Here is a 71,398-nt window from a genome sequence, read left to right on the forward strand (position 1 = left end):
TCAGACCTACTGTCGACCTTTGTCTTGGATTCTGAGGGCCAAAGGCATCGCTAAGATCCTAGTAGCCCGTTGGTGTCAGTGGAAGCAGCAAAGAGTCTTGTGGCAGCTTATAGACTAACAGACTATTCACCCACGAAAGCTCATGCTCCAAAACGTCTGTTAGTCTATAAGGTGCCACAGGATTCTTTGCTGCTTTTACAGATCCAGACTAACACAGCTACCTCTCTGATAGGTGTAGTGGTTTGACACCAGGGGTGGATTTGATGCCTTGTGCACATGCACTGGATGGCAGATCAATGGAAGTTGCACTAATTCCATACCATATACACCTGGTTTCTGACCAGCAGCCACCCAACCTGTAACCTTCACCACCATTTATATCCTTGCTGGGTCTGGCCCAGACACATCCATTTACCCCAGGCTGCATTTGGCCCAGCAGCTACATGGGAAGCAAATGTAGGAGCTTTAGCAAGTAGAAAGCACGGAAAAGCCCCTGCAGCCCTAGTGGGTTTCATGTTCCCTCTGTCCCGGAGGGCAGGTTTGGAGGCAGTCGATACAGAGAAGGGAAGTGTAGGTGGGGAGGGGCCAGGGAGAAGATGGAATAACGTGTCCCTGATAATCTGCAGCTGCCAATAAACTCATCAAACTCAAAGTCTGTTTGCAGATAATTCCTGGAGAGCAAGAGGTCAGAGGTTTGGTGTGCGTGAAATTCACCCCGGGCAGCGGGCGGGCTCAAAGCCTGGACCCCATGAGCTCTCACTTCCGGCTGTCTTCCTCCTGGGCTGCGTCAACAGCCCCCAGCAGCTCCAGAACCCCGTCAGGGTAGTAACCAATGGTGAGGGGAAAAGCTCCCCCCGCTCTGGGAGGGGGAGAGCCATGGATGAAGGGGCATCTCTACAACTGCCAGCCGGCTAATTAATGCCCAGGGTGAAGCTGACCCTCGGTGGTGAGAGGGGAGAATGGCATTGTTAGCAGAAATCAGCTTTTGCTCTGACTCAAGTCTTTGCCAGGCAACCTGAAGGTGGGAAAGTTTGGTTCAGAGCTGGCTCTTCTCTCGTGCTAAGGGTGAGCCCTCCCGCCACTGCCTTTGTAGCAGCGAGACGCTCTTCCAGTCGAAATACGCCATGTTCAGAGACGACGTAGATTGCACAGTGAGACGCTGCATTGTCAGACCGTGCCAAGCATAAATATGCAGGTGCGGGCTTAACTCTGCACCCAACATGTATCCTGGATTTTTCTATAGTGGCTGCATCTTGTGCTCTAGAATCCAAGTTCCAATTCAAAACAAAATTAAGTCTCTAACTCACACGGTTGCAACCTCCCGCCCCCCACAGAAAAAAAAACAACAACAAACAACCCACCTCCCAAAATAAAATCCACCCCCTTTAAAAGTGACCCAATGTAACCAGTGCAGAATGTCTCCTGGAGCATTCAGACAGCTTGAAACTGTATCTCTGGCAGACATGAACTGCCCCATTTATCTGAATGAAATTGTGGACTCTGAAACCTAATGGCAACATTGTAAATGTCTGTGTTGTTGACTTTTCTGCTGATCAAAGCAGGTAAGAAAGAAATAGGATGAACCTATTATGAAGGTCTCCACAGTCTACAGCAGGGGTAGGCAACCTATGGCATGCGTGCCAAAGGCAGCACACGAGCTGATTTTCAGCGGCACTCACACTGCCCAGGTCCTGGCCACCGATCCGGAGGGGGCTCTGCATTTTAATTTAATTTTAAATGAAGCTTCTTAAACATTTTAAAAACCTTATTTACTTTACATAGAACAATAGTTTAGTTATATATTATAGACTTATAGAAAGAGACCTTCTAAGAACATTAAAATGTATGACTGGCACGCGAAACCTTAAATCAGAGTGAATAAATGAAGACTTGGCACCGCACTTCTGAAAGGTTGCCAACCCCTGGTCTACAGCAAGTGGCATCTCATTTTGGCATTCTGTGTGGATGGGGCTTAGGGGCGAACTGTATCCTCACCTAAGCTAACTCCTTACTGAAATCTCCAGCACTAAAGTGTCTGTGTGTTTGAATTGAGTTGCATGCAGGCTTGCGGGAAAACAGCTGACTCCCTACAGGAAATCTCAGCCCTTATGGAGAATACTTGTGATTTCTAGGAAAGCAGAAGCCAGCTGAGATTGCAAGCAGCTACCTGCTCAGGAAGCAAGTACAGGCAGAGTGAAAGTGAAAGTGAACAAACTGTGCCGGGAAAGCGAGTGGGACCGGAGGAGACAGATACAAAGCACTGGGGAAAGAGGGTGCAGTCTCCTAATGCAGGTATTTCCCCCTGGGGATGGGGAGGGAGGGGGAAGGTTCTCATGCCTTTGCCTAGGGAGTTCTCGTTTGCCCCCTGCTCTTTCTCTCATGTAGTCTCTGCTGGGTTAATGGATGCTGGGGAGGGCTCCCGGGGCCTTTCTGCTGCAGTTTAGGCCTGAGAACAGGGCTAGTCAGAGGCAATGGAGAAATCGGGGCTCACAGGAGCTCAGTGGAGCACAGGCAGGCGTGGGCCCAGGAGCAGGCTCTGGGAGCGGGATGATGCTGGGGCAGGCTGGGAGGGTGAGGGGGTGGGCAGGGCTCAGGAGCAGACTGGGTGGGGGGAGTAAAGTATTGGGAAAAGGTGCCAGGGCCGGGCCGGGCTGGCTGAGCTGAGGGGGGACGGCCCTGAGATCCGGGGTGGCAGGTCTGGATCATTTTTGGTGGTGCCCAGAACGTGTCCAAGTCCTGTGTCCCTCCCGACGCCTAAGGCTCTGGCATGGAGTGTGGGTGCGGGAGGGGGTTTGGGGTGTGGGCTCTGGGATGGAGTTTGGGTGCGAGAGGGGTGCAGGCTCTGGGCTGGTTCAGGAGGGGGTGCGGGCTGCAGGCTCTGGGAGGGAGTTTGGGTGCAGGAAGGGTGCAGGCTCTGGGCTGGTGCAGGAGGGGGTGCGGGCTGCAGGCTCTGGGAGGGAGTTTGGGTGCAGGAGGGGTGCAGGCTCTGGGAGGGAGTTTGGGTGCAGGAGAGGGTTTGGGGTGCAGGCTCTGGGCTGGGACAGAGGGTTGGGGTACTGAAGGGGATGCGGGGCATGGGGCTGGGCTAGGGATAAGGAGTTTGGGGTGCAGCAGGCAGGCTGCCCTGGGGCTGGGGGCCAGAGAGGAGAACTCCCCCCAGCCCTCTCCCCTCTGGCAACAGTGAGCTCTGGGGTACCAGGGGCCCCTCCCCGGCCCCCCCAGCATGACACTCACTCAAGCCCCCCCCAGGCTGCTGCTCAGGAGGTCCAGCCAAGATAAGCCCCCCCGCAAGTCTACTTGGAGTCGCCCGTGGGGTGGGGGTGGGGGACTGCTATGTGCCTCCCAGGGGCGGCTCTACAAAGTAGGCTGCCCCAAGCAGCGCGGAGCGCTGCGCCGCCCTTCCCCAGTCCCGCGGCGGGTCCCCTCTTCCCGCGGCTCCGCCGGCATGCCTGCGGCAGGTCCACCGGAGCCCAGGACGAGCGGACCTGCCGCAGTCATGCCTGCGGGAGCTCAACCGGAGCTGCGGGAAGACGGGACCCGCCGCAGTCATGCCTGCGGCAGGTCCGCTCGTCCCGGGCTCCGGTAGACCTGCCGCAGGCATGCCGGCGGGAGCTCCACCGGAGCCAAATGCCGCCCTCCCCAGGATGCCACCCCAAGCGGGCGCTTGGCCCGCTGGTGCCTAGAGCCGCCCCTGGTGCCTCCTCCCTCCGCGGGCACAGCAGCCGCCTCAGCCCGCCCCCGGTGCCAGTCCCTTGTAGCCAGCCGCGGCCGGGGAGGGAGCTCAGCGCGGAGCTGCAGGGGGCAGCCACTCCCTGCCCAGGGTACAGGTGGGGACGCTCGGGGGAGGCGTGTGGGGACGGGGGACAGACCCGACCCCAAACACTGGTGGAGCTGGAGCCCCCCAGGCCCTGAATTTGCTGGAGTCTGGAACCACCGGCCCATACAACTCGCCGCTCCCGCCTGAGCTCAGGGGCTGAGCGGCAGAAAAGGCATCCAGCAGCTGGCTGGCCGAGCTGGGAGCAGGCTAGTGCGGCTAAGGGGCAGCAGGTGGGTCCGGAGCAGGGTGGGGAGGCCTCAGGAGCAGATGGGGGGATAAACATGGGGGCAGATTCAGGAGCAGGTGGGGGTAAAGGAGGGTCTGAGTTCAGGCAGGTGAGGGGGTCAGTATGGGGCCCCAGGAGCAGGTGGGGGTAAAGGAGGAGTCTGAGTTCAGGCAGGTGGGGTCAGTGTGGGGCCCCAGGTTCAGGAGCAGGTGGGGGGGTAAAGGAGGGGTCTGAGTTCAGGCAGGTGGGGGGGTCAGTGTGGGGCCCCAGGAGCAGGTGGGGGGGGGTAAAGGAGGGGTCTGAGTTCAGGCAGGTGGGGGGGTCAGTGTGGGGCCCCAGGTTCAGGAGCAGGTGGGGGGGTAAAGGAGGGGTCCGAGTTGAGGCAGGTGGGGGGGGTCAGTGTGGGGCCCCAGGTTCAGGAGCAGGTGGGGGGGTAAAGGAGGGGTCCGAGTTCAGGCAGGTGGGGGGGTTAGTGTGGGGCCCCAGGATCAGGAGCAGGTGGGGGGGTCTGTAGGCTGAAGCTAAAGAGCAGGTTGTGAGGAGTTCCTATGGGAGCTGTGGGTTCAGGTGCAGGTCAAGGGGATAAAGGTGGGGCCCTGAGTTTGGGGGCAGGCGGGTGGGGTCTTTGCCATTGGTTTCCATGGAACCAGGATTTTGCTCAGTGCAATGCAGAGTCTTTGTTTTACTGTCCTCTCGGTGGCTGGCGCGAGGTTCCCCCAGGGACACAGGAGGGCTCTTTGAACGGGACTCAGACCTATTGTCGGCCTTTGTCTTGGATTCTTTGGGCCAAAGGCATCGCTAAGATCCTAGTAGCCCGTTGGTGTCAGTGGAGTGACACCAGGGGTGGATTTGATGCCTTGTGCACATGCACTGGACGGCAGATCAATGGAAGTTGCACTAATTCCGTACCATTTGCACCTGGTTTCTGACCAGCAGCCACCCAACCTGTAACCTCCCCTCCCCATTTATATCCTTGCTGGGTCTGGCTCAGACACGTCCATTTACCCCAGGCTGCACTGGGCCCAACAGCTACATAGGAAACAAAATTAGGAGCCTTAGCAAATGGAAAAGGGCCCATGTCCCCAGCTGGTTGCACCCAGGGACGGCGAGTTGTATGGGCCCGTGGAGCCGGGCTCCAGAAAATTCAAGGCCTGGGGGGCCCGTCCCCACCAAAGTTTGGGGCCAGGTCTTTCCCTTGGCCCCGCCTGCCGCCTCTGCATGCCCCCCGAGCGTCCCTGCCTGCCCTGGGCAGTGAGCGGCTGCCCCCTGCAGCTCTGCACTATGCTCCCTCGCCGGCCGCTGCCACAGCCGGCTACAAGGGAGCAGCGCCAGGGCAGGCTGAGGCGGCTGCTGCGCCTGTGGAGGGAGGAGGCGCATGGCAGCCCTTCCCCCGACACCCTGGCAGGCAATTCCGAATTGACTCGGGGGCGGGGAGGGCTTGCTGGACCTCCTGAGCAGCAGACTGAGGTGGCTTGGGTGAGTGTCGTGCCAGGGGTCTGTGGAGGACCCCCTCCTCACCTGGAGCTTGCTGCTACCGGCGGAGAGAGGGCTGGGGGGAGTCCTCCTCTCTGGCCCCCCACCCCAGCCCCAGGACAGCCTGCCTGCTGCACCCCAAACTCCTCATCCCTGGCCCAGCCCCACGCCCCGCACCTCCTCCTGTACCCCAACTCTCTGTCCCAGCCCAGAGCCCGCACCCAGCACCCATACTCCCTCCCAGAGTCCGCACTCCGCACCCTCCCCTGCACCCCAACCCCCAGCCTGCATCCCTGCTGCACCCTAACTCCCTCCCAGAGCCATAGGTAGGGGTGTGTGTGTGTGTGGGGGGACCTGGACCCATTCTGGGCACCACCAAAAATGACTCTTGTTTCATACGATAACGTGTCCCCGATAATCCGTGGCTGCCAGTGAACTTGTAAAACTCGAAGTCTGTTTGCAGGTAATTCCCTGCTAGGAAAAAGGCTGCAGCTGCGAGGGTGATGGGTCCTGCCCAGTGAGATTCTCCCCTGGCAGTGGGGCAGGCTCAGGCCCTCGGCACCACTTACCCTCCGCCTCCATTTTTCATCCTCTTGGGCTGCATCAGCGTCTCGCCGCAGCTCTAGAAATGCCGCCAGGTAACCCAGGGCTGAAGGAAAAGCCCCACAGTTCTGGGATGGGGAGAGCCGGGCCTGAGGCTGGCATCCCTATAAACTCCAGCCCGCTAATTCAGGCCTGCACAACATGCGGCCCGGGGGCCACATGCGGCTCGCGTGACGTGGGCTCACTGTGTGGCCCGCGGAGGGTGAGGGAGGGGGGCTGAAGAGGCGCGTGGGCAGTGGTGGGGGGTGAGGAGGCGAGCTGGGGTGGGGTGCTGAGGTAGCGAGCTGGGGTGGGTGGCTGAGGAGGCAAGCTGTGAGTCGGTGGCTGACCTGTTCTACTGATGTGGCCTGGCTCCCATCCCCTCTCCAAGGGTTGCAGCTGTCTGGAGGTGCTGCCTTCCAAACCTTCCTCAGTCACACCTCATTCATTCAAAGGGCAACTGATTACAAAGTGGGGGGAAGATCTTATTCTACTTCTAGCAAAAAGGCAATTTTCTTTTACCTTAATTATACTACCTTAGGGGCCCACTATAACATATTACCAAGGTTCAATACCGCTGTTTCAGTGGGGCAGCGCTGGGGAAGGAGGGTTTGTTTCCGCGCGGCAGGTGGCGCTGGGGGGGGGGGGGGGTTCGGCAGGGCCGGGGGGGGGTTCGGCCCTCAGCTTTTTTCTTTGGAGTAATATGGCCCTCGCCACTTTACGGGTTGTGCAGGCCTGAGCTAATGAATGCACAGGATAAGAGCGACCCCCTGTGGTGAGCGGGGAGAATGGCATTTTTAACAGAATAAGCTTTTGCTCTAGTCTTTGCCAGGCAAAGTGCACATGGTAAAGCTTGGTTCAGCTTTGGCTCTTCTCGCCTGTTAGGGGAACCCTCCCTCCTTTGGCTTTGGACCAGAAATGGCCCTTCTGCCATTCAAAGGGCACCCTGTGGAGAGAGGAGATTTAGGCTGCGCAGTGATGCACTCAAAAGTCAGAATGTGCCAAACACGAACAGGCAGCTGCAGCTTTAGCTCTGCCCCCAACACATATCCGGGGGTTTTCTAGATCTCGCGCTCCAGAATAAAAGTTTTAATTTAAAGCAAAATTCTGCGGCTCACTCTGTGGTTCACAACCTTTTTTTATTTGCAGACCTTTAAAAAATTTTAAATGGAGGCGACCCCTTGGAAATCTATTGTCTGTATATAGAGTTGTATTCTGTTCAGTCAGTTTTCAGTCTAAGTCTTTTGTGGACCCTTTACACACAGTCTGCTGAACCCCAGGGGTCTGCAAACTACAGGTTGAGAACCGCTGCACTAACTCACACGGCTGGGAAAAAACCCTTTAAAATGTGACCTAGTGTAACCAATGCAGCGATATCTCCCCGAGGCTGGAGACAGCTTGAAACTGTATCTCTGACAGGCATGAACTGCCCAATTCATCTGGTTTGGCTTTGTACCTTTAGATACTTACCTAAAGAAATGTTGAGTCTCAGTGGTTGCTAACTACTAAAAAACATGTTGATTTGCAAAGAATTAGAGACTTCACACTAAATTTGGTGGTACTTTTTGCTAAGCAGGAGGATACACTATATCTATACAAATTTATTTAAATAATTACGTAGCCTAACATACATTTATTCAGATTCTTAATTTTTACATTTCTTTATTATATTAGAAAAATGGCAAATGATGAATTTCTTATTTCTGAAATTATGTTTAATTTTTTACTTATGATTTGTGTCAAGCTCTATTTTAATGGAAATTGGAATTCAAGGGAAAATGTGCAAAAATGCATTTAAAGTTTTGTTTTTATTAGTTAAATAAAACTACCATAAATGTGCTGAATATAAGAAAAACATTTATTAAAACATATTTAATATTTAAAACTGACAGATTTCTGAAAGGAAGTATTATCTGTAGTTAGTAAATTGAAAGATTGTTCATCCCAACCTTCAGGATTTTAGAACTAGTAAATCTCATTCTCTCAGACCTAGTTTTTATTCAGAGATTGGAAGAGGAAAACAAGAGTTTGTGCTTCATTAACTCCTAGTTGGTTTCTTAACTTTGAATGAACTGACCTAGTTGAATAAACTGAGATGAAGAAAATGTTCGCTGCAACTGCAGAAGAGGCTACTGCTGTCAAAAGCTAGTTTAGCCTTTCAGCAAACTCTGGTTCCAGGTGCTTAGATAATGACTTCCAGCCATTCAGTGGTTTGACTTTCTTTAAAAATTAGCCAGCAAACATACTACTTAATATTAATTGTATTTAATTTAAATGATTTTAATACATTATAATAAGTTTAGGCCTTAACATATATTTTGATAATTTCAAATAGGTTTATTTTTAAAAAGAAAAATATATTTATGTAACCCTTCTGCCCATCTGAGTTGTCAGCAACAAGGGCTGGGTTCAGTATCTAGGGGTTCTGTTTCAATAACTCAATGCAAAAACGGCTCGAGCCCCCCTACAGTGACCTGGGACAATTACATACCCCGCCCGGGCGCCCCTAAGAGGCAATACTTCCCCTCTCACAAGTAGCAAAATCCTTTTAATAAAGGAGGGAAACAATGCAGCATTATGTTAGGGAAACACCACAAACAGGATTCATAACACAAACCATGAGCAAAAGACCCACCCCAAAGTAAGTTTGGCAGTGTCCTTTTCCCCTCAGGGTCTTAAGTCCAACAACCCAAAAGATCACCCCGAAGTCCCAAAAGTCCAATACTCCAAAAGTCTCTTGAGTCCAGCAACCCCCCCAAAAAAGCCCAACAACCCGAAAGTCTCTGTCCCTTGTCAGTGCAGCCCCAGAGTTCAAAAGTTTATCTGCAGAGTTTTACACACACACACCCAAGCCTGGGTGGAAATGGTGGGGGAAGGAGCATGCGGGGTGTTAAGGGGCACCTTATGTGGTCCGACGCTGACTGCCCCGCCTCTCCATACAGTTCTGCTGCAGCCTTCACCATGAGCCGCACCACTCCACCAGCCATCCCTTGAGCTGCTCCAGCTGTCCCACAAACTGCTCTGCTCCGCTTTCCACCACTTGCTGTCCCGTGGGCTGCTCCAACCATCCTGCAAACTGCTCAGCTCCACTCCGCTCCCCGTCCCTTGGGCCACTCCAACCGTCCCACAAACTACCAGCTGCTTAGCAATATATCTTCAGTCTCCCCTACTAGTTAACACAGCACTCAGTGATCTCAGCTCTTTGTAATTTTAGCTCTTTAGTGATTTCAGCTCATAGTAGGGGAGCCCCAGTGCTGGTGCACCATTAGCCCAAAGTGAATTCACCACAGCAGCCTATAACTAGACTCTTAATAGAAGAGCTCAGCTCAGCTCTTCAACAGTGGAGAGAAAAGGCAGTGCAATTAGTGCTTCAGGCCCTCAAAAGGGGTCCATACTATCAGGTACAAATACCTGCCCCCAGCCCCTCTCAAGTCACTGGGTTTTGGAACGCATGTCCCTTGTCTAGTGAGTGCTACTTAGTTGATGGTGAGTCCCTCTGTCATAAAACAGTTCCACTGGCCTTGATTCACATAATCAGAGTAACAACACTTTATTTTTCCTGCCCCAATAACAGAGAAACTGGAGATCCCACAGCAACCAAAGTGACCATTTGGGTGGCTGTGAGCTCTTGCTAGGAGGGGTGGGTGTGCCTATGCAAACAAGATCAGCCCCTGAAGTTCTTTTCCACAACTCATCACTGTTCACCACCAGATGTCAGGGTAGAGCTCATCCTGACTCTGCTTACATTTAAATAAAAAATAAAAATCCTTAATTTATTTTTATTTTTTCAAAGTCATAATTTTTTATCCACCCTGGCTGTGGCTAAGTGCCACAGTGTAGCCCATTATATATTACATAAGGCTGGGAATGGAACTGAGGGAGGGAGGGAGGGAGGGAGGGAGAGACATCTTCATAAAAGCATGATATTATTTTTCTTCTCCATTTCACAGCCATGTCTACAGGAAAGGAAAAACCCAAGAATTCAGCGCAGGGAGATGCTGCAAAGGATGAACTAGCTAAGAGATTGGAAGCAGTGGGTCTGAGTGCAGAATACTGGCTGCCTAAACTACACAAACAACTTGGAGTTACCTCTACCCAAGCCTTGAAACACCTGCGATATGAAGACTTCCTAAAGTTAGAATGCGACGTGCAGCACACGTGGGAAAAGCAGGCGCTCCAAGAACTACATAAGACAGACAGCAAGGCAACAATGAAGCAGCTGCAGGAGCAGCGCTTGGAGATGCTAAAGAAGAGGCAGGAGCAGGCTAAGTCGGCACTGCAGGAATTAAAAGAAATGCAGGAGAAAGGCAGGAGCCGCCATGAGGAAGCTGTAAGAAAGAAAGAGGAGGAGCTGCGGCAAGCTATGGACATAGCCCCAGAGTATTGGGCACCAGCCGAGAAACCATTGATAGAGGTGATGGAGAATGTGCACCAGCAATTAAGCTTCCTGGAGGAGTCGGTGTCCCAGAGTGAGAATCTCCCTGACAAGGAAGTTTTGAGATGGGCGTCGGGAGGACTGGCCCTGCAGGGCATTTACCAGACCAAGAAGCTTGCAGAGATGGTGGAGAAGCGAGAGCAGCTCATAGACATCCCAGAAGGGTTTGAGCTCTTTGGCCCAGAGCAAGGGCCGCTGTTTGAGAAGAAGGAGTTTGCATCGGCTGAAGCAGAATCCACATTCACAAAGGCCATGGAAAAGCTGGGCTTCAGCATTAGCGTCGCAGCCAAGGGTGGATTTGGGGGGTTTAGTGCTGAAACCAGCACAGATAACAGCAGCTCTTCAGAATCTGAAGAAACCCACCGGTCCCGCTTGGAACACACCTACATTTGCACCACCAAGTACAGCTACCTCCCACTGGCCTCATGCTACTTCCCAAAGCATCAGCTTCGACTTTCCAGTGCAGCGCTGCAAGAGTTAAAAGAGATTGAGGACATTTTAAGTCACACCCCAGAGCCGGACAAGCTCAACTTGCTGAAGAGCAGAGGTGGGAGTTTCTTCAAGAGATTTGGGTCTCATGTAAACCAGGGCCCCCTTCACTTGGGTGGGATATTCTGGTGGAAAGCGTCTTCTGAGGGATTCCGGGCAGAGCAGCTGGACGAGGTGAAGAAACGAACATCTGATGCACTCAGCTCCTATGTTGGGGGCAGCTATGGTGGGTTTGGTTGGAGCATTGCAGCTGGTGTGACTGCATCAAAATCAGGTTCTGAAACCTCATTTCAGGGCACAGATAGAAAACAAACGCAAACAGAGATTCAGCTGTTTGTGACCAAGACAGGCGGCCCACCTGGAGTGGATTCACTCACAGCATGGAAATCTGGGCTACTGGCCAGTAACAAAACCTGGTCTGTTATTGACAGAGGTTCTCGGCTGATTCCAGTGTGGGACATAATCCTGTCCAATCACAGACAAGATTTTAACGATGTTTATCAAATGAGCAGCAGCCTCACAAGGGCCTATGAAGCCCTAACAAAGCTCAGTGCAAGTATGTTGGTTGGGGAGGAATTAGTCAGTGCAGTGGATGAGGCCAGATCATTCTTAGAGGAAATGAAGACCTGGGAAGTCACTGGGGATGAAGAGCCGCTGGTGACATTGCTCAATTTCAAACAGAAGCTAATTGAAAAAACAAAACACAACAGGACCTGGATCGACATCTGCCTGTCGGATAAGGTGCTTCAGGATTTCCTGGAAAACACAGTTTTAGTATGCAAAGATTTACCTGCACATAACACCATGTCCACCAAATCTCTGCTGCGCTGCCTTCTGGACCCTCATGTCTATTCCGTTAAGAATTTCCCCAAATCTTCCTCCATTATGCAGTGGATCTCTCATGCCGAAGAAAAGGAGCAAAAATCTATCTGTGTTTCTGAATTTGCTGATTTCATTCAAGTCCTACAGGACATGAAGAATTACCTACAGGCTGTTACCTATGGGCCTAACTCCTCCCCAGCAGCAGTGGAGGCAGCAAAAGTAAAGGCCAGCTTGGATGTGAGCTTAGCTTTCTGTTCCTTGCGGAAGGCTCTACAGGGCCGAGAGCAGATAGACACAGAACTGTTATTACTCTCCATTGCAGCCAGCACAGGATACCGTGTGGACAGTAACACTTTCCAGTATCTCCTCGGGTGCCCAGAAATTAACTTCATGTTAAAGGAAATGCAAAAGGCACATGAGGGATATTTGACTCTTAGGGATCAGGATGTTTCCAGAGCTCAGGCTTTCCTGTTGTTGACAGGTCTGACAGTGACAGCAACTGAATTCAAAGACGTGTCTCCAGAGGAGAAGAAGAAACGTTTGACTTTCATGAAGCGTCACCTGGGAAACTTGTTGTCAGGTGAAGTAGCTAATGTCTTTATGAAGCCTAATGCATGTGATGACTGGAATGCCCTGGAAAGAGACCTAAATGCCCTTGTGAAAGGAGGATATGGAACTTCCAGTAGCAATCTGCAGAAACAGGATATAATAAAAGAACTAAGGGATGTCTGTCAAAGGGCTAAGCAGACACCCCTACCAAAGCCACAGCCCCAAGCGCCACCAAAGGATGTTAAAATGTCTGAAGCATTCAAAACTCAGGGCTTTCTCAATCTGATCAAACGTCTTGGACTTGAAAACTACTATCCAAGGAAAATGGGGATGGCAGATTTCCATGTGATTGACAAGACCTCTTTACATGACAGACAGCCCAGCACAGAGGATGAGCTGCCATTTTATTTTTTGCAAAAGCTGTTGATGCTGGACTATCGGGTACGGTATCTGGTTTGCAAAAATGACTGTAAAACAAAACAAGGAACAACAACTGCATTGAATATGTCAAGCAAGATGAACGAATCCTCAGATGCAACCTCAGATATCTACGAGGACTTTTTAAATGATGATGAGGGAACTAATGAGTCTGGTACACCAAGGCAGACACACGTGCACCCAATGGATGTCCAGATGGCAATTTTTCATTGTGCAGATGATTTCATGAGACAATATCTTTCAACAAAGCTCGCTATCTGCCAGTTTGCACTCCCACTTCTGGTGCCAAATCCTTCTATTTCACAAATAGAATTCCCTCTTTGGTCCCTTAGCCAAGTTCAAAAGAGTTGGCAACATATTGCGAAATCAGGAGTGGAGACTAGCATTAAAAATTATAAAAACAAATTGATTTATCAAGCAGATACACCTGTGGTGTCCTTCACACGGATTGGTCATTCACCTCATTCTTCTAAGTCTAAGATCCTGAATGCTCTGCTGAGTAAGCACAAGCATGACATTTTTTTCCATCGTGATTGTAGAGGCAGCCATAAAGATTGTCTCCTGATGAACGGGGTTGTGGAAATCTCCTGGTACTGTCCAGGTGGAAAGGATGATGACAGATTTGACAATTGCATCGCCTTCACTAATCTTCACGGGGATGCAAGAGAGCATGAGCAGCAGGTCAGATTTTTACAGGAGATCGCTTCCATAAATGTGGTTCTCTTTACAGCTTCTGATGAGAACAAAATAGGCAGGCAAATTGTAAGTGATCTCCTGAAGTCTCCAAAGCCTTTTGTATGTCTTTTGACTGAAAAAGAAAACACTGTAGCAGGTAAATCCAATCTAAACATAAAAATAGGCATGAAGAACAGAAATGAAGCAGAATTAATTGATGAACTGGCAACAACAATCAAAGATTTACTGGCAGGTTCGAACCCCACTTGTAGTCTTGAAACCTGTGCAGAAATTGCTCGCCAGCATGGTTTTCTCATTGATGAAGACAAAGAAGAGTGTAAACAAGCCAAGTCAATGGCACAGACAGTGATGGTCCTCTTCAAGGAGGATAACTTATCGGGCATGAAAGAAGAGCTATTGCCTCTTCAAGGACGATTATGGCACAAGTGGTGTAGGAAAGATAAGGAACTTACCCGCTTACAAGATAAAATGAAGAGAAGCATTGAACAGCACCGGAGCCAAATTGAATCAGAAAAACGTGCTATACGACATGATCAGATAAGGAGAGCATCCTCCCACAATGATTTAATGAGGTCGGTGCTGGAAATTCTCCAGTCCCATTCAGAGACCACCAAAAAATATTTCTTGCAGTGGTTGAAAGTATTTCTGGACGATCTGAGCTCTGACCGTCTTGCAGAACTTCGCCAAAAATACCACGTCTTATGGTCACAAATGCTGGAAGAAACAGACCCAGGAGAAAACAGTGACTCAGAAAATGTATTGAAAAGTAACTTGGAAACAGTCTCAGCTGAGATAGCTGCTTCTACGATTGGCCTTGAACACATTTTGAGAGAGGTTGCTCAGATTTATGAAGCTCTCAGTACTTTGTCCCAAGAAGATCAACATTTTCTTGAACTTCCACAAATTGCAGCTGACCTGATGGCTTCAGGGTATCCCGTTGAGCTGATGGATGGTGATGCTTCATACGTGCCACTGAAATGGGTGAGAGCAGTTTTTGATAAGTTGACTGAGAAGTTAGGAGACAAAAAGGTGTTTGTCCTTTCAGTGCTTGGCATCCAGAGCACTGGGAAGTCAACATTGCTAAATGCCATGTTTGGTCTTCAGTTTAGCGTCAGTGCAGGGAGATGCACCAGGGGAGCATTTATGCAACTAATTAAAGTGAATGAGAATCTCCAACAAAGTCTGAACATTGATTATATACTAGTCGTTGATACTGAAGGGCTTCGGGCCATGGAACTAACCAGTAAATCAACTCTCAATCATGATAACGAACTAGCCACCTTTGTCATTGGTCTTGGCAACATGACTCTAATCAATATTTTTGGAGAGAATCCTTCAGAAATGCAAGATATCCTGCAGATCGCTGTCCAGGCATTTCTGAGGATGAAGCAAGTAAAGCTCTCCCCAAGCTGTTTATTTGTGCACCAAAATGTTGGAGAAATAACTGCAAAAGAACAGAATATGGAAGGACGAAGACGCCTCCAACAAAAGTTAGATGAAATGACAGTTACTGCAGCCCAGCAAGAGTTCTGTGATGTAAACCGCTTTAGTGACGTTATCCGATTTGACGTGAACACCCACACTCATTACTTTGCTCACCTCTGGGAAGGAGACCCACCAATGGCACCTCCTAATCCCAGCTACAGCCAAAATGTGCAGGAACTAAAGAGCAGGATTCTCATGGCTGCCACAAAGGAATCCAAGGGCAGTGTTTTAAGGCTGTCAGAGTTAAAAATCCGAATTGGAGATTTGTGGAAGGCTTTATTAAATGAGAACTTTGTTTTCAGCTTCAAGAATACACTGGAGATTGCAGCATACAATAGGTTAGAAAAAGAGTTTAACCAGTGGACCTGGCAGTTGAGAAGTCACATACTAGAACTGCAGACAAAACTGAACAATCGAATTAAGAAGAGAGAAATTCAGCATGTCACCAGGAGAAGCCTTGAAGAAGAAGTTAAAGAAAAATATTGTGCCATCATGAATGACACAGAAAGATTCTTCACTGAGGGGCAAGACTGTGAAATATTAATTCAGTGGAAAGCAAGTACTGAAAATAAACTGAATGATCTGAAAGAATCATTGATTGATGAAACTGAGAGGAAAGCTGAAGAACTTATCAAACTGAAGAAGAACCAAAGCAAACTTGTTGAAAAGAAGTCAGAATATGAAAATGAGCTATTCAGAAGAAGCAAAGAGTTGGCTCTGAGATTAAAAGGTGAGGAACTAAGTGAAGCAGCATTGAAAGAAAACTTTGACAGCCTTTGGAAACGATGGGTCTATGAAGTATCTTCAGATGCCCCTTCTGCTGAGGAACCTGACATTAGCATGGATGTAGAAAACATTCTTCTGCAGCATTTTAAACAGGAACCCAATATAGCAGAGAAAATTAAAAGTTCCTCCCACAAAAATATATTTTCTGTCAATATTTTCAAGCATATTGTCATGAAGAAAACACTAGGTATCTTCAATAAGACTTTGGATAACTGTGATATAAAGAACATAAAACAGGTTACAGCTCGCATCATACAGCTTGTTAAGATGAAAATTGATATGAAGGAAGAGCAGAGAATGGATTATAATCAAAGTTACATTCACGAAATAATGAATGAAATAAGAAGAGAGGTGGACTCTGCAGCCAAAAACTCAAAATACACATTTAATAATGAGTACAAAATAGAGTTATCCCTGTATCTGTGCAAAATGGCAGCAGAGCGGTTTGAAGACATGCACAGAGCATTTAAGAATGCAAATGATCCAACCGTCTACCTCGAAAATAAGAGAGACGATTTCTTTAAATGTTTTCAAATTTCCTGCCAAGGAGCAACTTCCATCACAACATTTGCTGATTTCTTATGCAACAAGCTTTCTGCAGCTCTCCGCCAGGCAGTCTATGACAAGACTGCCATTGACATAGCCAATGAGATGAGGTCTAACTATTCAGCCTTCAATGGCAATAGATCCAAACTGGAGACCAGTATTCTGATATCCCTGGCAGAGGAGGAAAACTTTGAGAAGTACAGACAATACATTCACTTCCCAAGGGACTTCTTAGAGAGTTTTATCAAGAAATGTGTTGATGATTATTGTTTAGAAAAGAAAAATCCAAGACTGAAGAATTTTTTAATTATTTCCCTTGATTCTTTCCAGACTCTTGTTCTTTCAGCTATTCGTGACTCGACTAGAGTTGTCAAAGATAAATATGGCAACGTATCCTTGTGGCTGGATGAATTTTGCAACCGACTTGGAGATGACTTAGACCTTCCCAGAAGCGATCTGAAAAGCATCGAACATCAGGAAATCAAGGACATAGAGTTTCTGAAAGAGGCAATGAGTAAAGCTTTGCCCCCGGTCCTGGAAAACCTGAAACAGGAATTTGCTGTGGTTGATATGGAGCCATTTAAACTGAAGCCTCATAAAATACTATTCGAACAGCTCTGTGGATGCTGGGAGCAATGTCCCTTTTGCAAGGCTCTTTGCACAAACACAATACCTGGTCATGACGGAGACCACAGTGTTCATTTCCATCGTCCTCAGGCCCTGAATGGTACCCAGTGGTACGGAACAGACCAGCTTGTCATTGAGATCTGCTCTAGTCTTGTAGCAAGTGACTACTTCATGGTGCTTTGTGAAAAGAATCAAATTCCATATAAAAATTATAGACAAGCGGGACCTGCATATGCCAATTGGAGCATCACAGCAGACAGCTCAGCGCAGTCTTACTGGAAATGGTTCGTGTCCCATTTCAGGTCAATATTGGAAGAAGATTATTGTGCAAAATTTGAGGGCAAAGGCGCAATTCCTCCAGAGTGGGACGAGTTTACAAAGGAGGCTGTAATCTCTGAGCTGAAACAGCTGTAACATTAGTATAGCATCCCCTATATAAAATGGGGGCATTAATGTACCAGACTTTGCTGCTGTAGCCATTTATTATTGTCTTATTTAGTGTTATGGATAATTTCTATGCAATTTTTTCTATAATTAATGTGTGCTAGCAGATTTAAATGGCAGGATTATAGATGTATAAGATTAACCAGTATTTAGGAGTGCTGTGTGTGTGTTAGACATACAGGTAAAGCCTGGCTGGTATGGAAGCCCTTCAGGCTGAGGCCTGTAAGATTTTAGCTTAGCCAGACTAGGCCATAGCCTTAGGAATGCTTGGCATGAGTGGGTGACCTACAGATAACTCCATGCCAGTCAGGTCACAAGATTACTGTAAAAGATGTGCCAGTAGGTGATGTTACGGAAAAATAGATTGGAACAGCCAGCAGCGTATTGTCCAAGACCACGAGGCACCTGATTGTAACACCATGGTGTGACGATGCGATTCTGGTGGGACCCAACTGAGAGTCCTAATTCAGGACCAATTGCTCAAACAGGGTAGTCACAGCCCTAGGCTGGGGTTTTTCCACCTCTAAGGCAAGGCAAACCAGCCAGACAAAAAGGACTTCGGTTTCACCCCACTGGCTAACCACAAGTCACACAAGCAATTTCCTTAGACACTCCAGTCTCCCAGTATCACCACCAGTGCCACTCATCCTAGGGATGAATGGTTATGAAAACCAACACCCCAATAAAAGAAAACGGTTCTCTTGATCTCAAAGAATCAAGCCCCAGACCCAGGTCAATATATATATCAGATCTTACCCACAAATCACGCTGTTGCCAATCCTTTAGAATCTAAAATCTAAAGGTTTATTCATAAAGGGAAAAAGGTAGAGATGAGAGCTAGAATTGGTTAGATGAAATCAATTACATACAGTGATGGCAAAGTTCTTAGTTCAGGCTTGTAGCAGTGATGGCATAAACTGCAGGTTCAAATCAAGTCTCTGGAGAACATCCCCCGCTGGGATGGGTCAGTCAGTCCCTTTTGTAGAGCTTCAGCTTGTAGCAAAGTCCCTCCCGGGGTAAGAAGCAGGATTGAAGACAAGATGGAGATGAGGCATCAGCCTTATATAGGCTTTTCCAGGTGTAAGAACCTCTTTGTCCTTACTGTGGAAAATCACAGCAAAATGGAGTCTGGAGTCACATGGGCCCGTCCCTGCATACTTTGCTGAGTCACAAGGCGTGTCTGCCTTCTCTCCATGGGTCAATTGTGTAGCTGATGGTCCTTAATGGGCCATCAAGCAGGCTAGGCAGAGCTGACACCAACTTGTCTGCGGTGTCACCCAGGAGCAGAGCACAATACAAAATACAGACAGTACAGAGCCAATACTTATATGATACACAGACATACAGACAGCATCATCCTAACCAGCAACCCAGAACCTGGTTGTAGACACCTTATATGACCCCCTTTATCTAAGATTTGGTGCCACTACAGGACCTTGGTTGCAAACCATGTTCTATATGGTCCCAATTTATATCAATAACGTCACACATGGAGTGTCCTGTCGTGCCCACAAGTTGCTGTAGATGCTAATGAGAATAAGGGGAACTAAGAAACAACTTATTAAAAATGGGGCACTCCAATATTCATGGAGCGTGGAAGTACAGATAAGGAAAAGAGGGCTGAAACCTTCATGCATATGCATAAGGTGTTAGGTGTGGTCAGAACTACAGTATAAAAGAGATTCCCTGGTTGGGTAAAAGTGGGAAGACCCCAAGGGAAACCCCAGCAGGAACTATCCCTCTATCAATGATCATCTGTTGGGAGATTCATCAGACCCTGGAATATCCGTGAGGATGAGAGTATGATTAGAGGATTAGTTCGTGCATGGGTTTCTGTATGATTTGTATAGACCTGGGTAATTGTAATTTTAACGATTGCTTCAATAAAACTTGCAGTACAGATAAGACTTCATACTTGTGACTGTGTTCGCGGTCACTCTCCTTGGTCTTCATGTGTTCCTGGAGTCTCCAAATCTGAGAAATGTCAGGGCTCCCTGCATCCAGGCCACTGCCCCTGCCTGGGCTGCATAAGGGGAGGGCAAGAGAGAAGCAGCTGCTGATGCCTCCCAGCATGGCCCAGATGGGGAAAGTGACCTGGATGTTTGGAGCACTTGGTGTTGCTCTTGCTCCACCCCTCACAGCCCCCTAGGGGGGCACGGAGGAAGGCTGGGGGGAGGGGAGCAGTATCTGTGTCACTGGCAGGAAGCACAGATAAATCTGCATGCCCCCCCATGCAGCGCTCTGACTCCACACCAGCAGTGCACAGCTCTGCAGTGCCGCATGGTGTCCCTGGGAGGTCACCCGAGTGCTCCCCGCCCACACGTGGACCTGGCCCGAGTCCCTCTCCCTAACCCCTCCCTTGCATAGACCTGGCCTGATCCGCTCCTCCTCCCTTCCTCACCCCCCCAAACCCCACTGCTCACTCCCCCAGCCCGTTTTTTGGAAAACTGGGTATTTGTCCCACTTCCTCTTCCCAAGTGACGATCAGCTGGCAAGAGCAAACAGGGCAAATGCCCAGTTTTGCCAAAATGTCAGGGCGTCGGGTCAGGGTTTAAAAAGGGGGCTGCCCCAGCTAAAACAGGATGTATGGTCACCTTAGGCTGTAGTAACAGTTAGCCCAGGCAGAAGTGGGGAGCCCCAGTCCCTCACCTACCCTGTGTCCCTGCCCCCCAGAGTGCGCTGCCCAGGGCAGGTGGAGGGTCCAGGACTCCCCATAGTGGCCCAGGCTCCCTGGGCAGCTCTTACCACCACCCAGCTTCTGTCCAGGCCGTGAGGGAAGGGGAGGAGCAGGGGGTCTCCCCTGCCTGTTGCTTCTCCTGGTGAAATATAACTGTGGGGCTTTCTCCCGGGAAGAGGGTGTGTATTACTTCCCTCTGCACATTTACATGCTTCTCTGTATCATCTGCTCTGGGGGCGGGGCCCATCTGGATATCATAAGGGAGCCCTGCAAAATCCTCGGGGGACATACATTCCCTGCATATCGCTGCCACATCAGCTGGAGTGAATCCAGCCATGCCAGATACTCTCACCATCCACCCCAAGGCTGTGCTCCTATTCAGTGGGCCAACTGATTTCCCTACTGCCCTAACCTGGTCAGAGGTAAAGGGTCTAGTCTCCACCCGCTCCTCTGTTCCTCCCTGACCTCCCCTTTTTGTGACAGAGGTACTGACTGTGGGGGCCATCGGGGGAGGCCTTTGCAGCTCTTCCAGTGATTCCCGTAGGGGGCTATATGGAGACTGACCGATGGGATCCAGGGTGAACTCACCAGGGTCCGTCAGCTCATAATTGCAATAAGGGGGGATACACTGGGATCCTCCTCTGATGCTATGTCTTCCTCCCAGCTACAATTCCCTCTAATCGCTGCCACAATCCCCCTTTGCTCTCCCAACTGAGCCTTAAGGAAGTTAAGGGCACAAATCTGTCTCCGGCGTTCCCCGTGCTCTGCCTGGGTTCTGCTCTGTGAATCCTTCAAAAGGGCTCTGACTGCAGCTTTGCTCTCCGTGGTCTGCTGTTTCAACTCAGGCACTTCCCCCTGCAATTTACTACTGACCCACTCACTATCACATACTTGCTTCTGTATCCCTACAATCTGTGCTGCTTGTGTCAGAGACATCGCTCTGAGAGCATCAGATTCTGCCTTCAAATTAATCACTTCACTTTCCTTTTCAACTCTGATTCTTTCCAGTTTCTGCACCTGGTTTTTAACCGATCTAGCTCCTGATCCAGTGTTGTCACAACCATCCACAATCCCTGCAAAGAAGCCTTTCTCTTTGCCCTAACATTCGGACCTCCCCACCTTCCTGCATTAACCCAGATATCCCATTGCTTGTGGAGCTGCAGGGAGGCTCCGGGGCCAGTGAAGGCACCGAGCTTCCAGGGTCCATTACTCCCATACTCTTGTACAAAATCTGTCAAGCTGTTTCCCAACATCATGTTCAACTGTTCATTCTTTCCCGGTGTTTCCCTGTCTCTGGACATAATTTCTCCACTCGAGCAGGCAATCGGCCTGAGTTCTGAGTCCCAGTAACGGAATGTATCCGTAGATTAACTCGCGCACTGCGACACGGGAACTTGTAGGGAGTGACTCCACCCCGCCGTCTTTTACCTCCTATTGCAATGGACAAACTACACACAGTTTGTACCAGCCGTCTCCTTCCTCTCCACCACGCCCTGCTGGGGCCTCCAAATTCTGTTACCCGGGGTTCTTTCAACCCAAAGCTTTACTCTGTGTGAGGAGGGGTCAGGGAATAAATCTGGGGAGACACGGCCGTCCGACCGATCGATGGCTGGCACAAACAGGACAACCCAAGAGTGCTTTCACTTAAAGCTAAACTTTACTAGTCTCAAGCACTTACACACGTCCGCACCAAGTTAGTAAAACACCCCCAACCCTTGATAATTACCAAAGCTGAGTATGGCTTTCGAGTGATACAGCGGCAGCCCGTCTGCTGCTGGGGAACAGAAGATGCATCCAGAGGGAAAGGCCAGTCCTGAAACGAGTCCCTTCAGCACCTCGCCCGGCCGTAGGCACTTTTACAGAAGCGAAGCCCACATGCGGATGGCCATTTTCGTAAAAACAAGAGCCGTCCACAAACCAAACAGCATCTCACTCAGCACAGCCCCTCCCTCGAAGAGCGACGGCTCCCGAGGTAGTAGCTCAGGTGTAACAGAGTAGCATATGCATGAACACACACACACAAAATCTGTTATAGTTACCAGTCTGTTGCTCAAATAAACCTACTGGCCAGTTAGGCTGAGAGAGAGGGAAGGAGCTGGCCTCTGTCGGTCCGGAACGATGCTCCATGTTGTAGCAGGATGGAACCCGAAGAATCATGCACACCCCCCATCTTTATAGGACCGTCCTTCCATGCAAGTCTATGCATTTGGCCTTGTCAGGCCTCTCATCGGTCTGAAAGTTGTTTACGTGGTTATCCGATAACCAGGGGTGGCTCTAGCAGGCGCTTGGGGCGGCCGTTTCCCGGGGGGCGGCATTTGGCTCCGGTTGAGCTCCCGCCGGCATGCCTGCGGCAGGTCCACCAGAGCCCGGAACGAGCGGACCTGCCGCTGGCTTGACTGCGGCGGGTCCCGTCTTCCCGCGGGTCCGGTTGCGCTCCCGCAGGCACGACTGCGGCAGGTCTGCTCGTTCCGGGCTCCGGTGGACCTGCCGCAGGCATGCCGGCGGGAGCTCAACCGGAGCCGCGGGAAGAGGGGACCCGCCGCGGGACCGGGGAAGGGCGGCGCAGCGCTCCGCGCTGCTTGGGGAAGCCTGATTTCTAGAGCCGCCCCTGCCGATAATAGTACGCTGACGATCCCCTCTGGCTGTTGTTGATCTGGGGGGAATCGTTAGCTATTCCTGGTCAAGGGGCACCTGCCTCTTGCTTCTGGGGTCATCAATCTGCCCTGGTCCGCTTTCGGTGCCTCCGAGTCTCGGCCCCTCCTTTGGCCATCTGGATATGCAGTGGCCTTCACACTTATCTTTCTTAAAACAGTCTCACTCTCATCCCAGACTCGGGGTGCTATATAGTTGCAGCAGGGCACAAAAATCACTTTTAGTACCAGGCTACTTCTAACACTAAAACTTCTTTTATCTATTACAAGGTCTTCCATAACATTCCATCCCTTTTAATTTACCTTTATCCCAACATCGGAAACTACAGCTAACATTTGCGGCCTGTCTAAGGCCCACACATTAGCATTGCAAACTTTAATCAAAGGACCTAAACTTAAACTAAATTAATCTTAAAACTTCATTCTATTACAATATTCATAATTCTTATACTAATCATTAGTATTTGGGTTACACCAGGGCTTAGACTTCAATATTTTCAGGCAAAAATCTCCTATTGAGCTGGAGTTAAGTTGTAAATCTGCTGCATAAAGGAGAAAAGCCTTGACAAGAGCTGCGCCAGGACAGAAAGGCTGGAGTGTGTGGGAGGGACTCATTGCTGTGGTATCTGAGTGCCTCTCTCCAACAGAGAGCACAGATCCTGAGGTGGGGAAATCTTATCCCCTTCAGACAGATTGGGAAACTGAGGCATGGGAAATCTGTGGCAGACCTAGGACTAGAACCCAGTTCTCCTGACCCTGCTCCCCTGAGCTTATGGCACAAATCACTGTTCCTACCTCTCTGGAGACAGCAGGGACTGTGGGCAGCGGTCAAAGAGGTGCAGCTAGTGTCCTGCTTTCTCAGCATATACAGGCTGTGGGGAGAGAACTGGGATTCAGACCCTGCCCTTCAGAGCAGGTGGGCCTCACTCCCGTGAGCAAGGGATGTGAAGGGCTGGAGGAGGAGACACATGCATGGGAACGCTGCGGGGGAAGCACATTCATAGATTTCCCAACCAAGCAAAGGAGATTTGCATGAATCCAGCCAGCATGGGCCTGCAGTTTTAGAATGGCAGGAGCCAGTTTGTAGCTGACCTGAATTAATTCCTGATGGAACTAGAGCAGATCTTTTAGAGAAACATCCAGTCTTAGTTTTAAAATGGTCAGGGATGGAGAATCCACCACAGCCCATGGTCAGTCGCTGCAACGGTTAATTCCCCTCCCTGTCCACAGTTTACACCTTATTTCCTGTCTGAATTTGTCTAGCTTCAAACTTGTACCCATTAGATCTCGTTACACAGCAGTGACTGGGTGAAAGGCTCCACCGGTTCATGCAGGAGGTCAGACTAGATCATTAATAGTCCCTTCGGATTTCAAACTCTATGTCTGTCCAGCTGGCAAGTGCTATGGCAGAGTCTGCAGCTCAGCTGGAGTGGGCAGGAGTCCCCTACCGAGGTCACTGTCAAACCAGCTCCTAACAGTAACTGCTTTTATCGTGTGTCCTGCACCCTGCGATGCTGCTGAGCGCAGTCAGCACCTGCCCTTAATTTTCTAGTTACTAGAGGGAAATCCTTTTTCCTTCCTTCCTGGCTGTGTTTTACAGCACATTAAATAAAGTTCTGTTCTGTTAAAGTGTCGCTGTATCTCTCTTGTTTCACAATTCAGAGCTGCAGATCCCTCAAGGCAACAGCGATGGACTTACCCGTGCCAGCCAATGCGTCAGTAAATCATCCCTGGTGATCCACCAACACTTGCACAACCATGGAGAAGCCCCCTCAGAGGCAAGTGGAGGGACAGGATCAGGATGTGCAGCCCGTCTATCACACTCAGCCCAGCCAGGGAAGCCCATTTCATTGACTCCATCAATTATTTCCTGCGCACTGTCTGGTAACACTGCTGTGCAGCTGGACATGTTTACTGGCCTTGCACATCTGGATGACGACAACCCTCCTCGTGGCTTTTCCCAGCAGCAAACTGCTTGCCCGCTGCCCGATAGCAATGTGGAGCTGTAAGCTCCCACCTGACTCTCAGCACCCATTTCCTCACAGTCAGGGCAGCTGCTGTCTCAGTGCCTGGGTGCTGCAGGGCTGGGGCGAGCCTGGCGCACAGCTCCAGGGATGTGGCCTCCCATGTTCAAAAGTTCTGGCACCGCTGATGGTCGGCCTAGTTCTGCATCACAAGCTAATGCCACCGCTCCGTGCCTGTCTGTTGGTCAGCAAATGCTTGTCATGGCTGAACAATGCCATGTGCTGATCCTCAGTACCCTGTCTCTGAGCACGGTGTGCTTGGAAATACAAGAGAAAACCTTGCCCCAGCCTTAAAATGGACATGAGATTGTTGGCGCTCTGTGTGGTCTCCATGGTTTCAGCAGTGTGGCTGAAAACAGAGCGAATAAGAGTAGATTATGGAATAGTACCAAGGGATTTATGGGAATTCGATCCCCCGCAGTCACAAATTCCCTGCAAGGAGTGAGGATATCCCATAATACACAGCAACAATTCCCCACAAAGTATTGGATCAGAAGTGTCACAGGGGATGCTTAGATAGCAGCCCACAGAGTCACATGTCTTTTGCTGATGCAATTTGAAGCCATGTGGGCCCATTGCACTGCCACAGGCAGCCAACATTCTTGTACCAGAGAGGCTGGTAGAGGACACCCAGAGTTCTCAAATAACCATGTAAACACATTCCTAAGAGATGGTACAGCAACACACTGACCCCTCGTAAGATGAGGGTGCGATGAGAGGATAATGGATAAGGATGTTTTGTTTGAACAAGCAGGTACAAGGATAACAGTGGTAACAGCGTATCTGGAGTGTAATACATGACTTGTTTGTATCAGTTTATAAAAAGAAAAGTCACAGGAGGGTCACCTTTGTGCAGCCTGCAGGGCATCATCCTGGTGCCCTGATTGAACTGGTAGCGCATACATGTGTTAGAGTATCTGTAACTACAAAGCCAGGGCACTGGTGCCGCGCTTCATTGACAGTAGACCTGGCCGAGCATCTTCACCACCAAACCAAGCCTGTCGTCTTTAGGAGTAACATCAAGCTCTGCTGGATTAGCGGTCTGCACGCTCTGCTCGTGCTGATAACACTGGAGCTCCAAGAAGAGAAGCACTGAGCAGCTTAGCAGCCTGGACAGTGTTGCCTCAGCAACAACATTCTTCAGCACTTAACAACATCCTGCACCATCCTCTCAGGTCAGGAATGTGCTTACTTGGTGTTAGCTAATATCTAGTGTGTTGTTATGTTGCCGAGCCAGGGCTTACTCTGATTCGGAGCCTTTGGGTCACACTGTTCGTTATGCTCAGGGCTCCAGTAAGGCCTACGCAGGGGACCAAGACAACTGAGGAGGAGTTTGAAGATGTCTTCCAGGGATAGGACTGCTGAAGAGAGCTGCATTCTGAGAGCTTCCCAACTGCCCCTTAATTCATGCCCCTTGTTATTCATGCCCCTTGGAAATTCCCATTGACCTTCCATTGTCTGCGCTCAGTTAGTTGAATTCACCCAGAATACTTTAGGCCATTAAGGAGTCATGACCACAGAGTAGATGGCTCCTCTCAAGGATGCAAAGGAGTGTGTTTACGCAGGTGCTGTATTTGCTGACAGATGTCTGAGCCTAGAGGGAGGGCAATAGAGACAATGAAGTCAGTTATAAGCTGAAACAACTAACTGAGCCTGGGCAAGAAGGCTGGAACCCTTGCTTTGAGTGTTTATTTATGGTATTAAATGAGATCCAGAAGAGGAACAGAATTGTGATTTGATCGATATGAGCCAGAAGGTCAACTCAGGTGGCAGCAGCAGAGGATCCCAGCAGGCAAACCACTCCCCATGCCACACAGCAAGGGGAAAAAACCCACAAAACTACCTGCCAATCTGACCTAGGGGGGAAAACTCGGTCCTGACCCGAGATCTGGTGATCAGTATCACCTGGACAAGAACCAGCCAGATAGCCAGAAAGAGGATTCTCTGTACCATCAGAGTTCTGAGTATATTTAATATTGCTTCAAAGACTCCACCACCTCCCCTGGGACACTGTGCCCACGTTTACTCACCTTCACTCTGTTGACCCCTGAACTGATCGTGGAGGGTCTATATGTTTGGAGACAATATAATTTATCTGCTAAGCATGCTCATAGAATAATAGTGGAAGTTACTGAAGTTGTAACAGTAAGTAGGAGAACAAATCACTGGGTTATTAGGCTTTGCTATGGTTAAAGGCGTGTTTTTTTAGTGCAAAGCCTTGTGGAAGTAGTTATGTTAGCAGATGTGTAGTGCAGGCCTAAGACAATACCCAGGTCATAAATTCTGCACTCTCATTTGGTAAAAGAAACAAATAACCACAAAAAAAGTACAATACACTGCAGGAAGGGAGCTTCTGAAATCTGGTTACTAGGCAGCTTGACTACAATAACCGATAGGAATTATTAGAAAATGAGTGACATGGGTCATTAATATTAATGATTTGAGGCAGGGTTAGAAACCCCTGGAATGCCATATATGGATAATTGCCAGGTATTAATCTTGTTATGGTTGCAGAAATATGGCTGTGTAGTCTATAAGTTACATAAAGAAAGGGTATAAAAGATCTAGTCTAGTCCCTCATTTTTCAGGTTCACTGGATTTCAGGTTCTATAAATTTCCTTCTGATGGATTCCACGTACTTTTCTTTCTATCTTTCTTTCCAGTGGTCTCAATAAAGTTGTAAATATGCACAAAGCAAGACTAAGTATGAGCTACGCAGGAAACCACTTTACTATGCTGATCTTATCTTTATATTTATGTATATTGACTTTTCTATGATTTCAGTTATACTTGTCTGTATAAACTAAAGCTCAAAGTTTCTGTGTGTTTCACCAAATTTCATATTCTCAATTAACTCTAAGTAGCTGCCTGAAAAAGAACCTGTCATGTGCGACACGTGCATGCTGCATCCCACTAACTAATCCTGTGTAAAAACTGATCAGGCTACAATTGCTAAGAAAGTGCTTCTTATTTCCTGACTGAATTTCTCTAACTTCAACTTCCAGCCTCTGGATCTTGTTATGCCTTTGTCAGCAAGGTTGAAAAGTCCCCGCACCATCAGATCTCTGGTCTGTACCAATACACTGGGATCAAGTTACCTCCTCTTAGCCTTCTCTTCAATAAGCTGAATCCATTGTACTCCTTCAGCCTCCCATCCTAAGGCTTGTTTTCCAGCCCCTGGAGCATTTCTGTGACTCTCAGTCTCTCCGTAGGCAACTCTGGGCAGAGATGAGGGTGCCCCTACTTCAGGATACTCCAAACTGACTTGTTACCCTTTTGTTACAAATTAGCTCAGCCCCACTGATACACTTCCTAGGCTGCTCCTGGGACAGTATAACAATACTCTGCCCTATATGCACAGCTTGGGGCAACTGGACACACTGCCATCCACTCCTAGCCCTCTGACCGAGACAGGGCCCAGCTGCCTCCACTTCCACCCAGCCCTCAGCCACCTACTTGGCTACTGCCCTACCCCCCCCCCCAATCTTCCTTCCAGACACTCCCCCTCCCCCCAAATCATTTTCTAATCATTCAGTTTACATGTTTACAGTGGAAAAAAACCAAATAAGTCATTCAGATGTTAATGATGAAAAATAAGAGTTTAATCCCCAAATGTAATGTGTGTTGCAGAGAGCCATCCATTACTCATTTATAATGTAGATATGCTATTGTAAAACATTACAAAATTGCAAATCATAATCAGAATGCAAGTCCTAACCAAGATAATCCATTAAAATGAGACCAATCTGTGTAATTAGGTACCACCTGTGCAATTAAATACCTCTACATTTTTCATCCATAATGGAGGGAAGTATCTGACTGTTTTGAGTAATGGAGATGAAGGCATACAGTTCCTCTCGAAATACTGGGCTTCATGCTGTATTAGCCTGACCAGATGTCCCGTTTTTATAGGGACAGTCCTGTTTTTGGGGACTTTTTCTTATATAGGTGCCTATTACCCCCCACCTCCTGTCCTGTTTTTTTTACAGTTGCTGTCTGGTCACTCTGTGCTGTAGCTACCTCAAATCAAAAACCCCACTGAAGGCAATGGGATCTCTGGAGAAAGACAATGATAGCCTGGCCCCATTGAAATCATCCACTTGGAATGACAAATACTCAACACCGCTCAGGAGTGGAATTTTGCAGTGACTTCAGTGGGGCCAGGATTTCACTCAGAATGCCTGCAGGACCGGTCCTATTAACAACCGGAACTTGTGCACTTTTGTTGAAAAAGAAATGGAACAATAACTGACAAAAAGAAAAAAAAATGTAATTTTACAAGAGTGAAATTCCATGTTACAGCAACACGACAAATATGATCATCATCATATCACTAAAAATCTATTTGATTGGTTTCTTTTAAATTTTAAACTGCTGTATTCATTCATACATCTGAAATTTTATCCACATTAAACAGGGATTTAATTAAATTAGTGGGGAGGGAAAGCTCAGTGGTTTGAGCATTGGCCTACTAAACCCAGGGTTATGAGTTCAATCCTTGAGGAGGCCACTTAGGGATTTGGGGCAAAAATTCCTGCTAGTGAAGGCAGGGGGTGGACTCAATGACCTTCCAGTTCTAGGAGATTGGTGTATCTCCAATTATTACTTAAATTGAAGAGACTGATTTTAGTACATATAAAAGCCCAGTTTTCCAGTGTTTATCATCACATGAAGATCTGGTAATCAATCTAAATGTATTAAACAAGATAAATAAGAGTAAAAGCATTAATGACAGCCAGCATTTGACTGAGGGGAAATGACTCATTACATGGAGTGTGCAAATCACTTCTGAATCCACTATGTCATTTATAAAAACGGTACATCAGTACTTCACTGGACATTACAAGGTAGTATATATAATAAAAATGAATAGTTTGGTTTTGTATATCACTTTTCATGCACAGAGTTCAAAGCCTCTTATGGAGCTGCATAACCATAATCACCCCCATTTTACAGATAGTAAAACTGAGGCAGAAAAGGGGACAGTGACTGGGCCCACACCATTCATTCTGAGGCTTCCCTTTGGAAGTATCTGTTAATGTTTATAACATAAGAACGGCCATACTGGGTCAGACCAATGGTCCATTTAGCGCAGTATCCTGTCTTCCAACAGTGGCCAATGCTCAAGAAGAGATTTCTCCATTGTGGTTGGGATTCTTAGTAACTATTTTCATTGGACCAGACTAAGGCCCATCCTGCAGGCCCATGCGGAGGCATAAGCGGGCATAAGGCCCCCCTTTAGCTCTCCTCTGCAGGTTTATTCGTACCATGGGGAGCTGCACAGAGAGCAGGCTCCACAGAGTCCGTATAGCCTCCCACCCTGTGCATCTGAGTGGGAGTGTGGGGGGGAGGGGCAAACCTCTGGCTCTGCTCCACGTTTGGGGGGGGTCAGGGCTGGGGCAGGGGGTTGGGACTCGGGGTTGGGGCACAGACTTACCTCAGGCAGCTCCCAGTCAGCGGCGCAGTGGGGCTGAGACAGGCTCCCTGCCTGTCCTGGTGCTGTGCTGTGCCCTGGACGCAGCTGTCAGGTCCAAGCTCCTAGGCGGGGGGTGGGGGCCACGGGGCTCCGCGTGCTGCTCTCACTCACAGGCACCGCACCCCCAACTGCCATTATCCATGGTTCCCAGCCAATGGGAGTGCGGAGCTGGGGCTCGGGGTGGGGTCAGCGCGTGGAGCCCCATGGCCCCCTCGCCTAGGAGCTGGACCTGGCACCGGGCTGTGTTGGGGTGCAGCCTGGTTCCAGCTCAAGTAGGGACTAGCCTTCCTCATACCCACAGCTCCGCCGACCAGACTTTTAACGGCCCGGTTGGCAGTGCTGACCAAAGCCACCAGGGTCCCTTTTCGACTGGACGTTCTGGTAAAAAAAGGGACACCTGGCAACGCTATGTGACTAAATGGATGTTGGAACAGACTCTCAAAATGCCACACCACAAGATGAACCAATTGCAAAGCAGTCTCCTGTTGTCACAAGAAAGAGCTCTGTTTTAGCCATGTCGAGATTCAGCTGGTGGCTAGACATCACAAGATGTCAGAGGGACAGGCCAAAATTTTGTTTGGATGGAAGGAGACTGCTCTGGAGTAGGGAGGTAGGTCTGTGGGTAGGTCTACAGTATGAAATTTGGTCGATTATTTAGAAGTTGATTTCTCAAAACAGATTTTGTACAGTCCCTTCGTGCATCCCCACTATGCGCTTAAATTCGGCTGTACTATGTCCACAGTACCGAGGCTAGTGTTGACTCGCAGAGCGGTGCACTGTGGGTAGCTATCCCACAGTTCCCGCAGTCTTTGCTGCCCACTGGAATTCTGGGTTGAGCTCCCAGTGCATGATGGGGCAAGAAATTTGTTGCTGGTGATTTTGGGTACATGTCGTCAGCCGCCCCTCCCTCCGTGAAAGCTATGGCAGGCAATCATTTTGTGCCCTTTTCCCTGGATTGGCCGCGCAAATGCCATAGCACTGCACGCATGGAGCCTGTTCAGCTCACTGCAGCGGTTAAGACCATTTTAACCACCTCACACATTATCGTGCAGTTTGTGCAGAGCCAGAACCTGCAAAAGCAGGTGAGGAGGCCACAGCAGTGCGATGACGAGATTGATGAGGACATGGACACAGACTTCTTTCAAGTCACGGGCCCTGGCATCTTGGGGCAATGGGGACAGGCTCATGCTATGGACCGCTGATTCTGGGCCTTTGAAACAAGCACAGACTGGTGGGACCACATAGTGTTACAGGCCTGGGATGAGTCCCAGTGACTGTGAAACTTTCGCATGCGTAAGGGCACTGTAACGTGTTGGGACTCACCACCTGGCACCTCCCACTGGTGACTCCAGGAATTAGCTCTGTCCGGCAGAGCACCCCGTCCTGGTGGTGTCCTGTCCGTCTTTCTGCCTTCAGTTGCTGTCTCTGGACCGGCATTGCTCCCTGCTTGGCAGCATCCTCTTCAAGGCCACTGCCCTCCGGCAGTGCCCCTTAGTTCATCTGCACCCCCTTCCGGGGGTCAGTGATCAGCAGTCCTACACCCCAGCCACATGTCCAACCGCCCTCTGAGTCCAATCCCTCTGGTCAGAGATCTGGCGTAGTATCATGGCCACTCCCTACGGCCAATGGCAGGGTGTACTGTAAGGGGGGGGGGGGGGGAGACACAGGCCCGCCCTCTACTCTGGGTCCCGGCCCAGGGACCCTCTGGCAGCAGCCTCGCTGTCCTTCTCTCCCCTCCTCTGTCTGCTTCCCTGGGCCGTTTCCCCTACAGCGTCTTGCACCCGCTAGGCCCTTCCCTTCAGGGCCTGCAGGCTATGGGCTAGAGCTCCCTAGCCTCCCCGAGCCTGGCCAGCACTGCGCTGTCCATGGTGCTAGTCTCCACCCTTGGAGACTGACCTTCCCCTGTCAAAGGCCTGGGACAGACTGCCTGCTCCTGCTCTGGGCAGCCTTCTTATAGGGCTGAGCCTGGCCCTGATTGACTGTCTCCACTCTGGGCCCTGATTGGCTCACAATAAGCCCTTCTTTAATTGGCTCCCTGTCTGCACAGGCGCCCTGGCCTGCCGCAGCCCACACTCACAGGGAGTGGGGCAATCTGCCCCACTACTCCCCCTTAAGAACCCTTTCTGGGGGGGAGGGGAGAATTCCCTATTGCCCCTGTGCTCCTCGCAACTGGGCCCTCAGGGAATCTTTTTCAAAGCGCAGGCCCTCCACCAACTGGAGCCACCTGCTTCCCTCTTCTATTGTCTGGGTCCCCACCATAGACCTCTCTGGTCCTACGTGGGTTCCCCCATCCGTTTGGGTTCCCACCTCAGCCCTCTTGGCCCTCGTGTGGGTTCCCTGGTTAAGGTGGGGTCTCTCTGCCCCAGCCCCCTTCTCTCTGGGAGCCTCAGTCTGGACTACCCCTTCCTGGTGGCTAGTCCCAGACTGAGCCTGGGCTTCTGACACTCCCCCTCTCTGTCTCAGGGGGCAATGCCTCTTTAGGTGGCCCTTGGTGTGGCAGTGGAAGCACCCTTGGCACCTTCCCCCTGCCACAGCCCCAGTCCTGCTTGTGTGGGCCCTAGCCCTTCCTGCTGGGCTGGACCGGGCCTTGGGAGCCCTGTAGGGGCACTCTCTCCTTAGGTGTCCCTGCTCCCCACAGACCCAACAAGCTGGGGGCCCCTCTGTTACTCTCACAGGGGGAGCCTTCTCTGGGTGGGGCCTCTCTGCCCTCTCCCAGTAGGGACACTCCCACCTGAAATGGCCCTTTCACCCACAGGCATAACAGTTCCTAGACCCAGGCCCTGGCCTCCCGCCCTGAGTGCCTGGTCTCCTATACAGTCTGGGTGCCCACCCCCGCAGCAGCCCGAGCACCTCTCTCTGCTGCTCAGCAAGCTGAGCCACCCAGGCCCTCCAGTACAAGTCTCTTTTCTCCACCATCTCTGTCTCTCAGTCACTTAGTCTCTCAATGTGGCACAAACTGCCTAGTCCTCGCTCTTACCCCTTGTATCAGGGGTGGACCACTCGTGCCCGCATGTTGTAACGAGTCAAAACTCACCACCTAGCGCCTCCCGCTAATGACTCCAGGAATTAGCCCCCTCTTGGTGGTGTCCTGTCCATCTTTCTGCCCTCAGTTGCTGTCTCTGGACCAGCGTTGCTCCCTGCTTGGCGGCATCCTCTTTGAGGCCACTGCCCTCCAGCAGTGCCCCTTAGTCCATCTGCATCCCCTTCCGGGGGTCAGTGATCAGCAGTCCTACACCCCAGCCACATGTCCAACTGCCCTCTGAGTCTAATCCCTCTTGTCAGGGATCTGGCGTAGTATCATGGCCGCTCCCTACAGCCAATGGCTGGGTGTACTGCAAGGGCGGGTCCCAGCCCAGGGACCCTCTGGCAGCAGCCTCGCTGTTCTCCTTCGCTCCCCTCCTCTGTCTGCTTCCTGGGCCGCTTCCCCTACGGCCCCTTGCACCCACTAGGCCCTTCCCTTCAGGGCCTGCAGGCTATAGGCTAGAGCTCCCTAGCCTCTCCGAGCCTGGCCAGCACTGCGCTGTCCATGGTGTTAGTCTCCCACCCTTGGAGACTGACCTTCCCCTGTGGAAGGCCTGGGACAGACTGCCTGCTCCTGCTCTGGGCAGCCTTCTTATAGGGCTGAGCCTGGCCCTGATTGGCTGTCTCCACTCTGGGCCCTGATTGGCTCACAATAAGCCCTTCTTTAATTGGCTCCCTGTCTGCACAGGCGCCCTGGCCTGCAGCAGCCCACACTCACAGGGAGTGGGGCAGTCTGCCCCACTACAGGCACATTCATGGAGCTTTGCGACTTGCTTTCCCCTGCTCTGAAACACCAGAATACCAAGATAAGAGCAGCCCAACTAACCCAACCAATCCCAGCTTGAACATCACCTCCCCTCCCCCACTGAGTGGCTTTTCTCAGGGTAAATCCCAGCGAGCAGCTCAGCGCTACCTTCCCCCCCACCCCAAATGTTTCCCATTCTCTAGGATGATCGTTTCATCACACACACACCGCACTACGTGTCTGGTATCAGGGAAAATCCCTGCTAGCCAAATGCAAAAAGCTCAGGGCAAAGCTCCCTCCCCTCCCCCACCGTGTCGCTGGTATCAGGGAAAATCCCAGGGAACAGCTCAGTGCCAATGCCTCCCCCCTCCCTGCAAAAAACCAACAACAACAAACACTTGCCTAAATGCAGGGATGATTTCTTTTCAGCCACAGGCAAGCAGCACTTTAGAAACGGCCACCTCTGCATATCCCCTTAATTAAATTCCCATATTTCAACCAGGTCACCATGAATGACATCACTCTACTGAGGAGAGCACAGAGAGAGAAAGAACGGATGTTGCTTTAATGCCAGCAAAAACCGGGACCATACCCTGCCATGCTTTGTTATGAAATGATACCAGAGTACTTGCTACTGGCCTGGCGTGGTAAAGTGTCCTACCATGGAGGACGCAATAAGGCAGCTCTCCCCACAAACCTTCTGCAAAGGCTTTCAGAGTACCTCCAGGAGAGCTTCATGGAGATGTCCCTGGAGGATTTCCGCTCCATCCCTAGACACGTTTACAGACTTTTCCAGTAGCTGTACTGGGCACGAATGCATCCCAAGGCCTCAGGGCAAATAAATCATTAAGAATGCTTGCTTTTAAACCATGTATTATATATACAAAGATACACTCACCAGAGGTGCCTTCGCCGGCATCACGGTCTGGGATCCTGCTCTGAGAGGGTTGGGAGGGCACTGGCTCCAGGGTTATAAACCAGTCTTGGCTGTTGAGGAAAACGGTGTCTCCGCTTGCCTACGCAGTGCTATCTTCGTCCTCCTCATCGTCCTTGTCCCCAAATTTCCCATCCCCATTCACTGAGAGTCCTCCTGTGCTGGTGTCCATGGCTCCTCCTAGAATTGCATTAAGCTCCACATAGAACCGGCATGTTTGGGGCTCTGACCCGGAGCGACCATTTGCCTCTTTGTTTTTTTGGTAGGCTTGCCAGAGCTCCTTAATTTTCACGCAGCACTGCTGCGGGTCCCTGTTGTACCCTCTGTCCATCATGGCCTTGGAGACTTTGGCATATGTATTGGCATTTTGTCTTTTAGACCATAGTTCTGCCAGTACGGATTCATCTCCCCATACAGCTATCAAATCCAGCACCTCATATTCGGTCCATGCTGGAGCTTGTCTGCGATTCTGGGACTCCATGGTCTGCTGCACTCTGTATGGTCTCCTGTGCTGCTGTGCTCTGCGTGGTAACCTGTGCAGGTGAGCTCACCAAGCTGGACAAACAGGAAATTAAATTCAGAAGTTCATGGGGCTTTTCCTGTGTATCTGGCCAGTGCATCCGAGTTCAGATTGTTGTCCAGAGCAGGCACAATGGAGCACTGTGGGATACCTCCCGGAGGCCAATACCGTCGAATTGCATCCTCACTAACCCAAATTTGACCCGGCGATGTTGATTTCAGTGCTAATCCCCTCACCGGGGAGGAGTACCAAAATCAATGTTAAGAGCCCTTTAAGTCGACAGAAATGACTTCAGGTATGTCTACACTATGAAATTAGGTCAAATTTATAGAAGTCGTTTTTTCAGAAATCGTTTTTATACAGTCAACTGTGTGTGTCCCCACACAAAATGCTCTAAGTGCATTAAGTCGGCAGACTGCATCCACGGTACTGAGGCTAGCATTGACTTCTGGAGCGTTGCACTGTGGGTAGATATCCCATAGTTCCCGCAGTCTCCGCCACCCATTGGAATTCCTGATTGAGATCCCAATGCCTGATGGGGCAAAAACAGCGTCGCGGGTGATTCTGGATACGTCATCAGCGTCCTCCCACTCCTGTGAAAGCAACAGCAGACAATCGTTTCACGCCTTTTTTCCTGGGTTACCTGTGCAGACGCCTTATCATGGCATAAAGCCCACTCAGCTCACTGTCACCGTACATCTCCTGGGTGCTGGCAGACGAGGGACTGCATTGCTACACAGCAGCAGCTCATTGCCTTTTGGCAGCAGATGGTGCATTACAATTGGTAGCCATCATCGTTGTATTCCTGGGTGCTCTTTTTGCCGACCTCGGTAAGATCAGTCAGGGGTGCCTGGGCAGACATGGAAGTGACTCAGCCAGGTCATTCCTATCTTCTGCTGAGCACCCATGAGATGACTATGGCTAGCAGTCAAACTGCACCATCTGCTGCCACCTTAAAGATGTAAAAGATAGATGGAGTGGATCAAAAAAAAGAAATAGACCCGATTTGTTTTGTATTCATTTGCTTCTTCTCTCCCTCCTTCCCTCCCTCCCTCCCTCCGTGAAATCAACGGCCTGCTAAACCCAGGGTTTTGAGTTTGATCCTTGAGGGGGCCATTCTGTGTGACAGTTGTTTGTGTTTCTTCTTGATGCAAAGCCACCTGCTTTGTGCACTTTAATTCCCTGTAAGCCATGTTGTCAGTCGCCCCTCCTTCCATCAGAGCAGACAATCGTTTCGCGCCTTTTTTCAGCCCAGATCCCAGAGCACTGGGATCATGGAGCCCACTCAGATCACCACGGCAATTATGAGCACTGTAAACACCACATGCATTATCCTGGAGTATATGCAGAACCAGAACTTGCCAAAGCAAAACCAGGTGAGGAGGCGACGGCAGCACGGTGACGAGAGTGATGAGGACATAGACATGGACATAGACTTCTCACAAAGTACGGGCCCCGGCAATATGCACATCTTGTTGTTAATGGGGCAAGTTCATGCTGTGGAACGCCGCTTCTGGGCCTGGGAAACAAGCACAGACTGGTCGGACCGCATAGTGTTGCGGGTCTGGGATGATTCCCAGTGGCTGCGAAACTTTTGCATGCATAAGGGCACTTTGATGGAACTTTGTGACTTGCTTTCCCCTGCCCTGAAGCACCAGAATACCAAGATGAGAGCAGCCCTCACAGTTCACAAGCGAGTGGCTATAACCCTGTGGAAGCTTGCAACGCCAGACAGCTACCGGTCAGTCGGGAATCAATTTGGAGTTGGAAAATCTACTGTGGGGGCTGCTGTGATGCAAGTAGCCAACACAATCAAAGAGCTGCTGATATCAAGGGTAGTGACTCTGGGAAATGTGCAGATCATAGTGGATGGCTTTGCTGCAATGGGATTCCCTAACTGTGATGGGACAACAGATGGAACCGATATCCCTATCTTGGCACAGGAGCACCAAGCCAGCAAGTACATAAACCAAAAGGGGTACTTTTCAATGCTGCTGCAAGCACTGGTGGATCACAGGGACATTTCACCACCATCAATATGGGATGGCCGGGAAAGGTGCATGACACTCGCATCTTCAGGAACTCTGGTCTGTTTGAATAGCTGCAGGAAGGGACTTACTTTCCAGACCAGAAAATAACCGTTGGGGATGTTGAAATGCCTGTAGTTATCCTTGGGGACCCCGCCTACCCCTTAATGCCATGGCTCATGAAGCCATACACAGGCAGCCTGGACAGTAGTCAGGAGCTGTTCAACTATAGGCTGAGCAAGTGCAGAATGGTGGTATATTGTGAATTTGGACATTTAAAAGTGCGCTGGTGCAGTTTACTGACTCAGTTAGACCTCAGCGAAACCAATATTCCCATTGTTATTACTGCTTGCTATGTGCTCCATAATATCTATGAGAGTAGTGGGGAGATGTTTATGGCAGGGTGGGAGGTTGAGGCAAATCGCCTGGCTGCTGATTAGGTGCAGCCTGACACCAGGGCGGTTAGCAGAGTACAGGAGGGCACGGTGTGCATCAGAGAAGCCTTGAAAACCAGTTTCATGACTGGCCAGGCTACGGTGTGAAAGTTCTGTTTGTTTCTCCTTGATGAACCCGCCCCCCCTTGTTTCACTCTACTTCCCAGTAAGCTAACCATGCTCCCCTCCCCCTTTGATCACCACTTGCAGAGGCAATAAAGGCATTGTTGCTTCACATTCATGCATTCTTTATTAATTCATCACACAAATAGGGGGATAACTTCCAAGGCAGCCAGGGAGGGGTGAGGGAGGAGGGAAGCACCAGGAGGGGTGGGGTGGTGGATGAGGGGAGGAGGGAAGGACAAGGACACAGTGCACTTTAAAACTTTAGAACTTTAAAACTTATTGAAGGCCAGCCCTCCGTTGCTTGGGCAATCCTCTGGGGTGGAGTGGCTGGGTGGCTGGACCCCCTCCACCGCATTCCTGGGAAGCTGGGTGTGGAGGCTATGGAACTTGGGGAGGAGGGGGGTTGGTTACACAGGGGCTGTAGCGGTGGTCTGTGCTCCTGCTGCCTTTCCTGCAGCTCAACCATACGCTGGAACATATGAGTTTGATCTTCTAGCAGCCTGAGCATCAACTCTTGCTTTCTGTCAGCAAGCTGATGCCACCTGTCAAGGTGTCACCCCCACTCTGAACTTTAGGATACAGATGTGGGGATCTGCATGAGATAACCCCTAAGCTTATTTACCAGCTTAGATCTAGTAGCTGCCACCACCAAATTGTTTAAACAAATGTTTATGGGAGAGTCATTTGGAAACTCTGTCTTCCCTCCAAATATTTCCCTAGTCTTTATCCCCCTTTTCCTGGCAGGATTGAGACTGATTCACCTCCCCCTAATTCCTGGTGAGTCCAGATCCAAAAAAACCCTTGGATCTTAAAATAAGGAAAAATGAATCAGGTTCTTAAAAGAAGAAGACTTTTAATTAAAGAAAAAGGATGAAAGGAATACCTCTGTGAGATTAGCATGCAAGCTACTCTCACAGACAACAGATTCAAAAACACAGATTTCCCTCGGGGCAAAACCTTAAAGTTACACAAAAGAAACCCAATTTGATTCTCCCTCTTATGGAAAACGAAGTCACAGAAGAAAATAAACATAATTTAATACATTCCTTCTCTAAACACTGACTACTTTTATGAAATGTTAGATGGCTGATTCCTGGATCCTTCACTCCGGCACAAACTTTTCTGAACAGACCCAAAGACTGATTTCCCTCCTCCCTCTTTGAAAACATCTTGTCCCCACATTGGTTCCTCTGGTCAGGTGTCAGCTAGGCTATGTGAACTTCTTAACCCTTTACAGGTAAAAAAGGAATTAACCCTTAACTGTTCATTTATGACATGACCTATCATCTTCAGCCCGCCACCTCTCCTCGCGTTCATATTGTGCTTTCCTGCACTCTGACATTGTCTGCCTCCACGCATTCTGCTGTGCTCTGTCACTGTGGGAGTACAGCAGGAGCTCAGAGAACATTTCATCTCGAGTGCATTTTTTTTGCCTTCTAATCTTCACTAGCCTCTGCGAAAGAGAAACATTTGTAGCTGGTGGAGGAAAAGGGATAGTGGTTAAAAAGACATATTTTAGACAAAAATGGGTACACTCTTTCACATTAAACCTTGCTGTTCACATTACACAGCACATTTTTTTTTCGTTACAAGGTCGCATTTTGCCTTTTGTAATGAGGGCCTGCCGGTTTGGTGTGAGAGATCATTCTTGCTTCGCCCCTCCCCCCACCGCATGGCTAACAGCGGGGAACAGTTCTGTTCAGCCACAGCCCCCTTAATAAAAGCACCCTATTTCAACCAGGTGACCACAAGTGATATCACTCTCCTGAGGCTAACACAGCGAGATAAATAATGGATGCTGTTTGAATGCTAGCAAAAACTGGGCTCATATGCTGCCAGGCTTTGTTATGCAATGATTCCCAACTACGTGCTACTGTCCTATATAATACGTATGAAGATGTCCCCGGAGGATTTCCACTCCATCCCCATACACATTAACAGACTTTTCCAGTAGCTGTACTGGCCACAAATGCCAGGGCAAATTGATCATTAAACATGCTTGCTTTTAAACCATGTGTAATATTTACAAAGGTACACTCACCAGAGGTCCCTTCTCCGCCTCAGGGTCTGGGAGCCTGCCTTGGGTGGGTTCAGGGGTTACTGGCTCCAGATCCAGGGTGAAAAACATATCTTGGCTATTGGGGAAACCGGTTTCTCTGCTTCCTTGCTGTGAGCTATCTTCAATCTCTTCATCATCATCTTCCTCATCTCCAAAACCCACTTTCCTGTTGCATGATTCTCCATTGACAGAGTCAAAGCACAGGGTTGGGGTACTGGTGGCTGCACCCCCTAGCATGGCATGCAGCTCAGCGTAGAAGCGGCATGTCTACGGCTCTGCTCCGGACCTTCTGTTTGCCTCTCTGGTTTTGTGGTTGGCTTGCCTTAGCTCCTTAATTTTCACACGGCACTGCTGTGCGTCCCTGTTATGGCCTCTGTCTTTCATGCCCTTTGAGACTTTTTCTAATGTTTTGGCATTTTGTTTATTGGAACGGAGTTCAGCTAGCACGGATTCGTCTCCCTATAGGGCGAGCAGATCCCGTACCTGCTGTTCGGTCCATGCCGGAGCTCTTTTGCGATCCTGGGACTCCATCATGGTCACCTCTGCTGAAGAGATCTGATGAGATCTGCACTCACCTGCATCTTGCCACGCTGGCCAAACAGGAAATGAAATTCAAAAGTTCATGGGGCTTTTCCTGTCTACCTGGCCAGTGCATCTGAGTTGAGAGCGCTGTCCAGAGCAGTCACAATGGAGCACTCTGAGATAGCTCCAGGAGGCCAATACCGTCAAATTGCGTCCACACTACCCCAAATTCGACCCGGCACGACCGATTTCAGCGCTAATCCCCTCGTCGGAGGTGGAGTAACGAAATCGATTTAAAGAGCCCTTTAAGTTGAAACAAAGGGCTTTGTTGTGTGGACGGTTCCAGGCTTATATCGAGGTAACACTGCTAAATTCGATGTAAAATCGTAGCGTAGACCAGGCCTTCGTCGTGTGGATGGGTGCAGGCTTAAATCGAAATAACGCAGCTAAATTCGAAATAAACTCACAGTGTAGACCAGGGCTGAGTGTGTCCCAGACCCTGCCAGGTTTCACTTTGCTCATTCTGGTCAGAACATTGCTTAGCCAGCAGGTTACCTTTTTCATCCTTTCTAACAACACTGTGATTTACAAGAAATCAGAAGTTGTTATTGGCAAGCTGCAAAACCTGAAACTGTGCTGTATAAATAGCCTTGCAGAGTCATCTGTTTGAGACAGAGGAAAAATCGGAGCAAGTACAGAGCAAAGCCGAGAGCTGGAAAACGTTGACGACATAAGGTACTGTGCTGGCTTTTAGGAACATGGGAATTCTCACATATTGTGGGTACCCTGCAAGATGTGGGTCCCCAGGCAGGATTTAGATGAGAACAGTGATCCACCCTGTTCAGTCTCCTGTCTCTGACAGTGGGCAGTAGATGCTTCAGAGGAAGGTGCAAGAAGGGAGCAATTAATTATGGGATAACCTCTAGCCAGCGGCAGTGAGTTATATGGGCTCCTGGTTCCAGCAATGTTGAGGGCCCAGCTCCGGCTGTGTTCGGGGCCGGGTCTCCCCACCTGTTGCCCCCCTACGTGTCCCCCGGCTTCCCCTTGCTGCCCCCACTCACCTCCCCGGGCCCCGGAGCAGAGCGTCCCTGCCTCTCCCCTGCAGCTCCATGCTGCCTCCCTGCATCAACTGCTGCCGCAGGGTCCTAGTGCCCCCCACCACTACTGCCAAGGCAGACTGCCCCTGCCCCTGCTCTTTCCCCTCAGATCCTTCCCTTTTCTGGCAGGACCCTCCACCAGCACAGGGGGGCCTCTGCCTGCAGTCACTGTTCCTGCCCCATGCTGGGCAAGGGACAGTCCCACCCCCACCCCCAGAGGAGCCTACAGTGAGGGGCAGCAGCAGGGGAGGAGGCCACATGTGATGGAAGTGCCCGCCCCCCGGCACCCACCACAGGGGTGGCAAGGGGGCTTCCTGGACCTGAGAGGGGCCCTAGGAGCATGTGCAGTGACAGTGGTGTGGGGTGAGTGTGCTGCCAGGGGGAAGTGGGGGGCCCCTACCCTAGAGCTCGCTGCTGCTGGCTGGGAGAGAGCTGGGAGGACTCCTCCTCTCTGGTCCCAGTCCTGGGGCAGCCTGCCTGCCCCCCAAACTCATTCTCAGCCCTGCCCCACCCCAGAGCCCACACCCCAGCTAGAGCCCTCACCCCCACACACCCTAACTCTCTGCCCCATCCCTGAGCCCCCTCTCACACCTCAGTCCCCTCATCCTCAATCCCAGCCAGAGCCCTCATCCCCCCACATCCTAACCCTCTGCCCTAGCCCTGAGACTCTCCAACACCCCAAATCCCCCAGCCCCAGACAGAGCCCTCATCCCCCACACCTCTACTCTCACCCTGAGCCCCTCCCACACCCCAAACCCCCATCCGCAGCCTCACCCCACAGCCCTCACCCCTGCAATCCTTCCCTCCACCCCCCACCCAACCCCAAACACCCTCCCATAGCCTGCACCCTGCACTCCACCAGCCCCCCAACCCCTTCCCAGCCCAGGGCCTGCACCCCAGACCTCCTCCCCCACCCAAACTCCCTCCCAGAGTCCTGCGCTGGTGGGGGGGCAGAATTTGAGCAGGGGCGGGTTCTGGGCACCACCAAAATTTCTACAAACCTGCCTCTAGCATAAATTTCTTCCTAATCCCCAGCCAGGCAGTTGGAGGTCGGCTCATGTCTTGACATAGGAGTGTCTTGTCCCTTCCAAACGTTTGTTTTTAAAACCCCCTGCTATTGTAACGGTGAAGTTCTCATCATCCAGATAAATGTCTAGATCTTTTCTGAGTGCTGCTGAGCTCCTGGGGACAGAGTTTCAAAGGTATTTAGATGCTTAAAGATGCAGATAGAAGTCTTGGGGGATTTTCAACAGTGCCAAGGGTTCTGATTGATCTGTCTGTGTGTTTTGCAATCTGTTTTCTACCCACCCTTGTTTTTCCCTACAGCAGGGGTGGCAGGTTTGTAGAAATTTAGGTATTGCCCGGAACCTGCCCCTTTCCAAACTCTGCCCCCCACCTGCGCAAGGCTCTGGAAGGGAGTTTGGGTGGGGGAGGAGGTCTAGGGTTCAGGCCCTGGGCTGGGGCAGGGGTTTGGGGTGCAGGAGGAATGCAGGGTGCAGGCTCTGGGAGGGAGTTTGGGAATGGGAAGGGGTGCAGGAGTGAGGGTTGTGGGGTGAGACTGGGGTTGGGTTGGGGGGGGGGCTGGGGATGAGGGGTTCATGATGCAGGAAGGGGCTCAGGGCTGGGGCAGATGGTTAGGATGCAGGGGATGAGGGCTCTGTCTGGGGCTGGGGGTTTGGGGTGTGGGAGGGCTCAGGGTGAGAGTAGGGATGTGGGGGGTGAGGGCTCTGTCTGAGGATGAGGGGATTGAGGTATGAGGAGGAGTCAGGGCTGGGGCAGATGGTTAGGGTGTGGGGGGGATGAGGGCTCTGTCTGGGGCTGGAGGTGAGGGGCTGGGGGTGCTGGAGGGGCTCAGGGGTGGGGCAGAGAGTTAGGGTGCAGGGGGGTGAGGGCTCCGACTGAGCATGTGGGGTGGGGCAGGGCTGGGGATGAGTTTGGGGGGCAGGCAGGCTGCCCCGGGACTGGAGCCAGAGAGGAGGAGTCCCCCCAGCCCTCTCCCAGCCAGCAGCAGTGAGCTCTGGGGTAGGGGCCCCCCCACTTCCCCCCTGGCAGCACACTCACCCCACACCACTGTCACTACACGTGCTCCTAGGGTCCCTCTCAGGTCCAGGAATCTCCTTCACCTCCCCTGTGGTGGGTGCCGGAGGGTGGGTTGGGAGCTGCCTCCTCCCCTGCTTGGTTCTACCCCTCCCTGTAGCCTCACCGGGGGTGGGGGATTGGGCTGCCCCTTTCCCAGTGTGGGGCAGGAGTGGTGACTGCGGGTGGGTGGGGGCTGTGCTGGTGGAGGGTCTTGCTGGAAAAGAGAAGGATCTGAGGGGGAAGGGCAGGGGCAGTCTGGATGGGGGGGTGCTATGACCCTACGGTGGCAGTTGATGCAGGGAGGCAGCATGGAGCTGCAGGGGAGAGGCAGGGACGCTCTGGTCTGGGGAGGTGCGTGCGGGGGCAGCAAGGGGAGGCTGGGAGCCACTCGCGGGAGGCAAGTGGGGGTGGCAGGCAGGGCTGGGGGGGGAGAGTGTGTGTGTTGGGGGTGGGGGGTTTGCATGAGGGAGTGTAAATTTGGGGTGTACCCTCTGTCTAATTTTTGTGGCTCCAGAGCTGCATAAAGCATCCACAGCATACTGATTAATCTGGCCCTAAACATTTACATTTTTTAAAAGATCTTCAAATCATTAGAAATATCGCATGGTAGCATTTGCTTTGCGTTTCTTGTTCAATGTTCATGTAGAACATTTTTAATTAAAAAACAAGGAATTTCCCTGGCAAAATGCACATTAAAGGGGATTTAAGGTTGAGTGAACATTACAGGGATGTTATAATTTATTCCCATTATACACCCAGGAAATTAAGGGTTAAAAGAAATCCAAACAAATTGGGTTATGGAAATGCACAATCTGGGGACCCAACCACCTTATATTTGCCTTGTAGGGACACAGGGAGAGAAAAATAAAGAAAAAAAGTCTTTACCAGTCAGTTTAATCTCATCTAGGCCCACACACATGGAAATACCTGAATTGCAGCCACACGGTTATTTTACAATACGTCTGTTAGTCTATAAGGTGCCATCGGACTCTGTTGCTTTTTACATATCCAGACTAACACGGCTGCCCCTCTGATACTTGACGTTGTTTGGGTGCCCTCACTGTGCATGTCCTTCCTGCAATAAGTTCGGGTTTCTTTTTAGTGTACTTTAACGATGCATGTTTAGTATATCAGGTTTGGGGATATTTACAATATGTCTGTAAAATATTTAAACCTAAATTACTGCTAGATACTCTGTATCTTAGCTCTAGAGGGAGCCTGTGCGCAGGGCTGCCCGGGGGGGGGCAAAGGGGGCAATTTGCCCCGGGCTCCGGGCTCTGCAGGGGCCCCCAAGAGAACAGCAGAGGCTCCCGCCTCCGCCCCTCTCCTGGAGCCTCAGCGCATCAAGCGCCGTGTCTCCGGCGGAGCCCCTGAGCCCTGCCCCGCTCCGAACCGCGTGGGGAGGGGGCGGGGCTGCGAGCTCCGGGCTGAGCTCAGCTCCCTCTGCTCGGCATGGAGCTCGCAGCCCCCCCCCTCACCATGCGGCTCTGAGCGGGACGGAGCTCAGGCCCCGCCGGAGACACGCTGCGGCTGTTCCGGCGAGGCGCTGAGACTCCGGGTGAGGAGGGAGCCGGGGGTAAAAGGCTGAGGCCAGGGCGGAGGGGAAGCGGGACCCGCTGCCGAAGCGCAGCCCGGTCTTCGGCGGCGGGGGGCCCTTCCGTTCCGGGACCCGCCGCCGAAGTGCCCCGAAGACCCGCGGCGGGGACCCTCCCCCGCCGCCGAATTACCGCCGAAGACCGGGCTGCACTTTGGCGGCGGGTCCCGCTTCGGCGGTAATTCGGCGGCGGGGGGCTCCCGCCGCGGGTCTTCGGGGCACTTCGGCGGCGGGTCCTGGAACGGAAGGGCCCCCCGCCACCGAAGACCCCGGGCCCCCGGAATCCTCTGGGCGGCCCTGCCAGTGCGTGTGGTAACTGTGCATTTCCATACCGTGACATGTTTGGATTTCTTCTAAGTTTAACCTTAACTCTAAATTTTATCCGCAAAAAGAACAGGAGTACTTGTGGCACCTTAAAGACTAACAAATTCATTTTAGCATGAGCTTTCGTGAGCTGCAGCTCACTTCTAAATTTTATGGATCTGTAATGGTTCTTTCGGGTTAATTAAAACATGGCTATAACGGTCTGTTAAATTGTTACATGATTTTTAAAAGACAAAGAAATTCCCAGATTAAAATTTCCTATGTGAAAATTAAACAGGAAACCAAAGAGTTTGAGAGTGAATGAGGCTGAATGCCAAACTGTTCTCAGGAAGATGGTGGCCACATATGCTGTCAGCACCGCCATCTTCCCTGAGAACTGCTTGGCTTGGAGAGGGGTAACTAGTGGTGTTCCCCAAGGGTCAGTCCTAGGACCAATCCTATTCAACTTATTCATAAATGACCTGGAGAAAGGGGTAAACAGTGAGGTGGCAAAGTTTGCAGATGATACTAAACTACTCAAGATAGTTAAGACCAAAGCAGATTGTGAAGAACTTCAAAAAGATCTCACAAAACTAAGTGATTGGGCAACAAAATGGCAAATGAAATTTAATGTGGATAAATGTAAAGTAATGCACATTGGGAAAAATAACCCCAACTATACATACAACATGATGGGGGCTAATTTAGCTACAACGAATCAGGAAAAAGATCTTGGAGTTATCGTGGATAGTTCTCTGAAGATGTCCACGCAGTGTGCAGAGGCGATCAAAAAAGCAAACAGGCTGTTAGGAATCATTAAAAAGGGGATAGAGAATAAGACTGAGAATATATTATTGCCCTTATATAAATCCATGGTACGCCCACATCTCGAATACTGTGTACAGATGTGGTCTCCTCACCTCAAAAAAGATATTCTAGCACTAGAAAAGGTTCAGAAAAGAGCAACTAAAATGATTAGGGGTTTAGAGAGGGTCCCATATGAGGAAAGATTAAAGAGGCTAGGACTCTTCAGTTTGGAAAAGAGAAGACTAAGGGGGGACATGATAGAGGTATATAAAATCATGAGTGATGTTGAGAAAGTGGATAAGGAAAAGTTATTTACTTATTCCCATAATACAAGAACTAGGGGTCACCAAATGAAATTAATAGGCAGCAGGTTTAAAACAAATAAAAGGAAGTTCTTCTTCACGCAGCGCACAGTCAACTTGTGGAACTCCTTACCTGAGGAGGTTGTGAAGGCTAGGACTATAACAATGTTTAAAAGGGGACTGGATAAATTCATGGTGGCTAAGTCCATAAATGGCTATTAGCCAGGATGGGTAAGATTGGTGTCCCTAGCCTCTGTTCGTCAGAGGATGGAGATGGATGGCAGGAGAGAGATCACTTGATCATTGCCTGTTAGGTTCACTCCCTCAGGGGCACCTGGCATTGGCCACTGTCGGTAGACAGATACTGGGCTAGATGGACCTTGGTCTGACCCGGTACGGCCTTTCTTATGTTCTTATGTTCAGTCCCACTGAGAATAAGAGATGGCAGCCATTTTGAAAGGGGCAGTTTGCCATGGAACTATCTGTAATACACCATCATTCTTCAACCACGGTTGAAGGGGAAAACTTTACTGTGAGGAATGGTAAAAAAAATGAGAAGTTTGAAAGGGCTGCACTATTCTGTTATTAATCATAGAATATCAGGGTTGGAAGGGCCTTTAGGAGATCATAGAATCATCATAGAATCTCAGGGTTGGAAGGGACCTCAGGAGGTCATCTAGTCCAACCCCCTGCTCAAAGCAGGACCAACCCCAACTAAATCATCCCAGCCAGGGCTTTGTCAAGCCTGATCTTAAAAACCTCTAAGGAAGGAGATTCCACCACCTCCCTAGGTAACCCATTCCAGTGCTTCACCACCCTACTAGTGAAAAAGTTTTTCCTAATGTCCAGCCTAACCCCCCCCCCCCTCTGCAACTTGAGACCATTACTCCTTGTTCTGTCATCTTCTACCACTGAGAACAGTCTAGATCCATCCTCTTTGGAACCCCTTTTCAGGTAGTTGAAAGCAGCTATCAAAGCCCCCCTCATTCTTCTCTTCTGCAGACTAAACAATCCCAGTTCCCTCAGCCTCTCCTCATAAGTCATGTGCTCCAGCCCCCTCATCATTTTTGTTGCCCTCCGCTGGACTCTCTCCAATTTATCCACATCCTTCTTGTAGTGTGGGGCCCAAAACTGGACACAGTACTCCAAATGAGGCCTCACCAGTGCTGAGTAGAGGGGAATGATCACATCCCTCGATCTGCTGGAAATGCCCCTACTTATACAACCCAAAATGCCATTAGCCACAACCCAAAATGCCATTAGCATTAGATCATCTAATCCAACCCCCTGCTCAAAGCAGGACCACTCCCCCAATTAAATCATCCAGCAGATTTTTGCCCCATATCCCTAAGTGGCCCCCTCAAGGGACAGAACTCACCACTATAGGTTTAGCAGCCCAATGCTCAAACCATTGAGCTATCCCTTCTTCTTAGATCATTGGGGGCAAAACAAATGTTCTGGCACTTGTGCTACATTTATTTAAAAAAACATTTTAAAATGAATTTTAACTCATGAACACGTTATTCAATTTACTTTTAAATTTTCAGAAAAAATTATTCTGAACTCAAAAAGTGGCATAGCTTTGGCGCGCTCACACTGTATGTTTCATACATAACCAAGTGAAAGAATCCCTGATTTATGTGCAACTCTAAACTCAGCCCTAACTATGGAAGTGTAAGGTTCCTGGAGTAATTGTAGTAGTGCCTGTATACTGCAAAACAATGCATCTGGAAGTGAGGGTGGATGTAGTGTTCATATTTGTTTCACAGTTAATTTTTTATAATTTGTATTTGGGTAATGGGAGTTTTCCCTGGCAGGCTTACACCCAGGGGTGAAAGTAATTCTAGTGAGTTACCGGTACGGGCCTGGGCTGGAGCACTGTAATGATGCTGGTTCTGGTGGGACCCAACTGGAAGTGCCAATTCAGGACCAATTGCTCAAACAGGGCAGTCACAGCCCTAGGCTGGGGTTTTTCCACCTCTAAGGCACCAAACCAGCCAGACAGAGAAGACTTTGGTCTCACCCCACTGGCTAACCACAAGTCACACAAGCAATTCCCTTAGACACTCCAGTCTCCCAGCATCACCACCAGTGCACTCGTCCTGGGGATGAATGGTTATGAAAAACAACGCCCCAATAAAGGAAAAAGGTTCTCTCGATCCCAGAGGACCAAGCCCCAGACCCAGGTCAATATACACATCAGATCTTACCCACAAATCACGCTGTTGCCAATCCTCTAGAATCTAAAATTGTAAGTTTGAGATACAGACAGTATAGAGCCAATATTGATAACTTTAAATACAAAAATGATACACATAAACCGATAGCATAATTATAACCAGCAAATCATAATCTTCCCGTAGACACCTCACACGACAACCTTTGTAGAATATTTTCTGCAAATATGTAACAGTGGTTGCAACAGTGATCTATACAGTTAGTGATTCTGTCAATAATGTCACACCAGTACAGGGCTGGGCTGGGCTGGGGCCAGCTCTGGCCCCCAGAAGGGGCGGGGTCTGGGGCAGAAGGGGTGGGGCTGGGGGGATCAGAGCCAGCCCGCCCTGTACCGATAAGTGCCCCCTCCTTCTTCCCACTCCTCCTCCCTCCCCTGCCAGGGTAGCAGTGGCAGCCGGGAGCTCCAAGGGCTATTTAAAGGGCCAGGGGCAGTAGAGGCAGCGGGAGCCCCAGGTCCTTTAAATTGCCACCTGGGGAAGCCAGTTCGCCCTAGTCCGGCGACTGGCTCTTGCACCCTGCCAGCAGGATGAATGCAGGGCCTTTAGTGCCTGTAGCCCTGGGCTAAGTGGGCCCCGCAAAAAAGATCTGGACTGTCGGGGTGCGGGAGGTGGATCCACGCACTGCTGTTCCCGCTGGCCTGGAGCTGCGCGGCAATCAGGGGAAGCGCCGATGCTCCATCTGCGCACTGCCCTCGCCTGCTGGCACTGCCCCCGCAGAGCCTGTCGGCTGGGAATTGCGACCAATGGGAGCCGTGGGGGTGGTGCCTGTAGGCAAGGGCAGCGCGTGGAGGCACCTGCCCCCCCCCCATGCACTGGCCACTTCCAGGAGTGGCTGGGGGCCAGGGCAGGCAAGGAACCTGTCTAAGCCCTGCTGCACCACCAAACGAGAGCTGCCCAAGGTAAGCACCCTGCATCCCAAGCCCCTGCCCCAGCCCTGAGCTCCGCCCCACCCCCTAACCCCCTGCCCCAGCCCCGCGCCCCCTCCCGCACCCCAGCCCCTGCCCCTGCCCCGAGCCCCCTCCCGCACCCCAACCCCTCCCCCAGCCCCGCGCCCCTCCCGCACTCCCAGCCCCTGCCCCAGCCCCGCGCCTCCCGCACCCCAACCTCTGCCCCAGCCCCGAGCTCCCTCCCTCACCCAAACCCCTCCCCCAGCCCCGAGCCCCCTCCCGCACTCCCAGCCCCTGCCCCAGCCCCGCGCCTCCCGCACCCCAACCCCTGCCCCAGCCCCGCACCCTCCCGCACCCCAACCCCTGCCCCAGCCCCGCGCCCCCTCCCCCCCCCCAACCCCTGCCCCAGCCCCGAGCCCCGTCCCGCACCCTAATTCCTGCCCCAGCCCCGAGCCCCCTCAGCCCCTGCCCCATCCCTGAGCTCCGTCCCGCACCCCAACCGCTGCCCCAGCCCTGAGCCCCTCAGCCCCTGCCCCAGCCCTGAGCCCCTCCCGCGCCCCAGCCCCAGCCCCGAGCCCTCAGCCCCTGCCCCAGCCCCGAGCCCCGTTCTGCACCCTAACTTCTGGCCAGACTTTGCACTCCAACCTCCTGCTCCAGCCCATATCCCCCTCCCATACCCCAAACCCCTTGGCCTCAGCCTGGAGCCCCCTCCCACCCACCCCCAAACCCCTCATCTCCAGCCCCAGCCCAGAGCCCACGCCCCCAGCTGGAGCCCTCACTTCCTCCCACACCCAACCCTCTGCCACAGCCTAGAGCCCCCTCCTGCAATAAATAAGTTAGTTAAATTTAGTTTTCATTTTATTGAAAATGTATTTGAAAATTTTAGTGCATTTGGTTATATTTATAGTTATATATTTAATATTATTGAGTGTGTGTTGGGTGGGGTTGTGAACAGGGCCTACAGTTTTCATGTGGCTCTTTTGGTTGATGATGTTGCAAATGTGGCTCCTAAGTCACATAACTGTGAGTACCACTGGTGTAGCCCATTGTAGGCCGGGAGTGAAGCTGGCGGATGTAGGGAGGGAGGGACATCGTCATCTGAGTGTGATATTATTTTTTACTCCATTTCACAGCCATGTCTATGGGAAAGGAAAAACCCCAGAATTCAGCTCCGGGAGATCCTGCAGAGGATGAACTAGCCAAGAGATTGGAAGCAGTGGGTCTGAGTGCAGAGTACTGGCTGCCCAAACTGCACAAACAACTTGGAGTTACCTCTGCCCAAGCCCTGAAACACCTGCGATATGAAGACTACCTAAAGTTAGAATGCGACATGCAGCTCACATGGGAAAAGCAGGCGCTCCAAGAACTACGTAAGACAGACAGCAACGGAACAATGAAGCAGCTGCAGGAGCAGCGCTTGGAGAAGCTAAAGAAGAGGCAGGAGCAGGCTAACGCAGCACTTGAGGGATCAAAAGAAATGCAGGAGAAAGGCAGGAGCTGCCATGAGGAAGCTGTAAGAAAGAAAGAGGAGGAGCTGCGGCAAGCTATGGACATCGCCCCAGAGTATTGGGCACCAGCTGAGAAGCCTCTGAAGGAAGTGATAGAGAATGTGCACAGACAATTAGACCTCGTGGAGGAGTCAGTGTCCCAGATTGAGAATCTCCTTGACAAGGAAGTTTTGAGATGGGCATCCGGAGGGCTGGCCCTGCAGGGCATTTACCGGACCAAGAAGCTTGCAGAGATGGTGGAGAAGCTAGAGCAGCTCATAGACATCCCAGAAGGGTTTGAGTTCTTAGGTCCAGTGCAAGGGCCACTGTTTGAGAAGAAGGAGTTTTCATCTGCCAAAGCAGAGTCCACATTCACAAGGACCATGGAAAACCTGGGCTTCAGCATTAGTGTCACAGCCAAAGGTGGATTTGGGAGTTTTAGTGCTGAAACCAGCTCAGATTACAGCAGCTCTTCAGAGTCTGAAGGAACCCACAGGTCCCGCTTGGAACACACCTACATGAAGTCCTGGGAAGTCTCTGGGGATGAAGAACAGCTGGTGACACTGATGAACTTCAAACAGAAGCTGAATGAAAAAACAAGAAGCCCTAATGTATGGATCAACATTTGCCTGTCAGAGAAGGTGCTTCAATATTTCCTGGAAAAAACTGTTTCTCTGTGCAAAGATTTATCTGCTCCAAATGAGAAGTACATCAAAGCTTTGCTGCACTGCCTTCTGGATCCTTATATCTATTCAGTTAAGCATTTCCCCAAATCTTCTTTCATTATGCAATGGATTTTCCAGTCAGCAGAAGAACAAGCAGGACAGAGCTGCAGCTCAGATCTTACAGATTTCATTAAAGTTTTACAACAAATGGAAAGTGAAATCAAGGAAGCTACTGCTGCCTCTATGAATTCTCCAGCAGCACAGCAAGAAGCAAAAAGAAAAGCTACTCTGATTCTCAGTTTATCCTTCCATTCATTACTGCAGGCTCTAAGAAAGAGAGCTGAGACAGACACAGAACTGTTATTGCTCTCCATTGCAGCCAGTGCAGGATACCGTGTGGACAGTAACACTTTTCAGTATCTCCTCGGGTGCCCAGAAATTAACTTCATGTTAGAGGAAATGCAAAGGGCACATGAGAGATATTTGACCCTTAGGGATCAGGATGTTTCCAGAGCTCAGGCTTTCCTGCTGTTGACAGGTCTGACAGTAGCAGCTAAAAATAAAGTTATGGCCCCCGAAGAGAAGAAGAAATGTTTGACTTTTATTGAAGGTCACATGGGCAACTTGCTGTCACAGGAAGTTACTTTTGTCCTTACAAAGCACAGGGCACTCACTGATTGGAAGGCACTGGAAAGAGACTTGAATTCCCTTGTAAACGGAAATTTTGAAGCCACAAATGATGATTGGCAGAAGGAGCATATAAAGAAAGAATTAGAAAACGTATCGCAAGAAACCAAGCAGGTAAATTCACCACTGTCAACATCCAAAGAAGTGCAATCCAGTGACACTAAGACATATAAATTTCCCAAAACTCCAGAGTTTCTCAAATTAATCAAGCGACTTAAACTTGAAAATTACTATCCAAATAAAATGGGGATGGCAGATTTCCAGATAATGCACAAAACATCTTTACATGGCAGCCACCCCGGCAATGAAAGTGAGCTGCCATTTTATTTTTTGGATAAGCTGTTGATGCTGGACTATCGGGTAAGATATTTGGTTTGCAAGGATGACAGTAAAACAAAACAAGGCATAGTCAATACACTGAACACCGGAGATGATGTGATAGCTAATTTAGATGACATTTTTAATGATGATGATGAGGAATCTAATGAATTTCCTGAAATTAATGAGGGTCAGGTGCATCCCATGGACATCCAAATGGCAATTTTTCACTGTGCAGATGATTTCATGAGGCAATATATTTCAACAAAACTTTCTTTATGTCAATTTGCACTTCCACTTTTGGTACCAGATCCCTGCACTTCACAAATAGAATTCCCTCTTTGGTCCTTTTGCCAAGTTAACAAGAAATGGCAGAGTCATGGAGAATGTCAAAACAGGGCTGGGATTAGGAAATGTAAAGATAAATTGATTTATCAAGCAGATCTACCAGTGGTGTCCTTCATAAGATTTGGTGCATCTTCTTTTTCTAAATCTCAGCTCTTGAATACACTGTTGAGTAAGCAAAAGCTTAATATTTTTTTCCATCGTCACTGTAGAGGCAGCATTAAAAATTGCCTGTTGATGGAAGGTGTTGTAGAAATCACCTGGTATTGCCCAGGTAGAGATGATGATGACAGGTTTGACAACTGCATCACATTCACTAATCTTCATGGAGATGCAAGAGAACATGAGCAACAAGTCAAATTTTTACAGGAAATAGCTTCTGTCACTGTGGTTCTCTTGTCAGACACTGATCGGAATGAAAACGGCAAGAAGGTTTTACAAAACCTCTTAAAATCCTCCAAACCTTTCATCTTTCTCTGTATTGACAAAGAGAGGACATCAATTAACAAGTTTGGAAAGCGAGTAAAAATAGCCATTAAGAACCAGAGTGAGTCAAAATTAATGGAGGAACTGACCACTGCAATTAAACGTGCTGTAGAAACTTCAAATATTCCTTGTAGTCTAGATAAATGTGCAAAGACTGCTCAAAAGCATGGATTCCGTGTTGACGAAGACAAAAGAGAGTGCAAGGAAGGCAAAGAACTGGCAGAAAAAGTAATGGGTTTTCTGAAACAGAAAAACATTTTAGATACTAAGGAGAAATTATTACCTCTCCAGGGAGAGTTGTGGCACAAGTGGTGTAAAAAGGATAAAGAACGAACCCATTTGCAGGACGATGAGAACATGGGCATTGAACAGCACCTAAGCCAAATAAAATCAGAAAAGCATGCACTGCGACAGGAGCAGTTACAGAGAGCATTCCCCCTGAATGAACTAATGCAGTCAGTGCTTTCAGCTCTGAATTTACCTTCCCAGAAAACCAAAATGTACTTCTTACAGTGGCTGAAAGTATTTATAGCTGATCTGTCATCTGATCATTTTCCAGAGCTTCACCAAAAATACTATGATTTGTGGTCACAAAACCAAACAGGAGGAAATAATGACTTGCAAAAACAATTAGAAAAATTATCACATAAAATAAATGAATCTACTTTTGGCCTTGAGCATCTTTTGAGAGAGGTGGGTCAGATTTATGAAGCTTTGGATGCACTACCTGAACAGGATAAGTGTTTTCTTGAACTACCAAAAATTGTAGCTGATTTGATGGTTGAAGGGTATCCTATCGAGCTGCTGGATGGTGACACTTCTTATGTGCCAATGAAGTGGGTTGGAGCCATCTTTGACAAGTTAATTGAGAAATTAGGAGACCAGAAAGTGTTTGTCCTTTCTGTACTTGGCATCCAGAGCACTGGAAAATCAACCCTGCTGAATGCCATGTTTGGACTTCAGTTTAAAGTCAGTGCAGGGAGATGCACCAGGGGAGCATTTATGCAGCTAGTTAAGGTGGATGATGAGCTCAGAAAAGAGCTGAACTTTGACTTTGTGGTAGTTGTTGACACTGAAGGGCTTCGGGCCATAGAGCTAGAAAATAGATCAGCACTCAGGCATGATAACGAGCTAGCCACTTTTGTCATTGGTCTTGGCAACACGACTCTGATCAATATTTTTGGAGAGAATCCTTCAGAAATGCAAGATATCTTGCAGATCGCTGTCCAGGCATTTCTGAGGATGAAGCAAATAAATCTCTCCCCAAGCTGTTTGTTTGTGCATCAAAATGTTGGAGACATAACTGTGAATGAAAAGAATATGGAAGGACGAAGACACCTTCAGGAAAAATTAGATGAAATGGCAGTTACTGCAGCCAAGCAAGAGTTCTGTAAAGTTACCTGTTTTAGTGATGTTATCCAATTTGATGTGAAGACCCACGTTCATTACTTTCCTCACCTCTGGGAAGGAGACCCACCGATGGCACCTCCAAACCCCAGTTACAGCCAACGAGTGCAAGAACTAAAGAGAGAAATTCTCATGGCTGCCAAAGAAAAATCTGAACAAAGTTTTCTAACGCTGTCAGAATTAAAAACACGCACTCAGGACCTGTGGGAGGCTTTGTTAAATGAGAATTTTGTCTTCAGCTTTAAAAATACACAGGAGATTGTTGTATACAGCAGACTGGAAAACAACTATAACAAATGGACCTGGGAATTGAGACATTTCATGCTTGATTTGCAGAACAAGTTGAACATCCAAATTCAGAATGGAAAAATCTCCAAAATAGATACAGTAGATCTTGAAAAAAGAGTTAAAGAAAAATATGATGTCATTGAAAAGGATCTAGAAAGATATTTTAGAGAAGACAAGGACTGTAACATACTGATTCAATGGGAAAAAAATATTAAAACAAAAATGAACTTTTTCAGACAAGAACTGATTGACAAAATTTCTCAAAAGGTTCAAGATCTTATCAATCTAAAGAATCATCAGAGCAGTTTTGAACAAAGGAAATCAACTTATAAAGATGTGTTGCTTAGAAAAAGCAAGGAGTTGGCCCGAAATTTCAGAGATAAGGAATTGAATGAAAGTGAGCTTGGAGATAGCTTTATCAGAATGTGGAATGAATGGGTTATTGAGGTGTCCTCTGCTGCCCCTCGTGTTGAAGAGCCCAATTTTAATGCTGATATGGAGATTTTCCTTTACAATCATTTTAGATCAGAACACAATATAAGAAACAGGATTACAACATCCTTTGAATGGACTGTTTTTCCTGTGAACCCTTCTGAGCACATCTCAATGAAGAGCAAATGGTATGGACTAAAGAAGAAGACTAAAGAATGTGATGTTGAGAATTTAAAGACAATGGCAGCACACCTAGAGCATCATATCTGTGAATACATTGAGAACAAAGCAAGCAAGATAATGAATTACAGTCCCAGTTATTTTCATGAAATAGTGGAGTTAATAAGCAAAGAGTTAGAATCTGATTCAGAGAATGACAATTTTACATTAACACACTCATACAAAGTGGATGTCTCTCTATATTTATGCCAAATGGCAAGAAGGAAGTTTAGCGAGACATTCAAAGCATTCCAGAAGTCAGATGATCCAATCTGGTATCTTGAAAGTAAGAGAGAGGAATTCTTTAGCTCTTTTAAAATCGCCTGCCAAGGAGCAACATCCATCACAACTTTTGCTGAAATTTTATGCAGCAATCTTAAATCCGCTATCTGCCATGCAGTCTATGACAAGACTGCCATTGACATAGCAAATGAGATGAGGTCTAAGCATCCAGCCTTCAATGGCAATAGAAGCAAACTGGAACTGTTCATGCTGGATTGTCTTTTAAAGCGGGAAGATTTTGAAAAATACCAACAGTATATTTATAACCCAAGGTATTATATGGAGGATTTTATCAGACGAGCTGTTGATAGGTATTGTTTAGACAAAAAAAATCCAAAATTGAAAAAAAAATTAAATTTAAATCTTGATTGTTTCCAGACTCTTGTTCTTTCGGCAATTGATGAATCAACTAAAGTTGTTAAAGATAAACATGGCAACGTAGCCTCGTGGTTGGATGAATTTTGTACCAGGCTTGGAAATGATATGTACCTTCCCAGAAGGAATCTGACAAGCATTGAACATCAAGAGATAAAAGACATACAATTTCTTGAAGAAGTGGTGAGTGAGTCACTGATCCCTGCCATAGAGCAGCTGAAACAAACATTCTCTGAGATTGATTTGGATCCGTTTGTCACAAAACCCCATCAACTCCTCTTTGAGCAGCTCAGTGGGTGTTTGAAGCAATGTCCCTTTTGCAAGGCTGTCTGCACAAACACAATTCCTGGTCATGATGGAGATCACAGCGCTCTTTATCATCGTCCTCAGGCTCTGGCTGGCATCCAGTGGGAAGGGACAAATCATCTAGTCACTGACATTTGTACCAGCCTTGTAGCAAGTGACTGCAAAATAGTGCTTGATGGAAAAACAATTCCGTGCAAAAATTATCGAGACGTAGGACCTGACTTTGCAAATTGGGACATCAAATCAGATACCTCCCGACTGTCTTATTGGAAATGGTTTGTCAGTCATTTCAGCTCTGACTTAGAAAAAATGCATAATGGAAAGTTTGAAGGCAAGGGGGAAATCCCGACTGATTGGAATAACTTAAACAAGGAGAAAGTACTTGCTGAGATGTTATCAATGCGGACCATGTTTGATGGTAAGAATGAATTGGATGTGAAATTTATGTTTTGAAAAGGATATTGAAAAATATTTGCAATGAATAGCTTGAATAGCTTTAGGAAGGAACTTTTTCTATCAAAAATAAAGTGAAGTGTATTGGAGGGTTTGTCATATTTTACTTAAAAAAAAACCACCCACAATATTTTTTGTAGGCCTCAAGGGAGAAGTTGCCATGAAACTTTCCAAAAGAAGCATACTTCTTCATAATAGATACCAAATTGATAAAATCTTTATTAAAATGAATGAAAAAACAACAAATGCTACGAAACGCAGAGTTACAAAGTAATAACACAACTCTGTGACTCCTGATGGTAACATCTCTATTAGAGAGAACTACTTAGCTGAACATACTCACATCCTTCCTTGAAGGCCTGGCAGTAGAAGATGGAGGACCAGCCTGGCTCCAGTCAGCACCACTGATTGGACCAGTGACTGTCCAGTTGGTGGTGCCACGCAGCAGGACTAGCAGGCTCCCTGCTAGACTCTGCGCCATGCCAGAGACAATGGCTAATAGCCATTGATGGACCTGTATTTGAAAATTTCAGTGCATTTGGTTATATTTATAGTTATATATTTAATATTATTGGGTGTGTGTGTTGTGTGGGGTTGTGAACAGGGCATACAGTTTTCATGTGGCTCTTTTGGTTGATGATGTTGCAAATGTGGCTCCCAAGTCACATAACTGTGAGTGCCACTGGTGTAGCCCATTGTAGGCCGGGAGTGAAGCTGGCGGACGTAGGGAGGGAGGGACATTGTCATCTGAGTGTGATATTATTTTTTACTCCATTTCACAGCCATGTCTATGGGAAAGGAAAAACCCCAGAATTCAGCTCCGGGAGATGCTGCAGAGGATGAACTAGCCAAGAGACTGGAAGCAGTGGGTCTGAGTGCAGAGTACTGGCTGCCGAAACTACACAAACAACTTGGAGTTACCTCTGCCCAAGCCCTGAAACACCTGCGATATGAAGACTTCCTAAAGTTAGAATGCGACGTGCAGCACACGTGGGAAAAGCAGGCGCTCCAAGAACTACGTAAGACAGACAGCAAGGCAACGATGAAGCAGCTGCAGGAGCAGCGCTTGGAGATGCTAAAGAAGAGGCAGGAGCAGGCTAAGTCGGCACTGAAGGAGCTAAAAGAAATGCAGGAGAAAGGCAGGAGCCGCCATGAGGAAGCTGTAAGAAAGAAAGAGGAGGAGCTGCGGCAAGCTATGGACATAGCCCCAGAGTATTGGGCACCAGCTGAGAAGCCTTTGAAGGAAGTGATAGAGAATGTGCACAAACAATTAGACCTCCTGGAGGAGTCAGTGTCCCAGAGTGAGAATCTCCCTGACAAGGAAGTTTTGAGACGGGCGTCGGGAGGGCTGGCCCTGCAGGGCATTTACAAAACCAACAAGCTCATGGAGATGGTGGAGAAGCGAGAGCAGCTCATAGACATCCCAGAAGGGTTTGAGCTCTTTGGCCCAGAGCAAGGGCCATTGTTTGAGAAGAAGGAGTTTGCATCGGCCGAAGCAGAATCCACATTCACCAGGACCATGGAAAAACTGGGCTTCAGCATTAGTGTCACAGCCAAAGGTGGATTTTGGGGGTTTAGTGCTGAAACCAGCACAGATTACAGCAGCTCTTCAGAGTCTGAAGAAACCCACAGGTCCCGCTTGGAACACACCTACATTTGCACCACCAAGTACAGCTACATCCCACTGGCCTCATGCTACTTCCCCAAGGATCAGCTTCGACTTTCCAGTGCAGCGCTGCAAGAGTTAAAAGACATGGAGCAGCTTTTGAGTCACACCCCAGAGCCAGACAAGCTCAACATGCTGAAGAGCAGGGGCAGGCGATTCTTCAAGAGATTCGGGTCTCATGTAAACCTGGGCCCCCTTCACTTGGGTGGGATATTCTGGTGGAAAGCGTCTTCTGAGGGATTCCGGGCAGAGCAGCTGGACGAGGTGAAGAAACGAACATCTGATGCACTCAGCTCCTATGTTGGGGGCAGCTACAGTGGCTTTGGTTTGAGCATTGCAGCTGGTGTGACTGCATCAAAATCAGATTCTGAAGCCTCATCTCAGGGCAGAGACAGAAAACAAACCCAAACAGAGATTCAGCTGTTTGTGACCAAGACAGGAGGCCCACCAGAGACACATTCTCTTGCCGAATGGCAATCTGGGCTTGTCACCAGTAACAAAACCTGGAGTGTCATTGACCGAGGCTTTCAGCTAATTCCTGTGTGGGAGATAATCCTATCCAATCACAGACAAGATTTTAGAGATGTTCATCAAATCAGCAGCAGTCTCAGAAATGCCTATGAAGTCCTAACTAACCAAAGTGTAGGTACATTGTTTGGAGAGGGATTAGCCAGTGCAGTGGATGAGGCCAGATCATTCATAGAGGAAATTAAGTCCTGGGAAGTCACTGGGGATGAAGAACAGCTGGTGAAATTGATCAATTTCAGACAAAAGCTGTCTGAAACAACTAAGAACTACAGTGCATGGATTAACATTTGCCTGTCGGATAAGGTGCTTCAAGATTTCCTAGAAAATACAGTTTCATGGTGCAAAGATTTGCCGGCACAGAATACTGTATACATTAAATCTTTGCTGCGCTGCCTTCTGGACCCTCATGTCTATTCAGTTAAGAATTTCCCCAAATCTTCCTCCATCATGAAGTGGATTTTTCATGAAGAAAAAAAGCAACAGAAAAGTCTCTCTCTCTCTGAATTTGCTGATTTTATTCAAATCCTACAGGAAATGAAGGATTACATACAGGAAGTTACTTATGACCCTAAGTCCTCTGCAGTAACAGTGCATGAAGCAAAGATAAAGGCCACCTTAAATGTGAGCTTAACTTTGTCTTCCTTTCTGCAGGCTTTAAGAGAGACAATGCAGACAGACATAGAGCTGTTATTACTCTCAGTTGCAACCAGCACAGGATACCGTGTGGACAGTAACACTTTTCAGTATCTCCTCGGGTGCCCAGAAATTAACTTCATGTTAAAAGAAATGCAAATGGCACACGAGGAATATTTGAGTCACAGGGATCAAAATGTTTCCAGAGCTCAGGCTTCCCTGCTGTTGACAGGTCTGACAGTGACAGCTGAATTCAAAGATGTAACTCCGGAGGAGAAGAATAAACGTTTAACTTTTATGAAACATCACATGGGAAAATTACTCTGTGCTGAAATAGCAAATGTTCTTAGAAAGCACAGTGAACAGAATGATTGGGACATCCTGGAAAAAGACTTAAATTGCCTTTTAAATGGGGATTTTGAAGCTGCAAAGGATAATTTGCAGAAACAGGATATAATAAAAGAACTAGAAGACATCTGTCAAAGAGCAAAACCATCAAAATTAGAACCAAAAGTGCAATCTACTGATGCTGAAATATATGAACCTATTGAAAACCAAGAGTTCCTTAATTTAATTAAACGACTTGGACTTGAAAGGTACTATCCAAGGAAAATGGGGACAGACAGTTTTCATATAATTTACAAGACCTCTTTACATGACGGCGAGCCCAGCGCAGAGGATAAGCTGCCATTTTATTTTTTGCAAAAGCTGTTAATGGTGGACTATCGGGTCAGGTATTTGGTTTGTAAGGATGACAGTAAAACAAAACAAGATATAACAAGGGCATTGAACACCACAGACAAAAAGAGTGAATCCTCAGATACATTTGATGACTTTTTTGATGATTTTAGTGAGGGAGCCAATGAATCTACTATAAATCAGGGACACGTGCACCCAATGGATATCCAGATGGCAATTTTTCATTGTGCAGATGATTTCATGAGACAATATGTTGCAACAAAGCTCGCTTTCTGCCAGTTTGCACTCCCGCTTCTGGTGCCAAATCCTTGTACTTCACAAATAGAATTCCCTCTTTGGTCCCTTAGCCAAGTTAAAAAGAGCTGGAAAAGTGCTGAGAAATCAGGAGTTGAGAGCACCATTCAAAATTATAAAAACAAACTGATTTATCAAGCAGATACACCTGTGGTGTCCTTCACACGGATTGGTAATTCGCCTCATTGTTCTAAGTCTCAGATCCTGAATGCTCTCCTGAGTAAGCACAAACATGACATTTTTTTCCACCGTCACTGTAGAGGCAGCAGCAAAGATTGTGTCCTGATGAACGGGGTTGTGGAAATCTCCTGGTACTGTTCAGGAGGAACTGATGATGACAGATTTAAGAACTGCGTCGCCTTCACAAACCTGCATGGGGATGCACGAGAGCACAAGCGGCAAGTCACATTTTTACAGGAGATCGCGTCTATAAATGTGGTTCTCTTGTCAGGTACAGATCAGAATGACAAAAGGGGAAAGCAAATTATCCGTGATCTCTGGCAATCTCAAAAGCCTTTGATCTGCCTTTTTGCTGAAAAAGAGAACATTGTGGCTGGTAAATCGAGCCAGAATGTAGGAATAGGCATCAAGAACAGAAATGAGGCAGAATTAATAGATGAAATAACAGCAACAATCAGAGATTTTCTGGCAGGCTCAGTTGCCACTTGTAGTCTTGATGCTTGTGTAAGAACTGCTCGCGAGCATGGCTTCCTCATTGACGAAGACAAGGAAGAGTGCAAGGAAGCCAAGTCAAAGGCACAGGCATTGATGGTCCTCTTGAAAAAGCATAGCTTAGCAAGCATGAAGGAAGAGCTATTGCCTCTTCAAGGAGAATTGTGGCACAGGTGGTGTAAGAAAGATAAGGAACTTACCCGCTTGCATGATAAAAAGAACAGAAGCATTGAACAGCACCGGAGCCAAATTGAATCAGATAAATATGCAATACGACGTGATCAATTAATTAGAGCATTCCCCCTCAATAACCTAATGAAGTCAGTGCTTGAATTTCTCCAATCACATCCAGAAGCCACCAAAAAATACTTCCTGCAATGGATGAAAGTATTTATGGATGAATTGTCCTCTGAGCGCCTTGCAGATCTTCACCAGAAATACCACAAATTATGGTCTGAAATATTGATAAAGAAAAAGGAAGAAAATAAGTTGAAAACTAGATTGCAAAATGATTTAGAAAATCTCTCAGCTGAGATAAATAATTCTACAATTGGCCTTGAACACATTTTGAGAGAGCTAGGTCAGATTTATGAAGCTCTGGATGCAATGGTCCAAAAGGATAAATGTTTTCTTGAATTACCTCAAATTGCAGCTGACCTGATGGTTTCAGGTTATCCCATCGAGCTGATGGACGGTGATGCTTCATACGTGCCATTAAAATGGGTCGGAGCAGTTTTTGACTCATTAATTGAGAAGCTAGGAGACAGAAAGGTGTTTGTTCTTTCAGTGCTTGGCATCCAGAGCACTGGAAAATCAACGTTACTGAATGCCATGTTTGGTCTTCAGTTTGCTGTCAGTTCAGGGAGATGCACCAGGGGAGCGTTCATGCAGCTGATTAAGGTGGATGAGAACCTCCAACAGGATCTGAACTTTGATTACATACTAGTTATTGATACGGAAGGGCTCCGGGCCATAGAGAGAGCCAATAAGTTGTCCCTTAATCATGATAACGAGCTAGCCACCTTCGTCATTGGGATTGGCAACATGACTGTGATCAATATTTTTGGTGAGAACCCTTCAGAAATGCAAGATATCCTGCAGATCGCTGTCCAGGCATTTCTGAGGATGAAGCAGATAAAGCTCTCCCCAAGCTGTTTGTTTGTGCACCAAAATGTTGGAGAATTAACTGCAAAAGAACAGAATATGGAAGGACGAAGACGCCTCCAGCAAAAGTTAGATGAAATGACAGTTACTGCAGCCCAGCAAGAGTTCTGTGATGTTACCTGCTTTAGTGACGTTATCCAATTTGACGTGAACACCCACATTCATTACTTTGCTCACCTCTGGGAAGGGAACCCACCAATGGCACCTCCAAACCCCGGCTACAGCCAAAATGTGCAGGAACTAAAGAGCAAGATTCTCATGGCTGCCAAAAAGGAATCTCAGGGCAGTGTTTTAAGGCTGTCGGGATTAAAAGTCCGAATCGGCAATTTGTGGAAATCTTTGTTAAATGAGAACTTTATTTTTAGCTTTAAGAACACGCTGGAGATTGCGGCCTACAACAGGTTAGAAACAATGTTTAGCCAGTGGACCTGGCAGCTGAGAAGTCACATGCTAGAGCTGCAGATAAAACTAAACAATCAAATCAGGAACAGAGAAATGCTCCATATCACCAGAGAAAGCCTTGAAGAAGGAGTTAAAGGAAAATACGGTGCCATCATGGATCAACTTGAAAAGTATTTCAGTGAAGACCCAGATGCTGCAATATTGATTCAATGGAAAGCAAGCACAGAAATTAAACTGAAAGATCTTAAAATGTCACTTATTGATGAAACTAAGAGGAAATCTGAAGACCTTATCAGACTAAGGAAGAACCAAAGCAAACTGGATGAAAGGAAGTCAGAATATGAAAACGAGCTATTCAAAAGGAGCAAACAGCTGGCTCTGTCATTAAAGGGCAAGAAATTGAGTGAAAATGAACTGAGAGAGAACTTTAACCACCTATGGGGAAAATGGGTCTATGAAGTGTCCTCTGATACCCCTCCTGCTGAGGAGCCTAACATCGGGGTTGATATAGAAAACATCCTGCTCGAGCGTTTTGACCCAAAGTCTGTTATAGCAGAAAAAATTAAGGCCGGTTCTAGCAAGAACAGGTTTTCCACTGATTTTTCAAAGCATATCACCATAAAGAGAGAATGGTATGGAGTGAAGAAGACTTTAGAGAAGTGTGATAGAGACACCATAGAGCAGGTTACAGGTCGCATCACACAGGGGGTCAAAGAAATGATCGATAGGAAAGAGCAGCAGAGACTGGATTACAATGCAAGTTACATTCACGAAATACTGAATAAAATAAGAGAAGAGGTGTACTCTGCAGCTCCTAACCCAAAGTACACATTTAATAATGATTACATAATAGATTTATCAGTATTTTTATGCAAAATGGCAGCAGAAAGGTTTAAAAACATGCACAGGGCATTTCAAAAAGCAAATGATCCAACTGTCTACCTGGAGAGTAAAAGAGAAGATTTCTTCAAGTGTTTTCAGATTTCCTGCCAAGGAGCAGCCTCCATCACAGCATTTGCTGATTTCTTATGCACCAAGCTTGCTGCAGCTCTCCGCCAGGCAGTCTATGACAAGTCTGCCATTGACATAGCCAGTGAGATGAAGTCTACACTTCCAGCTTTCAATGGGAACAGATTGAAACTAGAAAACTATATTCTCGTGTATCTGGCAGAGAAGGAAGACTTTAAGGAGTACAAGCGATACATTCAATCCCCAAAATACTTTTTGGAGGATTTTATCAAGCAGCATGTTGATGATTATTGCTTAGACAAGAACAATCCAAAACTGAAGAGTTTCCTAAACAATTCCCTTGATTCTTTCCATATTCTTGTCCTTTCAGCTATTCGCGACTCGACTGAAGTTACTAAAGAAAGAAGTGGCAATGTATCACTATGGCTGGATGAATTTTGCAAGAGACTGCTACAGCATTTAACCCTTCCAAGAAGTGATCTAAAAGGCATTGAACATCAGGAGGTAACAGACATAGAGTTTCTTAAAGAAGCAATGAGTAAAGCATTGGCTCCTTTGCTAGAAAATCTGAAAAAAGACTTTGCTGCCATTGATATGGGGCCATTTCAAAGAAAACCACAACAAATACTAGCTGAACAGCTCTCTGGATGCTGGGAGAAGTGTCCCTTTTGCAAAGCTGTTTGCACAAATACCATATGTAACCATGATGGAGATCACAGTGTCCCTTTCCATCGTCCTCAAGCTACAACTGGCATCCACTACTATAAAACAAATCATCTGGTTACTGACATTTGTTCTAGTCTTTTAGGAAGTGATTGCTTATTAGTGCTGAGGGATGGCCGTGAAATTCCATACAGGAATTATCGGGATGCAGGACCTCGTCATTCCAAGTGGAGCATCACACCTGATGCCTCTGTGCAGCCTTACTGGAAATGGTTTGTGTGTCATTTCAGGGCAGAGCTAGAGAGTCAGTACTGTGGGAAATTTGAAGGCAAAGGGGAGATCCCTTCTCAGTGGAAACAAATTACAAAAGAGGATGTCCTCTCTGAGCTGGAAAAGCAATTCTAAGTTAGTCAGAAGGAAAGATTCTAAGCCTGATAGCAAATTTGTTGTTCTTGTTTGAAAGTGTATGAAACAACTGTGTTTTCAAATTATTCTTGTGTTTTGATTTAGGGAGATCATCATCCAAGGTAAACTACATTTAATTCCTCACAGCACTCAGAGAAATGAGACTATTCATTCAGTGTACAGTAGTGTAGTTGCATCATTATAACATCAGAGCCGTGTAGCTTTCCCAAATACAGTGATCGAATGCACTTATGCGTATAAAGAGAAAAATTCCCTGCTGGGAGCATATTATGAAAGATTAACTTGCTCAGCAAGGAATAGCCAGATGAAGAGCAAAGAGAGGCCTTAGTAAATACCATTGTTATAAAAGGTTATGATCTGATGCCAATTTCCCTGTGAGAATTATCTTTGACTTTAACCCAACAAAAGCAGGATATTAAAAAAAAACAACAACCACCCTGGAAGCCCTAAAACACAATGGTGAGATGGCATCAGACACCTGTCCTTTACTGGCAGCCTGCTTCAGAATGTGCCAGATTTGGTTCACAACAGAACGTCATAGAGGTGCATAACACATTTGGTGGGCTCCATCCTGCCCAGACAGCATGAAAACTAACTAAAGTGCAGAGGTATTTAATGCACACTGCCTTGTTTGATTTTAAATGCACAATCTGGGTACAGTTACATTATGGCAAACAGTTGTTTTTAATTTTATAATGTTCTGGTATCGTAGAATCATAGAATCTCAGGGTTGGAAGGGACCTCAGGAGGTCATCTAGTCCCATTCCCTGCTCAAAGCAGGACCAACACCAGCTAAATCATCCCAGCCAGGGCTTTGTCAAGCCGGGCCTTAAAAACCTCTAAGGAAGGAGATTCCACCACCGCCCTAGGGAACCCATTCCAGTGCTTCACCACCCTCCTAGTGAAATAGTTTTTCCTAATATCCAACCTAAACCTCCCCCACTGCAACTTGAGACCATTGCTCCTTGTTCTGTATATCTGAATAGAGAAGTACTTTGTATGCAAGAACCATTTACTGTAACATTAAATGCCAATTTTTCATCATTGAAATATGGGAGCCTTGTTTATCTAAACTTGTACACCTCTACCTCGACATCACGCTGTCCTCGGGAGCCAAAAAAATCTTACTGCGTTATAGGTGAAACCGCGTTATATCGAACTTGCTTTGATCCAAAGGAGTGTGCAGCCCACCTCCGCCCCCGAGCACTGCTTTACCGCGTTATATCAGGTTGCGTTATATAGGGGTAGAGGTGTAATAGCTGCAGTTAGCAGAAACTGTGTGTATCTGTTTGTTGACCAATGACCCTATCATATCTTGTGAGTGACTTTGCTATAGGCAGCACGACATTATAGCGGTATAAATATCGATGGGTGTATATTGCTTATTGGCTTGGAATGTGCATGGGGCAAGTAGCCGAACGTAAGTAACCGGGTTATTAAGCTTGCTGTGCTTATGGGCCTGTTGTATTGGTGTGAGGCCTTGTGGCAGTAGTTATGTTAAAGATGGAATTTTAGATGAAATGAGAACCCCAGAACACAAATTCTGCCCTCTCACTCTGGGAAGTTAAACAAATGACCATGAATGGGATAGTACATGGCAGGATTTTGAAAGAAGGGAGTTTTAGGGAGCGTTAGCAACCTGGTTGCTATGCAGGAACTAGGAAGTTGGACTCATTTATGTACTGGAATTATTAAGAGAGTATTAAGAAATGAATGATGTAGCTTATTAATATTAATGATTAAGGTGAAGGTGAAGGTGAAGGTGTAGTTATAAAAACCCAAAAGGCCACATATGGATAATGGGCAGGTATCAATCTTATCTTATTATGGTCACGGAAGGTGGTCAATATGGTTATATAGCCAATAAGTCACATAAAGTTGGAATATAAAAGATCCTGTGTAGTGCCCTGTTTTGGGTTCTCTTGGACTCTTGAACTGGTATCAGCTGGATCTGTGGCCTTCTGAGGTGTTCCACTAACTGATTCTTCACCCCTGTAATCCTAACTTTTAGATTGCAAGTATGAAATGTGTTCATTAGCCCTGCAGCTTGCGGTATGTGGGTTGCTTATTTTGACAGGTTGATGCTGTTTAGTAATTTTGTGTAGTGCAATTATTTGATGTCTTTGTAAGGTTATAATTGTACCTAGGCAGATCTACTGCAGATCGCACCAATCCCTGAATGAAAGAGAGGAGTCTGAAATTTCTGTGTAGCTCACTTTGGGAAAGAACCTGTGTTCATTGTTAAAACCTATGCATGATTCCAATTAAACATTATCAATGTGAAAAATAATACAGTGTCATCATTTATTAGGGCTATATATTCATAAGAACATAAGAACATAAGAACGGCTGTACCGGGTCAGACCAAAGGTCCATCTAGCCCAGTATCTGTCTACCGACAGTGGCCAATACCAAGTGCCCCAGAGGGAGTGAACCTAACAGGCAATGATCAAGTGATCTTCCTCCTGCCATCCATCTCCATCCTCTGACAAACAGAGGCTAGGGACACCATTCTTACCCATCCTGGCTAATAGCCATTTATGGACTTAGCCACCATGAATTTATCCAGTCCCCTTTTAAACCCTGTTATAGTCCTAGCCTTCACAACCTCCTCAGGTAAGGAGTTCCACAAGTTGACTGTGTGCTGCGTGAAGAAGAACTTCCTTTTATTTGTTTTAAACCTGCTGCATATTAATTTCAGTTGGTGACCCCTAGTTCTCATATTATGGGAATAAGTAAATAACTTTTCCTTATCCACTTTCTCAACATCACTCATGATTTTATATACCTCTATCATATCCCCTCTTAGTCTCCTCTTTTCCAAGCTGAAGAGTCCTAGCCTCTTTAATCTTTCCTCGTATGGGACCCTCTCCAAACCCCTAATCATTTTAGTTGCCCTTTTCTGAACCTTTTCTAGTGCTAGAATATCTTTTTTGAGGTGAGGAGACCACATCTGTACACAGTATTTGAGATGTGGGCGTACCATGGATTTATATAAGGGCAATACTATATTCTCCGTCTTGTTCTCTATCCCCTTTTTAATGATTCCTAACATCCTGTTTGCTTTTTTGATCGCCTCTGCACACTGCGTGGACATCTTCAGAGAACTATCCACGATGACTCCAAGATCTTTTTCCTGACTCGTAGCTAAATTAGCCCCCATCATATTGTATGTAGAGTTGGGGTTATTTTTTCCAATGTGCATTACTTTACATTTATCCACATTAAATTTCATTTGCCATTTTGTTGCCCAATCACTTAGTTTTGTGAGATCTTTTTGAAGTTCTTCACAGTCTGCTTTGGTCTTAACTATCTTGAGCAGTTTAGTATCATCTGCAAACTTTGCCACCTCACTGTTTACCCCTTTCTCCAGATCATTTATGAATAAGTTGAATAGGATTGGTCCTAGGACTGACCCTTGGGGAAAACCGCTAGTTACCCCTCTCCATTCTGAGAATTTACCATTAATTCCTACCCTTTGTTCCCTGTCTTTTAACCAGTTCTCAATCCATGAAAGGATCTTCCCCTTTATCCCATGACAGCTTAATTTACGTAAGAGCCTTTGGTGAGGGACCTTGTCAAAGGCTTTCTGGAAATCCAAGTACACTATGTCCACCGGATCCCCCTTGTCCACATGTTTGTTGACCCCTTCAAAGAACTCTAATAGATTAGTAAGACACGATTTCCCTTTACAGAAACCATGTTGGCTACTGCTCAATAATTTATGTTTTTCTATGTGTCTGACAATCTTATTCTTTACTATTGTTTCAACTAATTTGCCCGGTACCGACGTTAGACTTACCGGTCTGTAATTGCCGGGATCACCTCTAGAGCCCTTTTAAAATATTGGCGTTACATTAGCTAACTTCCAATCATTGGGTACCGAAGCCGATTTAAAGGACAGGTTACAAACCTTAGTTGATAGTTCCGCAACTTCACATTTGAGTTCTTTCAGAACTCTTGGGTGAATGCAATCTGGTCCCGGTGACTTGTTAATGTTGAGTTTATCAATTAATTCCAAAACCTCCTCTAGTGACACTTCAATCTGTGACAGTTTCTCAGATCTGTCACCTACAAAAGCCGGCTCAGGTTTGGGAATCTCCCTAACATCCTCAGCCGTGAAGACCGAAGCAAAGAATCCATTTAGTTTCTCCGCAATGACTTTATCGTCTTTAAGTGCTCCTTTTATATTTTGATCGTCACTGGTTGTTTAGCTGGCTTCCTGCTTCTGATGTACTTAAAAAACATTTTGTTATTACCTTTGGAGTTTTTGGCTAGCCGTTCTTCAAACTCCCCTTTGGCTTTTCTATACAATTTCTCAACCATGTGCTTACAAGATAGAAAGAACCGGAAATATGAAAAGCTGTGTTTAACTAGCAAGACTATCACTACATTTCTGTCCCGTACATTCCCTTCATTCTCCATAAAAATCATATCCTTGAAATGAAACAGGTTTCTATCAAACAGACCTTGCCAAAATTCTAGGCCTCAAACTCACTTTTCAATGTAATTACAAATAAAATATCTAAATTGCTCTTCGGAGCTACTGAGCGCTAGGCGGCAGGAGGTTCGCACTCATGACCCATCTGATCTCAGCTGCTAGATCCCAAGACAGCCCCTAACTCAGTGACCCATCAAACCGATTCCCATGAAATCTATCTGAACACGCAGCGAAGACAGCCAGCTTGCATGGAATGGCCAAATCCTGAGAGCTGAGGCGCACCTGCAGCTCCCATTGAAATCAATGGATGGGAGGCTGCGGTTAATAGGAGTTTGGCCTTGTAAAGTGTAAAGACTCCAATGCACCATGGCAGTATTTGGCTTATGTGGCCGTATTTCCACGGGGGCTCTGGATGCTCAGCTACGCCTATGGCCCTGCGCATGTCTCACCACGTCGAGTGACAGATCACTGGAAACTGCAGTATGGTAACAGCCCCTTTCCCCAGTCCTGGGTCTGTAATGTTCCAAGTCACTACATGTAATTTAAAGGAGAGAAATGCCCGACCTCCTCAAATAGGTGTGTGGCAACTCTCCAAAAAGGGCCATAGTTTTGGAGTTTAATGTACTCACCATACACCCCCCCACATCATGTATCATTTGAAAGCTTATTTTATATATGTTTATCGCAAACCCAACTATCTATATTACCCATTATATCTATAAGCCCCCATTACTGTTCCCTGTCTCTTCCTAATAACATGGGTCCCCTACCCCAGAGAGGTAGCCTCAGTGTGAGGGTATCATGTCACCACCTGGAAGGAGGGTCCCAACCATGGGATCATTTCCCTCTGCTCCAACTTGATGTTCTCCTTCCCCAAGACTTTCATCCTTTCCAACAGCACAGAGGCCGTCAGACCACTGTGGTATATCCTGGAAAGTCTCCTCTACGTACAACCATGGGCTGGAGGAGGCTAAGCCTCCCTGAACCTCGCACTGCTGGGAGTGAGGAGGCAATGGCAGATTTGGGGCCCCCAGAAAAATCTCCTCCTGCCACAGCCCTGGGGGTGGAGGAGCTCTCACTCCCTGCCAAGGCTCCAGGGCTGCAGTGCAGGCACACAGCTTGTCTGGTCTCGGGGCTGCAGCGGTGGCAGGTGA

The 71,398-nt window shown here is 48.2% G+C and overlaps 3 protein-coding genes across 3 annotated transcripts; all 3 read left to right on the plus strand.

Annotated features, from left to right (window-relative positions):
• The first annotated feature begins 2,222 nt into the window (after positions 1-2,222).
• LOC120400053 (interferon-induced very large GTPase 1-like) lies at positions 2,223-17,908 on the plus strand. Its single transcript, XM_039528425.1, has 2 exons — positions 2,223-2,292; positions 10,049-17,908. The coding sequence occupies exon 2, from the start codon at positions 10,051-10,053 to the stop codon at positions 17,383-17,385; it is 7,335 nt and encodes a 2,444-aa protein (XP_039384359.1). The 5' UTR covers positions 2,223-2,292; positions 10,049-10,050; the 3' UTR covers positions 17,386-17,908.
• A 33,164-nt stretch (positions 17,909-51,072) lies between these two features.
• LOC120400115 (interferon-induced very large GTPase 1-like) lies at positions 51,073-57,764 on the plus strand. The gene has a single exon (XM_039528495.1). The coding sequence runs from the start codon at positions 51,073-51,075 to the stop codon at positions 57,685-57,687; it is 6,615 nt and encodes a 2,204-aa protein (XP_039384429.1). The 3' UTR covers positions 57,688-57,764.
• A 707-nt stretch (positions 57,765-58,471) lies between these two features.
• LOC120400120 (interferon-induced very large GTPase 1-like) lies at positions 58,472-66,253 on the plus strand. The gene has a single exon (XM_039528510.1). It carries the CDS (start codon positions 58,472-58,474, stop codon positions 65,780-65,782), a length of 7,311 nt encoding a protein of 2,436 aa, XP_039384444.1. The 3' UTR covers positions 65,783-66,253.
• The last annotated feature ends 5,145 nt before the right edge of the window (positions 66,254-71,398 follow it).

This window comes from Mauremys reevesii, linkage group 3 (assembly GCF_016161935.1).
Source record: "Mauremys reevesii isolate NIE-2019 linkage group 3, ASM1616193v1, whole genome shotgun sequence".
Lineage (NCBI taxonomy): Eukaryota > Metazoa > Chordata > Testudines > Geoemydidae > Mauremys > Mauremys reevesii.

Bases quoted from the DNA above. Each gene is read 5' to 3' on its own strand.
- LOC120400053 (XM_039528425.1), top strand. From the start codon at position 10,051: ATGTCTACAGGAAAGGAAAAACCCAAGAATTCAGCGCAGGGAGATGCT.
- LOC120400115 (XM_039528495.1), top strand. From the start codon at position 51,073: ATGTCTATGGGAAAGGAAAAACCCCAGAATTCAGCTCCGGGAGATCCT.
- LOC120400120 (XM_039528510.1), top strand. From the start codon at position 58,472: ATGTCTATGGGAAAGGAAAAACCCCAGAATTCAGCTCCGGGAGATGCT.